Source organism: Ctenocephalides felis, unplaced genomic scaffold (assembly GCF_003426905.1).
Source record: "Ctenocephalides felis isolate EL2017-DRISC unplaced genomic scaffold, ASM342690v1 CF-g0.4_SCAFFOLD_01604, whole genome shotgun sequence".
NCBI lineage: Eukaryota > Metazoa > Arthropoda > Insecta > Siphonaptera > Pulicidae > Ctenocephalides > Ctenocephalides felis.
In genome coordinates this window covers 15714444-15776329 of record NW_020537758.1, presented here as the reverse complement: position 1 = coordinate 15776329, position 61886 = coordinate 15714444, and the positions used below count along the sequence as shown (strand labels likewise).

At 27.9% G+C, this 61886-nt stretch overlaps 1 protein-coding gene and 1 pseudogene across 1 annotated transcript; one reads left to right on the top strand and one right to left on the bottom strand.

Annotated features, from left to right (window-relative positions):
- Positions 1-2768: 2768 nt before the first annotated feature.
- Positions 2769-30575, bottom strand: LOC113373409 (annotated as a pseudogene).
- A 1395-nt stretch (positions 30576-31970) lies between these two features.
- LOC113374066 (maltase A1-like) lies at positions 31971-46861 on the top strand. The gene is made up of 11 exons (XM_026614321.1): positions 31971-32185; positions 35087-35266; positions 36821-36981; positions 37440-37565; positions 39249-39493; positions 40160-40358; positions 41020-41127; positions 43145-43292; positions 45308-45503; positions 46461-46604; positions 46675-46861. The coding sequence occupies exons 2-11, from the start codon at positions 35164-35166 to the stop codon at positions 46748-46750; spliced, it is 1506 nt and encodes a 501-aa protein (XP_026470106.1). The 5' UTR covers positions 31971-32185; positions 35087-35163; the 3' UTR covers positions 46751-46861.
- The last annotated feature ends 15025 nt before the right edge of the window (positions 46862-61886 follow it).

The window sequence follows — 61886 nt, the reverse complement described above, 5'->3', positions numbered from 1 at the left end:
TATTAACAATGAGAAAGAGATTCAGTTCATTTAGAAATAATAATGAATTTTTAATATAGACTTAATACATTTTTATACTATTTTTGTAATATTTTTAAAGTTGTTCTACGTTATGCGATAGTTCATAGGTTTCGGTGAATGCACAAGCTTATATAGTTCTCTACAATGATATCAGTGCAAATACAAATATTTTAGTTTGGTCTTACTTTATAGTTATTTACCCAAAAACTTAATTATATGCTCTGCATAAATTTAATTCATTCTACGACTATTTTTCACAACTTTGGTATTAATTTATATTAATAAATAATTTTTTATTGGTCATGCATTTTTCTCTAACACTTTTCATTTTATTGTTTTAACTAACTACAGTTGTTGCTGAATATTTTCCGCATTCAATGACCTAACTATATTTTAAAAATTTTTCGACAACTTTCTTTTGCCTGGTCCCCCAATCATAAATTCAATAATTATAATTCCACTATATTTACATAAACTTTACGCTTGTGCAGGATCATATTTTGAGATCCTGATTAACTGAGATCTGATTATGGAATTTTGTTTTATAATAGATAGTAATAATATTAAATATTTGAGTGAGTAGAAATCTTAAATCATTAGATGTTATCAATATAACCAATTTGTGTATTTTCTCAATTACCAAGAGTAGATTTTAGTTTTAATCAAAAATGCTGAATTTCAATATTTTTATCTCTCTATCAAATGAATAATTTAATTAAACGTTTTAGCATAAATATCTATTATTATATGACAAAATTCCAATAATCGATAATCGCATTCTGATGAATAAGCTTTAAAAATCTTAGTATCTTTTATTCTAGGTTCTTTATACAATTAAAAATCATCTAAAACTCAAATAATATTTCAATCCTCTTTTAATTTTTGAAATTCTGTATAAAAATTTAATTTTCTTAAAATTTTGTTCAACCCATTATTGGTTCACAATATAATACATACAACACTATTATATACAACATATTTATATACTTTTACAGATCGTATTATTAATTTTTTTCAAATAAAATATTTTAATAAGCAACAATGTTAAACGAGTATCTGTTATTATTACTTTGGTTTGGGTGTATATTATTAATATACCAACTTTTAATTTTAACATGAAGCATACTATTTTACAACATATAATTATTTTTTATATTAAACATATAATATCCACATGTATGTATACATAACATGTAACCATATTGTTGTTAATACCGATTATTTAGAAGAAATGCTAAGCAAGTTCTGTCCAATTGAGTAGAATTTTGGCTATTTTGAATAGAATTATGTATTCATACTAATTTAATCTGTTTTTAAGTCGAATAAATAATTTTTATTGCCTGCGACCAAATATGTATAACAGATTGAACATATTTCATAAAAATTTATTCGGACTTTTTATATCCTTATTTTACAGTATGCGGTGTATTTAATAAATGTATATATACTTTTTTATTGATAATATTTCTAATAAAATAATAATCAAAAAATTGTCCTGAATAGTATATCTAGACCAATTTTTCGCTTAATTCATTTGACCAAACCCTGATATAATAATTATTTTGAATTATTTAGCTATTGCTTTGGAATAAATAAATTTATAATTAGATAATAAAATTAATTTATAATTATATATATATATATATATATATATATATATATATGTGTGTGTGTGTTTGTGTGTATATATATAATTTCTTAAATTTATGTTTGATTATGTTTGTAAGCGAATTAAATGAAGAATTTTATAGAAATAATATATAATGATCTCATGGAAGTTTGGTATAACAAAAACACTAAATCCCTGTATATAAAAATACTGCCTGGTCTAGATATATTATACAACTTCAATTTGCTAATGGATTTTAAGTATCATCTGACTAGAAACTTATCCAAGTTGAATCTACATTTTGAAATATATATATAAGCAGTAATATCTCGGTTTCGAAAAGATATATTTTTACCCTCATTTGAAAATCCAAGCTTTTTTGACATTTTTTTGTATTACATCTTACTTTCATTGGTCCCACCGGTAGATATTTCTGATATACATTATGTTCGTATATAATTCTTCTGGTTTGATATTGATATGAACTATCAAGGCTAATATTTTCTATAATGGTACTGGATGCATGAATAGTCGGCAATGGTTAACACAAATTTACGAAAAGGATAAATTTATAAAAAATAATAGAAACTTATTAAAAAAAGACTTTTTGATAATTAAAAATTTATGTCACAGTCTGATGCAAATACCTGAATTCCTATTTAGACAAGACAATATGCATCATTATAGGGATGATGCACGGAAGATTATTTACCCAAGTCAAGTTTTTATCTAATTTTGTCATATTGGTCCATGAATAGTTTATATTCTCACAAAATAGATAATTTACACTTAATAATAATAATATTACTGGCGATAAACCAGAAGAATAACGTAAAATAATGATATCTAACAATTATTTGATAACAGATTTGTTGATTAACAGAAAATTCGTTGTAAAGCAAATTTTATTTATGTTGTAAAATTTATCCCTTTCGTCAATTTATAGAACGCCTAATTGATTCCTTTATATCACGTTGTGGTTCCTACTTGTAGAGCATCAGATATTAAAATTCTTTGATATGCCAAATATTTTAGCATGCACTTAACTTAAATAATATATAAATAAAATCTATTTTCAAATAAATTAATCATTATTATAATTTTAACATGTTTTATATATTTTGTCATTTACTGACGATCAATCGGCAACTGATGATTTTTCGACTTCTATTGAGTTGAGAGTATTTTCTATTTCTTCTAATTTCTTTTCTTGTTCAGCCCTTAGTTCTGCTTCTGTTAAATAGAAAAACTTTTGTTTATAAATAAAGTTTAGAATTATTTTTTTTAGAAATATTTTTTTTTAAATATCTCACCTTTTGCCGCTCGTTCCTTCCAGTTCTTCTTATTTTCAATTAGGCAAGGAGCCCACGGTTTTTTAATTTCAAATTCTTGAGTTTCTTCTGGTATTTTTTGGACTATAACAAAAATTATAATTCATTACAAGATTGATTAAGGCGACTGTAAATTGCCTGCAAAAATTATAACATGATATAAATTACTTACACGAAGAAACTTCATCCTTTTTCGTCTTATGCGTTGTGCAAGATTTGTGTAAAGGACGTAAAATACTATCTAACATATCCATACACAAATTCATAGAAGGCTCTACTATAAATTCGATAAATCCTAGGGTAAAAAAATAGAATTAAAAAATATAAGTATATATTTATATTTAGTTGTATAGATATTAAATTATAATTACCAATTTGAGATTCTGCAACTAGAGTATTTTTCCTATCACACAAAGGACTGTAGGGAAGTCCTAAACTATGCTCAAGATCACCTTGACGAAAGAATTCTTCTAATAATAACTCAGTCCATCGGTGGTGAATATTCCATTGCTTAAATAAGAATTAGGAATTACTTCAAGTAAAAAGTTCAGAGAATTAAAGAAAATTTTCTATTTTTAGTTATATTCATGGGTTGATATCACAGTTAGTTGTATTCATGATGACCTGATATCAAATTATATAGATAAAATATGTTTCCAAGTGAAAATATATTTCAAAATTTATCATACATTTTCTGGCAAATAAAGAAAAAATTAATTAAAATATATTAAATAGATAGACCCAACGTTGGGTGTCTTCTAAAAAAACAGTATTAGTGAGGAGAAGTATCATTACAAGAGCTCACAAACCTTAAAATGTGATTGTATTAGGATTCAGATTTTTCACGACTTTTGAATAAAATGAAACCTACACACCATTCCGAAAACTAATTAACTCAAGCCATTGTTGAGTTTTATCAAGTGTGTTTCATATTAGTAAACTACCTCATAGGAGAAGCCAAATCTGATTTTATGAATAAATTCGCAAAACAATATTGATGATAAATAAAAATAAAAATTTACACTCACTAACTGATTTCTAGGTATTTTATATTTAATTTGTTTTATTTATATTGTATTTCTAGGGGATAGTCCAGTGGGTGCATCGACTAATATCTAATCAAAAATATATGAACATATCGCAGATCAAAAAAATTGATTCGGAATGATCTCAATGCTTTTAGCGTACAAGTAAAAATAAAGTATAAACTTCTAGATTACCTAGAAAAATCTAAATAATTGTTGCTATAAAATTGAAAGTCCACCGTTTCCTGAACAAAAATGAACAAAATATTAATAACAGAAAATTGGATTTCCAGATGAAACCTTATATTTAACTTTCGGGAAATAAAAAAATCAATGACTGAAATATCTACTATCACCAACCTTGGACGGATGCGAATATCGCAAAGGTGTACTACAAGTCCGAGAGCTTTCGATTTGTCAATAACCGCCGTGGGGTCGGAGGCGAGCATCCCCAATGAGTGCCTCATATTTTTCAATTGTTGAAAATGATGAGACATGTCGGTGGCCAGAACTATATCGATTACTAGTGTTCGGAATTCTCTGAATTCTTCCTTAGTCAATTGAGAGAGTATGTTGTACTCTTCCTCACGAAGTAATCTAAAAAAAATAAATAAAAGAAGTTTTATTTAACTTTCCGTAGAGTAAGTTATAGTAATGGATCAAAAATCGAAAATTAAAATTTGTGCATATTTTCACGTTTCAGGGGCTTCTGAACATTTTGGCATACCTCAGAAAAAATGGATGTGTGTGTATGTATGTGTGGATTACAATTATATGTATATATATATATATATATATATAAGACATAAACCCACAATGATCCCATTAATTCATGTATTATTTAATTACATAAATCCCTAGCATAATTTTACCAAAATAGACATCATATGAATAATAGTTATAATTAATTTAAATTTCCATGCACATTAACTGTCAAATGCAGAACATATATTTAATAATTTGATACTCGTGCATAATTGTATCTGACAGAATGCAAAACAATATGAGTATAATAATTATACACTCAGACCACAAATTCAATAAAGTAGAGAAGCCTCACTTGAAAGTAGCGCTTATATGATGATTTTCTAAGACAGCTCTGTCATTGTACAACAATGCTGTGTCACTGCCAGACATGACGTGGAAACTGTTTGTCGTTCCAGTATGCTCGTAGTCATGGATAATTGCTGCTATTAAGGTCGCAAATATCTCCAAATCCGTCAGCCAGTTCTGGAAAATTGAGTTAGTAAATATACATGAAACTAACGATGCATATGGAGAATATCTCAAAACCAAGATTTTCGAAAAAATATCTACAATTTTTCATCTTCTATAAATATTAGTTTAAATACTATTTATTATTACCATGAGTCCTGTCTGGCAAAGGATGTGGTGTACAGTCTGAGCGACATCGGCTCCGTGCAGGTTGTTATGATAAGGATTGTTAAATTTTTTATATCCTTCTTCGACTTTCGAAAGAAATGCCTCCAATGTTGTCGCCGATACTTTGAACTTGTGTAAAATGCCATAACGATTCAGAATATCGTAGCCCAGATATCGTATGGGATGCCCATTTGCCGCCTCGCTCAAGGCGAATACGTTGAATGACCACTCGTCTAGAGTCTGTAATAAAATATAATGACATATATATATATATATATATATATATATATACATATGTACAATCACATAACACATGTCTTTGCGACATATTTCACAAACTATATGGTCGTATTTTAAGCAATAATACAAAGAACCATGTTGTACACGTGGATTTAAGTTAACGTTGGGGAAAACTTTATTATTTTGAATATTATAAATTGGAAAATAAGATTTAGGACCAGGAAAATGATAGATTAGAAAAAAAAATATTTATACGCAATACAACTAATTTATTTCTAATCTGAATTTTCATTCTTTCTAAATTTTCCTGCTCCTAAATCTTTAAATGACCCATTCAAAATCTTTGATAGTTTCACTAAATTCTCTAACTCCTAAATTGTAGCATAAAAACACTGATAATTTTTTAAATCTTATTTTGTAAATAAAATTTCATTCTCCACAATATTGTATCATCTTCTGTTTTTCTTTAATCAATTCGGAGGAAGTAATTCGGAGCCCAATTCATATTTTCCTTTTTTTATTTTTGGAGATCAAAATTTGAAGTTGGTCATTCAATAGTTTTTCAGATATGCGAAGTTAATGGGTATTGTACGTTTTCAAAAATGCATAATTCGATTTTGATGAAATTTGACATACATTGTTACTACACTTTACTAAATATTTGGAGAATTAATTTAAAGTTGGAACATTCAATAGTTTCTGAGATATGCGAGGTTGATGGGTGGCTGGCTTCGCTCTCAATACTGACATTTAAAAGTTTAAATCATTTCTAAATATGCCGTGGATCCCCATTTGTGGACCCCCAAATTTTATTTTCCCTAACGTGAACTCCTTGAAAGTTACCATGAACCCCTCGTGGACCACTTTGGGAATCACTAGTTTAAACTCACTTATCTATTTTAAATATTCATTAATTTTCTTCTACCTATCCAACGCCTCTACTAAATAATTTATACCAATAGTGAAAGTCGAAAAAAATAAAATGTTTATGCTGAATGAAAGGTGAAAATGCAAACACTTTCTATTTAGACCTTCTATGGGCCCGCGTAACTGTCAGGTCATTTTTAAAATTTTTCGATTTTTTACCAAATTTTCATGGCTTTTTGTAAAATGACGCATAAATCTTAATTCCTATCTATTTTAAATTTTAATTATTTATAAAATTTCTTCTACATGTCCTGCCTCGACTAATAAACTAATAGTGAAAGTCGATAGTTCTGAAATATTTGTGTTAAATTACGGGTGAATGTTTACTCTTTCTAATTTAACCCTCTATGGGCCCGCGTAACTTTTAGGTTACATTTCAAAATTTTCGGCATATAACCAAAATAAATTGAATAAATCTTAATTATGTAACGTTGCCAAGATAACCAATATCAATATCTATAACCTTTGCTAAGCTTTTCAACCTGAACCACATAGTTCGATAATACCAAAAAATAATATAATGATAACATTAACATTAACTTAAATCCATTTTTTTGACAGCTACTCGCCTGTAGGCCACACCGTTCGGAATTCGAAGTTGCGACATATGGGAAAAAAACTAAAAATTTTGAGACCTTTCTAACGATGTATAATACTTTATATGTTTTCTTTACAGAAATATCGAATCGTGAGAAGTGTTACTCTAATCTAACCGCACTTTGCATTTCAACATGTTAACATCCACACATATTGCTCCATACTATCTATAATAATATAATTATATTATATTATTGATAGAACTTAGAAAATGGCCAATTTACCTGATTACAAAGTCAATAAGCAATAAAAAAATATAACAAAACAAACGTTAATAATAAAAAATTAGTTAAATCAAAATTTTGTTTTTTATTTGTATATATGGGCTTATTACTAATTTTTTGCTCCACTATTTTTTTCGAATGTAAAACAAAAATTAGGATCATAGAAGGTTAAATTTCAAATAGTTTTTTTCCACCTCTATATAGTCTTAAATAATGAATAATGATGTATCCTGATTGTAAAAGCCCTATACTATAATATGTAATAATGATGTAGAAGAATAATAAACTAACAATTATGTTTCATTTTACAAAATATTTAATAATCTATTACCCTTAGAACTTCAATAACATCGTTTGGAAATTTCATGGTCGGCAGAGTGGTGACCCTCCTGTAAATCCTGTCGACGAATATTCCTGCCCGTATGGCGTGGGCCACGGTCCGGAACTTGGGTTTATTCTCATCATTTGCCTTCCTGGTCGTGGCCAATTGGCGAGTGAACGTGGATGCCAACCATTCCCGGACTTCCGCCGGAACGGCGTCCGGCTGCACTTCCGACAGTTCATCGTCTTCGTCGGCCAAACGTCTGCGGTAATAGAATGGAGAGAAGAAATATTAATGTACATATGTTACTAATGTAACTGAATAGTATAACTGAAAAATAGAATGATGAAAAGAGCATATGATAATTTTAATTTAATAAGTATTAAAAATTATTTTAAACATTTTTCAAAATTATTACTTGAAACCAGTGGTGTTGTCGAGCCGGAACGCGTCGAAACATCGTTTCGGCAAATCATTTTTGGGCCGGAACGCGTTCTGGCAAAACATTTTTTTAAAAAATCGCTTCATACAGAAAATCATTTAATAAGTGAATTTAATAAATTACAATTCAACTAATTTTTATTAAATGTTCCCATTATTTTGATATATGCGCAAAATGGGCTTTGTAATTATTTTGTTTCTTTCCTTTTCGAACGGAACCGGCACAAACATGAGAACCAGTTTTCAAACCGGTTTATGAACCGGTTTTTTAATTTTAGCGTTCCGAAAAAAAATATTAGCACAACACCACTGCTTGAAACATTGTATTAAAGTTATATGACTACAAGTGAAAATTATAACCAGAGTAATAAAACTTACAGAATCGTAAGTTTAGTATTAAAACAAGAATTAAAATAATGATATACCAAAATTACAAGTTCAGTTATTAGAGTTTGTTAAATTTATTACCATACCAAATTTTGTTTGCAAGATGGGACAAACACTATACACTTTATTTTTATTAAAGGGATACAAAAATTTTATGATTAATGGTACAACAAATGAAATATTTCAATAAAAGATTCAGTATACTAAAATCAGTATTAGAAGAATATTATTAGTCCACACCACATTACCAATATAAATTTAAGGTAATATATAGCTTCGAAACATAATTAGGAAAAAAAACATTTCTATTAGGGAAATACCTTAACTAGCAAGATAGACACTTCCAATTGATCCTTTGCATATAGTACTATAGAAATTTTAAATATATTTTGTTATTATTCTTGTGACTGACTTTGTGATTAAATCAATTACATTTGGTCTATATTACATTCAATCTTTTAATTCTTTGGTCTATAATACAGTCAAACCACAACATCTGGTCTATTATTCTAGTCTTACATTTTTAAGAAAATTTGATAAATGTGTATTATTAGAGTAACATTCGAATCCAAATTAGTAGGCTGTTGTCAAAAATGTCATTCTTAAATCACAACATCTGGTCTATTATACTAGTCCCACATTTTTAAAAAAAATTGATAAATGTGTATTATTCGAGTAACATTCGAATCCAAATTAGTAGGCTATTGTCAAAAATGTCAAATTTATTTTATGTAAACTTATCAATTCATGTAACTTGAATAATATATATAGAAATAATCATAATTACATTCGATATTTCAGATCATCCATATTAATTTTGAAACGTTTAATTAACTTTTCATGAAAAGTAATTATAAAGTACATTTAGAATTTTGATGCAATGAAACTTGAAACAAATTTAGTGATAATTCGAGGGCTAGTTTTTTTAACACAATCAGGATTATATTGAAAATAGACAGTAAATAAATAAATAAATAATATATATATATATATATATATATATATATACGTACATAAATATATAAATATATAAATTATAAAAAATATTTAAATATATAATTATATAAAATAGCTTTTATTTTTGTGCACTAAGAAATTGATTTAAAAATCACTGTTAATTATTAAATATTTTTACGTTTCAAAAATATGGGATATTTCTTTTAGTTTTTCACGCATAAACACATTTTATTTTATTTATTAAACATTGATGGAATTCACTTTTTTTATCCTAAAAATATTAAAGTTAAAGATGTTTTGAATTGAAGCACTCACCAAATGAATACACTAAAGATTTCAATTGATTATATTTAAGCCATATTAGATGTATTAATTTTTCGTATGTATATTAATTACTAAAAATTGTGATTTTCCAATTAAATTTTAAAATTAATTTTAAATTATGTTTCGGTGTCATGCAGCTATTTGAAACATCAAGTATGTGCGTGTGATATTAAACATGAAGGAAATTATTAAATATAGTATTCTAATTTAAATTTCATCAAAGCCGCATATGTAATTACTCAAACATATTTTGATTATATTTACCTTATCACATGGTATACTAACTCTATAGCGATTTTATGGCACCAGTCAATATTTTGACACATTTAAAGTTCAAATGAAATATCAATTAATTAGCACCTATCAATATCTAACAATTCACCCATGTTCGGTAATTGCCCGTAAAATAAATATTAACGATACATTTATTCAGCTGATAAAGCAGAATTTTCAATTTATATAAATTTTCATTGCCTTTTAAAGTATATTAATGTCGAGTACTTTTGAAACAGATAGAACTGTATATTTTCCAACGTTCGTTCGGGCGCAGATGGTTCGTAATTGAGTTACAAAATCGAACTAGAAAAATTGCTGAGGACGATTGCCGATTAATCGACCGGGTTGTTTCAAAGTCTGCCCATTAGATTAATTATAGAAGTTTCAATTAGCGATGACACTTAAAGAAAATGACATTGCATGCATAAGGAAACTTATACTAATATTGCCGACACGCGGACAAAGGATTCCAATTAAGCACAACTATTTTATTCATAAAATATTTTTTTAATTTAAACAAATAAATTAATTAATTGAATTATAATAAAGGCATTTGAAACTTCTGCCAATATCAATAAACACATGAACTTCAAATATGCAGAAAACTAAAAATATAGCATGATCAAATGAAGTAAAAAAATTGCCACATTTTGTGAAAATTTTTGACTTATACGACTTCAAAGCTTAGCAGTGTTTCAGAATTAAAAAAAAAAATCATTAGTTTGACGATTGCTAAACCTCTAGAGCAATGCATTTCATCTAGAGCATGAAGAGGGATCAAACAATAATTTAAAAAATTGCAAATGAGACTCAAATATAGACAAAATACTTTTATTTCAATACTCCTATATGTTGGGAAGAAAATCCAGGAAAACTACAAATATAGCGTATCAAATGCACTATTTTGTTGCCAATTTTTGTGAAAAATTTTATTTGCTCGGATTTAGCTGATAATTACAGAGTCCATTCACTAGAGTTTATACAAAAACCGACATTTCAGAAAACCGGTTTTCGAATTTTAATTTAAGCAGCATATCTATAGATTCGATACTTAGACGTGCCATTTGTTTACTCACAATATTTTCAAAAATATAAAATACTTTCTTACTTGCGCTGAACTTAATTGTTTTTAAAGCCTGATATACTAATTCTAAATTTTTTGTTTTTTTATTTGTGTCTTCTTGAGCTCAAAACTCATGTTTTTAAGATCGAGTAGAGTGAGTTATTTCTTCAATAAGAAGTCACACTGATTTAAATTCATACATACACTGGTAAGATAACACAAAACCTTTCTGGGAACCATAGCAAATTAATAAGATACCAAATGCTTTTGAACCAATATGATTCCAAGAATCAAAACGCTTGCTACTATCTTTTATATTTGGCTATATTTGTCATTTTCCATTTATACAGTGACTTTTTCTACTAAAAACCGGTTTTCGAATTCCATAATTTTAGTCAAAAAACCGACAAACCTCACTATAACTATGAAATTACACTGTATTACACTGTAATTGAATTTACAGAAATACTATAAATTTATTTTAAATAGTGTTCGAGTTACACGATTCTAAAATTTAGCAATATTAGCAAGATTTGAACGGTTCGAACAATAATTAAAGAAATTGTCATTTAGGCTAAAATAATGATAAAAATCATTTATTTTAATAGACCTATCTGTTAAAAAATTGCAGAAAATTTCGAATACATCTTCTATTCAATTCAACAAAAATTTCCATAAACCTAAACAGCTATAATATCAGCAAATATTCTAATAGGACAACTAATTGACTATATCATTGTCAAAAAGTAGACAAGCTTCTGTCAATTCGCATAGCAATAAAAAAATACAAACAGATATGAGTAGTCATTTTTTTAAGCCTATTTTTGGTAAATACTAATAAAGAACTTGTTTACTAATAAAAAACTAGGTGTGCTCTGACTTCTATAATAAAACAAAGAAGTATATCTAAAATATTGATATCTAATAAAATTATTATTGATTTATTAAATATTGTTTTTAATTAAATCCGCTTAATTAGCCAAACAACACTAAACTACAAAATTAAAAAAAGCATTTCAAAACCCAATCGTAAAATTCAAAACAAGAAATATTTATGGAAAAGCTCTCCCGTACTATTGTTGACTACTAATAGTACGAATACCTACCATATTATATCTTATAAATCATATGTAAAGTTGAATAAAATTACACAACTGTTTACTTCTCCATTCAATTTCCACGAGCTGTATTTGAATGAATTACGTTGTGTAATTTATTTAAATAAATGTTGAAAATACCTTGTTTTCCTGCTAGCCGGATGCGTCCTAGCCCACACCGGCGTGCGTAGAGTTCGTCTCACAGTGGGTTGCGTGGGTGGCGAAATAGCTTGCAAGCTCTCTCTATCGCTGCGAGCTTCGCAGCTAAAAATATAACGTATTTATGTAATTTAAAAGCTATTTATAGAACGGAATGGACAAATGATAGATATTTACTACAAGTTTTAATCTAAAATTAGAATTAAGAAAAACTTAAGCAGAAGTATAATAGATACGCAATAGTTCATATTAAGTTACCCTAAGTTACCCTAAGTAGAGTGGTCGTAAAAGTCCGCGGGTAAACAGGTCCACCACCGATATCTCAAAAACGAATGAAGTTTTATTTATTATTAAGTATTATTATTTTGTTATTAAGTATTTCTTTTAACAACAATATTTGAAAGTTTAGGGAAAATTATGTATAACCAATCATCACCTTCATTCTTACGATGTTGCTGTAAGAAGATAAATAGCAATGCTTGATAATCCATAATCATTTTTTTTGCAAAATATTTAATGATACTATTAGTATTTAATAATAACAATAAAAGGATTAGATTATTTTATTTATCTATTTATAAAGGCATTTTTAAAAAAAGTTTTTTTTTTGTTATTTTTTTCGTTGTTGAGCACTGTTGTTTAGTTTAAAGGACCCTAATATAATATTTAAGTTTACATTATTTGATTATTATATTATTTCGTAAAATCCATTTAAAATTAAGAAAAATGTTAGATATGTTTGCTCCTGATTGCCACTTTACATCTCGTTCATATTGCAAAAAGATGTAGATGATGAATTAAAAAAAAACTAGCTGTAAGTGGAATTCTGTCTTAAGGCAATTAGGGCATCGTGCCTTAAGGCAAATTGCTGGAACTTCCCGTACCAAAAATTATTATTTTTTTTTTAAAACGATTAACATTTTTGAAAAAAAATTACTTTGAAAAAATAAGATTTTTGAGAAACTATAAATTGGACAAAAAATTAGTTTTATTTTGAAAAAAAAAATTTTTTTTTAAAAATTTTTTTTTTTAAAAAATTTGTTTTTTTTGAAAAAAATTTTTTTTTCTTTATTTTGACATATTGTGGAAGATCTGAACTTTTTTTTCAAAGCAATCGTACTGCTTTAACTACATAGGGACAAAATATAAAGCGCGTAAGCGCCGCGTCGCTGTCTTACGCATAAGCATTGGTACGGAACCGATAGGAATGTTAACAAAATGTATACTTATTGTTAAAATCTCTATAAAATGTCTGATAATTTGATGTGCATATGTCTAATGATCATTTTTGACCGCCAAATGGCTCATTTTTTACTTTTTCCTCTATATCTCCGAAACCGCTGGACCTACCTTCATGAAAGTTGTATCGATTCTTCATCTTGTCAATACAAATAAAATATTTTTGAATTATTAAAATCGGACGCTCCGTTCTCTTAAAAACTGAGTTACCGTTTTCGGAACTTTTTGCCCCGTATCTTCGGAACGGCTTGACCTGCCTTTGCCAAAAACTAATCAGCACGTCTCCTTATCAATACGGATCGAATGTTTTTTGAATTATTCAAATCGGTTGATCCGTGTTCCCGAAATCGTCGACGAAAATTTGTATCCGCACATACATACACACACATACATACATACATACATACACACACACATACACACACACACACACACACACACACACATCCATTTTTTCTAAGGTATGCCAAAATGTTCAGAAACCTCTGAAACGTAAAGATATATAAAAATTTTCATTTTCGATTTTTTTGCGATTACTATAACTTGCCCTACGGGAAGTTAACAAAAAACATATTTTTAAAATCAAAAATTAAATGGTAATTTTACTAAACATAGTCAGATAATTGTTTGTTCTATATCTGTTATTTGTTTTGATATATGATAATTTTGTTTTCAGGATATAACTGCTTGAAGTCAAATTGGACCTTTGTGCCCTGCTCTTTTCTATATAATTATATAGGAAAAATTATATATATATATATATATATATAATTTAATTTAATAAAAATTACCTCGAATCTTCAAGATATACTGTTTCCAGAACACGTGCAGCATATTGAAGACTATCTTGCATTAACTCGATTGGAGCTTCACCATTTCTCAAAAGCGTTTGTATATGTCTAAGTCTGAAACAAGAGTAAATAGTAACATTTAATTAAATGAGAAATACAGAAAAATGACTACTGTATAATATTAATCTAATAAGCAAAATTAATTATCATCAAGCAATCCATTTAAATACGCAAGCATATGGACCAAAAAATAATGATAGAATTTTTTGCAGAATATTTAATAATACTATTAGTAGTAATAACAACAAAGTGATTAAATAATTTCATTATAAAAACAGTTCATTTTATATTTCATTGTACCAAAGTCTTATTTCTTGTAATTTGAATTAGTTAATAATAATAATAAAAGTGTCGGATTCACTTTTCCTAGAAAGACTCCGTTAACGGATTATTTTTTTCTTATTTTTTAATTTCAAAAAATGTACATTTTTCATAATGTGTCAAATTTTTTTACATTTAAAATCATGAATTAATCATAGTTCTCATCGAGTAATCAACGTATTTATACTTTTCCAATAATTAGTTGTTCACTTGTTTCAATTCTATTGATTGGAAAATTTTATTTGACAATTCTTTGTTTTGACTACGCTGTCATTTAGAAATGATTAAATTCAGAAGGATTTTTGTGTTAAGTAAATTTTATAGTAATTGTAGATGTCAAGTAGAAGCAAAGTAACACCTTGTTGTGAAACTGTGACTCAATATGACGAATCGGTGAGGAAATGAACTCCAAAATAAATTAAGACAATGTATTTGTAATGTTTTTCTCTATAAATCGATATATGTATCATGCAAGAATATGCAAACATCACCAAATTCTGTAATAAAATTTTTATCAAACTTTGAAAAGTTCTTGTTAAATCAGTACTAGAAGAATAACACTTCAAAGTTGCAAACTACTAATACAAATTATGTGCCCAAAATATTAAAGCAAATATAAATGATTTCGTTCCTTAATTTGCAAATATTCCTGTTTGTACATTATTTTCAAAAAATTTGACTTTGTCATTTTTTGTAAAATCTTATTATAATTATAAATCGATCTCTTTTTCAGGATTCGGATAGATCGGATGGTTGCCGTTTATATACAACTTGCAGAGCCTTGACAGTTGTGGCAATTGTTGCTTTAATTTCGGCTGTAATCCTTGCTATTTGTTTCCTTATAGACTACAGTACAAAGGCAAGAGACAAAAAAAATGAAGAAGTTGTCGAAACCAAAGACTGTCAACTTGTTTGTAATAATGGAACAATTGTAGACTCTAAGGGCAAAGCTCTAAGACGGTTGCCAATGATGCAAAATCTTAGCTCTAGTGAAATTCAGGCACTCTGTTCGAAACAGAGGTTTGGAGAACACTCTTATGTTGCCGCAATTATTTTAAAGGATAAAAAAGCAAGGAATCATCAAATCTTTCTATGCACAGGTGAGTAAAAAATATAATAAAAACACAATTTAAGACAAACGAGAAATAGTATTGCACTTGAATTGATCTTGTGCTAAAGTATTATTATCTTTCTCGATACTCGACATAATATCGACATTTATAATAATGCTCTGGATCAGTTATACAAAAGGTATGCATAACAAAAGTTTAATACGTTTCGCAAAATCATCGAAATATCTAAAAGCAATAGTATTGTTAACCTATTTTCGAGAGATGCATCTCCCTGCATTTGACATCTACATGATTTCCTCTGGCATTCAATTAAATCCAATACCATCGATTTTAAAATCGTACGTCAGAAACTTTTGTATACAAAATAGTAAAAACATTTGAAAAACTAGTTGGTATTGGTATTTAGCCTTGAGGCAAGTTACATGAACTTCCCGATATGTGTAAATAATCGACTTAATCAATAATAAACAAATTAATTTAGGAGTGATTAGAAGTATTCCGAGAGGATTTATTACACATAATTGAAAACGAACGAACACGTTAACTCGGAGTATTTTCTAAAAGCAAATTTTCACAAATCAATAATTTTTATAATTGTGCCAGTTTTCGTAGGACGTTAATGGTTTGGTATGTTCATTAAGACCAATCTATCGTTATACCAAGTAAATCATCTGATTTTAATTTTAACAAACGTCAACAAAACTACTCATTTTCTCAAACTTTGATGAATTTTTAAAATTACACTACTTATCGTAAGGCCGTAATATTTCAGTAACTTCTATAAGAAGATGATATACATCGCCAAAGAAAGTTTCAGAAAAATCGGCTAAAATTTTACAGTTAATTACAAGAAAACGGCTCGGTAGATTTTCCCCTAAAACTAATCAGTATTATTCCCGACAAATACCTTTCGAACAGTTTTTGATTTTCCAACATTGATTTGGTAGAATGAGCTTAAATGTGGACGGAAAGTTTAACACTCCTTTTCAAATTACAAAGAAACGGCTCGGCAGATCGTCGCACAAAACTGATGAACGATAGGCCTCATTGAGATACATAATATGGCTTTTAAATTTCTGAAATCGGTTCAGGCGTTTTTGAGAAAATGTCAATCAAAGGTCTAATTTTGACAAATGCCAAAAAAACGATATTGATTTTTGCAAACTTTGACGAATTTTTAAAGCTAAACCAGTTGTCGTAGGGCCGTAATATTTTAGTATGATCTAGAAGACTATGGTATTTACCGTCAAAAAATAATAATAAAAATTGACGAAATAAAAATTTTTAACACCTTATTACAAGAAAACGACCCGGCCGATCTCTACCAAAAACTAATCAGCATGATTCCCAACCAGTATTTTTCGAACGGTATTTGAATTTTCAAAATCGATTCAGAATTGCGGGCTAAAACGTCGACGAAAAATTTTTCACAAAGAAACGGCTTCGCCGATTGTCGCACAAAACTGACAAATAATAATAGTCTTCATCAAGATACATCGAATGGCTTTTAAATTTTTGAAATCGGTCCAGTCGTTTTTGAGAAAACGTCGATTTACGGCAAAAAATCTGCTCACACACACACACATACACATATGTACTTTTTCCAAATTTGGTCTCATTCGATTCAGAAGGGCTTGAAACGTCGAGAAAACATAAAATTAGCGACTCGGATTTTTTTATGAAAACATAAACTTCTCCTTCGGGAAGTTAAAAATAATGAATGAAAAAATAATGAATTGTCTAAATGCAACATGTTAGTTCTGTAAAGAATGAATTATTTACTCAATATTTTTTACGTACGTTTAACACAAAATTAAATGCAGAAGAGTATATTTTAAAGGAATTTAATTTTTTTATTATTTTTTCCAGGCACATTGGTTGGAGCAAGTTGGGTACTGACAATATCTCAGTGTTTATCAGGAAGAGATCCGAGCACCTTGCAAGTTCGTGTGGGGAGCGATGTCTGGTCAAAGGGGGGCACTGTCCATGACTTGACGGCCGCTCTGGAATTTAAGGGTAGCAACCAGAAACCCACAAGGGCTGAGATTGTCACAGATAAGTTGGACGTGCTAGTCGCTTTGAAGGTATTGTGGTAGTGAAGTAGCTACTTAGTAGTGAGGAACTTGACTATTTTGAAAGTTTAGAATTTGAGATTTAGAGACTGTCTTGCCTTACAGTAATTGTTTTTATAATACAAAGATTTTGCTTATATGTTACAAAAATGTTATACTAAGTTTTGAAACTAAACTTAATATATCAAAACCAAATAATTATATTATCATTAGTACTAACATTTTTCAAATATACATATAAAAAATGTAATGAATAATAATTTAGGTATGCAACAATTTTTTATTAGTCTATTATTTCATATTCTCATTATTAATTACAATATAGTATCATTAATTAAAATTTACAATAACTATGGCAGCTCAATAATTAATGACATTGTTGAGTGAATTGTCCCCGCGGCATTTATTCTTGTACCACGCGCAATCAATAGGAATGATTATTTTAATTTGGGACTATATTAAATTTATTTCATTAATTAATGACTCGATATCAAAGTGGTTTTGTATATATATATATTATTTGTTCTTAGCCTGAAGGTAGGGCCGTGGCACAAAAACACCAAATTTAATTTATTCCTTTTCATTCCCTTGTTTATATAACCCTTTTTACTTTTCAATATGTTTCCTTTGTCCATATATATATATATATATATATATATATATATATATATATATATATATTAGGGTGGTCCTTAAAATGGTCATTTTTGAATTTTCTTGTTCCCAGGGGCTCAAATGGTTCCAAATTGATAAGAAATAATTCTCCGAAAGTTTTAGCTCTTAATATTAACGTTTAGATAGAGCGCAATTCAATCAAACTTCATATAGGAAGAGCATGAAAAAAATTTTGAAAATTAAAAAAAAATGTTTTAGGTATAACTTAGCGACAAATGAATGAGTTTTATTCATTCAGTTGTTCGCTAAATTACATCTAAAAAACATTTTTAAAATTTTTGAACTTTTTTCCATGCTATTTCCATACAAAACTTTGATTGAATTGCGCTCTATTTAAACGTTAATATTAAGAGCTAAAACTTTCAGAGAATTGTTTTTTATCTATTTGGAACCATTTGAGCCACTAGGAGCAAGAAAATTCGAAAATGACCATTTTTAAAAACCACTTTAATGTATATATATGTATATATATGTTAAGATGTTTTCAGAAAAAAGTGACATTTTTATTATTAATCTATATTTGACAACAATTAAAAACAATCCGCCAACTATCAATTTCTCAAATCAGATTCATCCCGAGGTGAAATTGGGAACAGGAGGGGTAAATGTGGCCCGTGTTCCAGGTGTTTGCAACCCAGTCACCTTGGAAAGTAGAGCTCTGACCAAAGTGTGGATTGTGGGCTGGCTTAATAGAAGAATGGACAGACGCAGTAGACCTTTACCAATGTTACCTGGTGTAAAATTGAGCAAATATCAGCTCACAATATCCTCCATGAGAACGTGCAATAGGATTTGGCCTACGTATAGTGGATCATCCAGGTAAGAGAAAAAAATTAGAGAGAAATGTTTGTATGATAAATGTTAAAAATTATTTGATATTGAATATGTAATCTGAATCAATCAACAATTTCATTTTTTTTTCATAGTTACTATTGTGCAAAAGCTGACCAGGCTCGCATATGTGACGGATCCGACGGTTTTCCGATGGTTACCTCTGATCATCTACTTTTGGGAATTCATGGTCAGTCGTGCCATTACGAAGGAAATGTGCAGACTCACCTATTCATCAATGTTAGCATTGTTAACAATTGGATTCAACGGCTCAGTGAAGGAAAGAGACACTCGTTATTGGTAAATAATTTGTTTTGTTTCTAAGTTCTAAAAGTTTTAAAAGTTGTGTATTGAACCAGATAGATAGAACTTCGGAAAGCACTAAGGGCTAAGTTTGCGTTAAAAAATGAAATACAAATTACATTTCCAAAAAATTATCATTTTATTCATTTTTTCGCCTCATAACATTTTATATTCCATTCTGATTTGTTCAGAATTAGGTTATACATGTTAAATTTAATGAGATTGCTCGTGGTGAGAATGAATCCTAACAAATTTTAAATTTCAAAGGACTTTGAATATAATTTGCAAATGAGCAGTGAAGAGGATTCAGGAGAAGCTGATAATGTAAACAAGGCCAAGGTTTTATTCGATAAAGGCGATCCTAGTGATGAAGAGGATTCTGATGAGAAAGAAAAAGATTTCGCTGAAAGCTCGTTAAAAATGAATATAAAGGATATTGAAAATAATTTGCAAATAGTAAGTCACATAATTAATCATTTTAAAATACTTGGAAATGATGATTAAATTATTCGTAAATTGAAACGTAATTACAATTCAACTTCAAAATGAATAACAATGGTTGCTCTTCAGCAAGTCATTATCAGAAGTCTGAACAAAATTATACGAATTTTATATTTTTAAATATATACCCTTAAAGATTGTTTTTATTTGAATGAACTTCATCATTCAAAATAATTAAATAATTTTTTTAAACTAAAATGACTTTATTTTATGGCTTAAATTTAGAGTTATTTATCTATTTGGAACATATATATTAGAAATATTGAAAATGAATAATAAAAATAAATCATGCTGCAGGGACAAAAATTTAAAATGGAAAATCAGCAAAAATTCAAAATAGAAAATATACCTATAGACATAGGTGAGTTGAGAATACTAGCTTATATTCAGGTGAAAAATAGTTTTATTTAATAACACTATAACTGATATTTGAAACATATTTTAGATTTCAAATTAGATGCTCTTTATCTAAACAGAACAAGCACTCAAGAAATTACGATAGTTACAGGTACAATTACAAAGACGAAGCAATTAATATTATTGAAAGAATTTAAATATTAGGTATTTATACATTTACAGAAAATATTTCTGAACCCACCCTCTCCAATAATGCAACAGTAGCGGAAGAAAATATGTCTTCAATAAATTCGTCAGAAATCACAGAATTGACAGAAGAGACCATAACTGAAGCATCGGTATTAGTAGAAAATTATTTGTTAAGCAACTCTTCAGAAATTGATGAACTAGTTGAAGATAATGATTATGATGATACATCTGATGAAGACTTTGATAGTGAAGAATATGATGAAACCGAGATAGATAAAACTAGTGAAGAAGAGGAAGATGAACTTATTGTCAGAGAAGGTAAGAATACATAAAAGTAATAATTTTGTATACTCATGATATAGTATAATATAGTGTGGTTCTTATAATATGAATTAGGAAATGCAATACCGGTTTACCGGTATACCGAATTACCGGTAAACCGCCCGATTTTTCGGCGGTATTTTTACCGGTAATTATTCCAAAAATATATTCCATAATACCCTAAAGTTTAAATTTCTCGGAACAAATTTACCTTTAAATTCCATAATCGCTTAAACAGCTATATCTTCAAGTGATTCTATAAGATAAACAAATGTCAAATATTATCTCAGCTCGTCATTAAACTGAATGTTTATTGCTTTCCAAAAAGCTTCATATCGTGTTACAATAAATAGAATTGGCCTGATAGTTAATGATGTTTATTTCATCTTTTGTAAAAATGTAACGGTTTTTTAACTAATATTTGCGCCAAAATATTTTATATCATACAGATTACCTTTGCGTAATCTTTATTTTTTTCTAACTTTATACATAATAATTATGATAATTACTAAATATTTTTGCTTCTTATTACAATTATAAAATATTATTTTTCGAAAACGTTTTGAAGTTTTAAAATACTATAGAAGCATCACATTGTTTTAAATAACAATACTCAACAATTATAGTAACTTGTTATTTATCTCGACAAAGAATTCGATCTTAAATTAGTGTAGAAAAATTATTTTTTTAAAATATTGGATATTATGCTAATTTCAGATACAGACAATACAGTTTATTATAATAATGTAATATGATCTTTTTTGAGTTTTTGGTCTTTCTTACTCATAAGTTTGTTTTTGGTGAAAAGTACTCAATATACTCGATAGTGATAATGAATTAATTAAATTGCATATACTTTTGTTAAATTATTATTAAAAAAAATAAACTTATTGTTTTATTTTATTGTTTAGTTGAATATAGTTGTAGTTGTATATACATTTTTTTATATTTGTACTAGAAACTTTCAATTTTATTTACGTTTGTTTAAGATAATAAAAATACCGATAATTTACCGGTATTCCGGTTTTAAAATGAAAAATTACCGAAATACCGGTATTGAAATGTTCCATCGGTATTGCATTCTCTCATATGAATTATACACAAATTTAATTTTTTTTATCCCTAGGTTCTTCTCAAGTTTTTTCGTGGCGTTACCGAAAAGAGATTTTAGACGTTTGCATTCGACGACCAAATAACTCCGAACCGATTTCCAATTTGCCAGAACCCTTAAATGGTGTAATTGTGTCCCTATTAGCACGAATCTCTACCGGAGATGAATGCTCCTATCAATCGGTATGCCCGGGCGTCTTGCTCACGCCTAGGCACGTGGTTGTGGGAACATCCTGCGTCGTTGGCGGCGGAGGAATTGGGTCGTTTGAAATCACCGGTTTCAGGACGATAGGTGAGAGGATACAGAAAATAATTAAAAGATTCGACAAATAGATATTGAATTTTACTAGTTTCAATAAATAAGTTTGAGCAATTTGTTCTTATATAGCACATAAACCTCACAACGCATGGACTGCTAGTCGAACGCAAAAAAGTGTCAAAATATGAAATAGATTGTAACTAGGGTTTGTCGGTTTTCAAAAACCATTTTTTTGGCAAAAATTATTGAACTCGAAAACCGGTTTTTTAGTGAAAAATTCGGTTTTCACTGCATAAATGGAAAATGACAAATATAGCCAAATACAAAAAGATAGATGAAAACGTTTTGATTCTTAAAATCATATCGGTTAAATAGCATTTGTTATCTTATCAGTCTGCAATGGTTCCCAGAAAGAACACATTTAAGTAACAATTCGATAGACGTTCTCAGTTTTTTGAAATCATATTTTATTAAACAAAAAAAAATTACAATGTTTAAAATTAATTAATTAAAATTGCTTGAAACAGACAACCGAGTTTAGCTTAATTGTTTTTAAAATTAAAATTGATATTAACAAGTATGTATCAACATGTATCTAATATTTTTTTATTTGTTTTTTAATTTAATGAATGTCTTTTATTTAAAAATGCATTATTTTTATTTATTCGAAAACTTTCCTTTCACTATCATAAAAATATTTTCATTCTCTTATGTGAAAATGATGCATGAATAACGAATAATTATTTTCAAAGTTATTAAATCAAGATAAACTATTATTTTTTAGTTCTACTAATTAAAATTAAAATAATTTTGTTTACTATCTATAAAATTGAACAATAAATAAATTCAGTCAATTACTATTCTAAATTACACTAAATTTGCGGATAAATTACAGAATATTTGAGCAAAAATTTATTTTCTATATAAAATTCGAAAACCGGGTAAAACCGGTTTTTTAGTAAAATTAAAATTCGAAAACCGGTTTTCTGAAAAGTCGGTTTTTGTTTAAACCCTAATTGCTACGTAAGCACGTTACCATGGTAACTATTATGACATTTAAGTAAAGAAGCCTTTATGTTTCGGCACTTTTCAACAGGAAAACATAGGAGGACTAGCAGTCCAAAGTCTATGGGGTAACATAATAATATTTTAAAGCTTTTATCTCAAAACTTGCTAATAACTGATTGTTATTTTTCCAGGTATGGATGCCAAAAGTATATATGAAAGCAAAGCTAAAGAATTACTAGTCGTGGGTGGCGGTAAAAACCATTGGTTAAAAGGCGGACAAAGGAGAATCGTAAATAAAATTACTACGATCAACCCTAAAAAGGGTTCTACATATAGTGACACATCATCTGGGTTGAGTGTATTGGAATTGGCTAGAGGATTTGTTCTACGAAAGAATACTGTGTTGGCGAGCTTTCCTACAGATCACAATCATTATCGAAATGAGGTAAATATAATAGACTTTATAAAAAAATGTTCAAGACAGCACGTGAATATTTCAAATGCATTCTGATTTTGACTGGTATCTCTAATTTTGCTAGTTATTGACTACAATTTCTGAAAAAGACCGAAGAAACTATTAAAAATATTTTTGATATTATCATCAGAAATACTTGTAAGCTACTTTAGCAACAACACTGACTTTCTTTCATTTATGATGCACTAAATTTTGTATAAATATTCTTTAGTGCAGTTAAAAAAATAATGATTCATGTGTCTTTTATCTCAGGATTGGATAGGAACAGCCCTGCACTGGAATACGACTCTGCATTTAGTGAATCAAATAACTCCTGCAGATTGTCCAGGACGAAAATTAGGGTACTTTTGCGCAACTCCTCGACAAATTACCAAAACGTGGTGTTCACTGTACTTGGGAAGTCCTTTGATTTCCCTAGAATTAGCAGAAGACACGTCGTCTGATCAACACAGGATGATCTTCAGAGGAGTTCTGATAGACAAGTCTCGGTATACACGTTGTGACCATACAATGATGTTTTTAGACTCGAGGAGTTTTAGAGATGAAATAAATGATATAATTTTAGCTGATAGTACATAATTTATATTAATTAATAATTACTTTATTATAAATGTTACGCGTTCTTGATAGGTTTTTAAATAAAACAAAAACATTACCAAACATTGTTTTCCATTATTGCAGAACCATCTATTCTGAAATTTCGTGGTTTTATTTTCAATATATCCGTTCTATATATCGTTGCATTTTTGGCTGACCCATTTGCTGATTTTGGCATCTCTGTGCAAATATTTGCGTTTTGTAGTAAATGCAATAAATATTTAGAGTGTCTCAGCCAAGATATTTGTTGATTTGAGGTTCTAGCTTTGGTTACAGAAAATGCGTAACATGAATTAATTTACTACGCAATTTAAATAAATAATTTCCAAATGTATTGATTGGAAATATTCAATAATATACTAATGGGATTATGATTTATGATTTTTTGTTAGTTTGATATTCTCTATAAAAAGTAAAATTAATACGATTAAAATTTTTATTAGATATATTTTATTTAAATTTTATTTAATTTTATTTTAATTTTGTTTAATTAAACAAATTGTTTAATTAATTTGATAACTGAAAGTTACTCATTGATTGCCTTACATCATGATATTTAACCCAAAAATATAAAAGCAGTATTTTATAACATATTTTTAATTTATAACATAAAAAATAAGTAGTAAAATATATGATTTAGGTTAAAAGTGTCAGGTTTAAATTAAGCAGCAACAGAAAAATGCTTAATTAATCGTTTTAATAAGCTTCTTCGTTTGAATTTTGTAGCAGTTATTTTTCGTCGTTTTTTTTATCGTAAATTTTAGAATTTTTTTACTGCTATACTGAAAATAAAATTCGCACCCTTATATATATTAATATGGATATAAAAAATTAATATATTACAAGTTACAAGTATTAAGTTATTATTTGTATCTGCCAACAACTATAAAACAGATAGACGTCCATCCTAACCAATTAGCAAGTCTGGAAGGCCAGCGTCTGGCTTAAAAGAAAAATATCTGAAGAGCTAATATAGTATAATTAACTATGATACTTTCATTTTGCTATATCTCATTATTTTTTTCCTCCATTGATTTCAGTTTTTTTGTTATCATATTTTAATCAGCTCGTGTATCTACTAATTTGTAATCAACTTTATTTTATCATATATTTCAGTCAGCAATATCTGTTCAATATATACATATTGCAAAATAAATTTGAATAAAGATAATTATTTGATGTTTGATGTAGTTACACGAATACTAACAAATCATGTTTCATTTAAAGAGAACAGGCTCGGTATTACGATAAAATTTTAACTTTATCGAATAAATAATTAATAATTGTACTCTACATCAAGCACATAGGTAATTATAACAAATTCCTTATAGGTAATTATAACAAATATAATTGTATATTTATAAAATTTAAAGATCAAGTCTTTGATATAAAATCTTAGTTAAATTTATTACGCAGAACTGAATTTCATTATATCTCTCTCTGATGGTCAACCGGCGTATAATTTGCGGTTGACCTGTGTCATGCAATTCGGGCTAACCTTTGTGCAGCTTTCTCGCAGGCTTCGGGCGTGTCGATAGGCGGTAAAGAGTCGGTGGATAGCGTCGTTACGTCCTCAGGCCGAGATTGACTCTGGCTTCGCCGCGTACTTGTGCGACGCACTATCGTCAAGGACCCGTCAGCGCAATCCTCATCTGCGAAAACGAAAAGGATCGACATTGTAGGATCAAGTATAATCATAAAATTGATATCGTTGACCTATATAGAAAAAGTTATATAATCAGAAAGTTGAAAATTGTATGGAGGTTAAATTGACTTGAACTATGGGGAAAGGATAGTGGAAAATGCGAGGCGATGGTTCGAAGTTTTATGCGAGCCGGTACACAAAAGGGTTGACTCTATTAAATAAAAGTTAGTGCAATTAAAAATATAATAAAATATTTTACAATGTTTCTAAAGTCTATTTAATAATATAATGCAATGCATTGTAAAATTTTATTATATTATGAAAAAATCTAACTGTACTAAAAGATTTGGCACTCAAATTCAAGAAAGTTTTCTGATCTACAACTAGATTAAACTAGACTGAACTATCGCTATTTTGTTAAATAAAATTGAATTAAATTATTTTCAGTTTGTGCCATTGCCACATTATTCTAGATTGAGAAAAAATAAATAAATATTTTTTTATTTTTTTCAATTTGGGCGAATTTTTGGGAGTCAGGTGCTAACTTTTTGAAACATCCCACTTCATCTATTTTTATGACCAAAATTTATGAATATTTTTTATTTTAGTCTTTTTAATTTTCTCAAAATATTAGTTAACTAGTGAGGTGTATGGCATCGTGCCTTAAGGCAAATTGCTGGAACTTCCCGTACCGTAACGAAATGTTAAGGGAATACTGAATGTTTTCAAATAGATTATCATTAATATTTTAACATTGTCTAATATTTATAAAAATTATATAAACTGAATTGCAAAGCTGAAATTAGTTGTTTAAAGTATATTAGAATTATAGTCAGAATTATAAATAAAATCTGAATTATTTTCGATATACAAAAAATTCTTTTTCGAAAAACAAGTTGAAACAAACAATTTTTTTTTCCAAAATCAATTATTTTGTTAAGACAAGCTGAAAGTTCTTTGAATCATTTAAATCGGACGCTTAGTTCTCTCAAAAACTGCCATTGTTTACACATTTAGCTCCGTATCTTCGAAACGGCTGAGCCTGCCTTTGCCAAAAACTAATAAAGACTTCTCGCAATCATTACTAATTGAATTTATTTTTAGATCATTCAAATCGGATGCTCCGTTCTCTCAAAAACTCGATTTCTATTTTCTGCACTCTTTGCTCTTTATCTCCGTAACGGATGGACCTGCCTTTGCCGAAAACTGATCAACTCATCTCCCTATCAATAGGAATCGAATGTTTTTTAAACCATTTAAATCGGTTGATCCGTGCGCCCGAAAACGTGATTGGAAATTTTGTATCCATACATACTTACACACACACACATCCATTTTTTCTGAGGTATGCCAAAATGTTCAGAAACCTTCAAAACGTCGAGAAATGTGAAAATTTTCAATTTCGATTTTCGGCCCATTGCAATAACTTACCCTACGGGAAGTTAATAACTTGCAAAAAATATAGCCAAAATATTGTTTGCCGTTTTCATGCCTCTGGACCATAACATCCTCTTAAGATTTTTTAAAAAGCAGTTAATTGATATGTGAAACTAAATGGCTTAAATTTACTTTGGAATAATAACAACCAATGTGAAAAAAAAATCATATATTTTTATGTGAAAAAAAAAATAATTTCGTCGATCAATCAACGAATCGACTACAACTAATCTGTTGTACATGTGCAAAGCGGATCAGAAAAAAAAAATCACTTTTCCTCTATAATTAAAATTCATTTTTCTGATTTTTACTATAAAGCTGAACAACAAAAAGTTGCAAAATATTTTAAAACGTCTTTTAAAGTAGCATTATGATATTTTTTATCAGAAAAACAAAGCACTTTTCCACTACATGGCTGCAGCAAGGCTTTGCTGGTAATAAATAAAACACGATGCTTTTCTCTGAACACATAGTTGCATCGACGGGAATAAATGTGGCAGTATCGGCAAAATTGACATTTTGAAATCAGTCATTTTGAATTCGTAAAATCCATTGTAAAATATATTGTGAGTGAAATACTTTTACCAATTGTTCGGCAGAAACATCTGTTTGCTATATAAAAATCAGTAGGTACAATTTTTATGGAAAATAAATCCTCTGTATTAGAATTTCACATGATTGTTTCAATTGTAATTGAAATAAATTTAAATGCATTATTTACTTATATAGCTTTTTTGCTATTATTATTTTCTTTCAAGATCCCAAAAATATTATGAACTGCAAAACCAACTAATTGAGTACATAGTTACGATTATAGAGAATTCTAAACCAGTTCCCTAGTTAAGGTTTTTTAATAAAGTTAAAACTATAATTTTAATAATATAAATATATATATATATATATATATAATTATATATAAATAATAATTTTAAAATTATCGAATATTTCCATAAATTATTTTTTATAATGATATTACGTATAACTTTTATTGTGCAAAACTTTTCTTTTATAATGTATTCTTAAATGTTTTTCATTTCAGAGTTTCTTTTGGAGTATATTAAATTGAAACAATGTGTGCGCAAACTATTATGAACGTAAAAATTAAAAAACTTTTTACAACTCAAACATGTATCCAATGATGTATTGTTAGAAGTTATAATAGGTTCTTGTAGAGTTTTATGTAAGTAGCAAAACCTTGGCAAAATACAAAAAATTTTAATCATTACTATGAACATTATATAATGAATTTCTGAATGAAATAAAATGTTTTACTGATTCTATTTTATTTAAATAATCTTACGATTTTCACCATTACGATCTCGTGAAGAAGATCTTAAGGCGGCTGTTTGTGATGGAACGGTAGTGTCATCTTGAATGCCTCTGTCTGGTGGATTTGCCACTGAAAAAAGGAAAATAAATTTGTTAAATATAATTACAATATTCAGTAAATTTACATCTATATTGTTATACAAATACATGGAGTCCTGATAATTTATATACCATATTTATGCGAATGGTGCCGTTTTCGAATGCAAAATATCAGTAGTAAAACAAGATTTTTGATACTTGAAGTTCTTTGAATTCTCAAAAATGCAACAAAATTCTTTAAGAATATGTTTTACATGAAATAACAAAATATAACTATAAACTTCAGATCTCTAACCTTCCAAAAGATATTAGATAGAGAATATGATGCGCAACGTCCTAAGGCGTAAAATTCAAATAACCATGAAGGAAAGTAATGATGCAGTAAAGAAAATCGTCTTAGGCGAATCTTTTACATGGATCAGATAAACTTCTGTATACAAATTTAGAAACGTAAAATAAATAAATGGACAAAAGAGTAAATAATCACTAAAACTTATGTGCGTCGTATATTACATGCTATTGATTCAAAATGTTAATTCTAAATTTGTAATTCAAAATTCTATACTACTGATTATATTTTGAGACATGACTTTAAGCAATAAAATAAATGTTTATATATGTGAATTTTTCAAATAATTAATGATAATCAATTTATGATGACCAACAATAATAACTGATTTCTGAATTGACACAATTAAATAATCATTTGGAAATATTTTGATAACCAGATAGCATCTCTACAGATTGTATACAAATTGAAAATGAATCCCGATAAATTATAATGTGGAAAATTACCAAAATCCCCAAGATCATGACAGTAATGTTCTAATATCTTTCTGATGTATATTTTAGCACCTATACGATTACCAGAAAAACCAATAATGTTTTTTTTTCTTGTCAACATCGATTATCGCATCGTTTAAGATTGGAAAACCATAAGATGATTTTATAAAAATATTGGAAATTAATACTGAGGATTGATAAAAATAATTTTTGTGTGTAATTTTCTGTCAAATAAATCCTGTGTTATTAAGCAATGTCCTATTAACTACTTATAGAAATTTACATTAATATTTTTATTAGCAATGTACTATTTACTACTTATAGAAATTTACATTAATATTTTTTTCCACTTCTTTCGTAGAAGTAATCAAAATTACGAATGAAAAATTTTACTCAAATTTAATAAAATGAGTAATGATATTATATCTGTAATAAATACTTAATTTAATATTAATTTTTAAAAATAGATAATGCAAGTATCATACGGTAGATAAAATATAAAAATTATCATTCATATTTTTGTTTTGAATGATTTCACCCCGATTTTAAATAAATTCTACCCACAATAATTGATATCTCGAGTACCAAGTAAATTATTCTTTACCGTCGTGATATAATATTAATAGAATTTATGTATATTTGATTCGATCCTTCATCGAGTATGATTGTAAATGATTTTTCTCGAAATATTTGACTCTTCAAATATGAATTCAAATATAAATCAGGCGAACGAACGATCATACATAATTCATGTCGAACGCGCGATATGAGCGTCATGTTAACGCGACCTTTGAAATATATTTGATATAGGAATAGACTGATATCTTGTTGAAGATTTACTCAAAATTAATAATATTGAATTATAAATAAAATTAATTTATTTTGTGTTCTTTAAAAATAAAAAGTTGGTAGAGGCAGAATTTCGACAGACTTTATGGCTCTAAAAACTATCTCAATTGATACAATGATGTGCCTAATCTTTACATAGTTTTTATCAATTACTTCTATATATAACTGATTAATATTATTTATTCAAATTTCAGATTATTTATAAAAAAATATAACCATTTTTATACCTATTTTTTAAAAAATTATTTAGGTATCAGTCTAGTGCCTAATTCGCTCATGATCACCATGCTAGTATAGGCAATCATATGTATGAAAACATTTTGAAATTTCACATACTTTAGAAGTATTATTTCTTCATGACATACTTTTTCTTACATTTTGCCTTATGAAATTAAATATTAAACAGATTTTATAATAGTCGTATCAACGAGAATAAGAAATTAGATCCATCTCCCCAACATTCATAATTTTTCTTACTCGTGCATGAGGAATGTCAGTACTCGTTTCTGAATTGTGATTTTATTTTCACAATCACAACGGTGTGCAGAAAAGCAAATATTATTTCAACAAATTATATGCTACACGTTCAGAAGATTCTTCTCAAAGCCAAACCAGAAAACGTTGGTTCTGTGTACTCAAACCGATGTAGGTACATACTTGCACGAGAATATAAATATATAGATTTAGAAAAGTTTAAATGCGAACACGTGCAGATGGGAAAATTTCTTTGTAAATTTATAGATTTTTGAAATAAATGTTTTATTAAATAGTTGCCGAAAAACCGCAAGAATATATTCTGTAAAAATTTCTAAAAACATTAAATTTTTGTCGAACTAAATTTTATCAAATTCGCAAAATCCAACCTCAAATTTTCGTTACGATTATGGTGAACTTACAGAACAAAATCAAGAAGCGCAAATATATATTTTGCAACCACTTGTAAAAATTTCAGAAAATTCACAAATAGATGATGATAAATAAAAAATCTTTCAATTTTTTGTATCTTTAATTTTTTGTAAAAAATCTTTACTTTTACTAAGAAAACTCCCATAACAATTTTGATACGGAGCTCCTCCAAGGCACGATACACCCCTGTCGCTATTATCTAATATTCATCATAATAGATGATAACGGTTATGTATATTATTTTTCAATAACAATACATTAAAATAATTGACTCTATTTACAAACAGATAACCGATAATCAACGAAATATAACAATGATATCACATATCGTATATAAACACTCAAAACATCCTGCACATTATCAGTTTCAATATTCAACAAATCAGTTGTTAAAATGCCATCATTAAAGCTGACAACAGTTATTTGTTTCGTGAGTTTAATTTGTGAATTTGTGTCCACTAGCACTTTACATGGAAATCCTGGTAGAAATCAAATACGCAAAATAGATTCAAGATTAGATAGTAGTAACAAATGGCCCAATACGAAAGACTGGTGGGAAACCGCTTCGTTTTACCAGATTTACCCTAGATCGTATAAAGATTCAGACGGCGACGGAATTGGAGATTTGCAAGGTAATTTATGCAAAATCTAGTTTCTGGGAAGAGTATTATAACTTTCGCATTTATATACCAGAAACTACATCATAACTCCAACCGTTGTATTCCACTGTAAACCCTAGTGCAATAGATAAAGTTTTGTATAGATTATGCAGAAATTTTAAGCATCATCAGGTTGAAGATATATATATATATATATATATGGAGGCTTAGTCCATATTAATACCAATTGTAGTCATAATAAATTTCATAAAATATTATTTATATTTGGTTTATTTTATGTATGATTAATATCCACGACACTATGTGTTGTCATATTTATCGTTAATAAAATGTGATTGGTATTTTCTTATTTATAATAGAAAAAGAAAGGTTTTGAACATTATACATTTTGGCAAGTTCGACTAGGGAGAAACAAAAGCCGTGTCCGATCTGACACTTGAATTTCCTTTTGTTTTTCTCAGTGCTGTCACTATATGGGCCAATCTGTCCAGAGACATGTGATGCGTGTTGACAAGCCGCTATGCGTGTTGGCAACCCGCTACATCACTCCGCCCTAATGAAAAAGATTGTTTCGCATCTCTGACTGCCATTCTTGAACTTCCTTGTAAATTTCTTTTGGTTGAGATTGTGTGATTAATTGCCGTGTTGGCTTGTTGAGTTTGTTGATTGCTTACGTGGCCCTTCGCTGGTGAGTTAGCGGTTGAGTAGATGTGGCCCTTCGCTGGTGAGTTAGCGGCTGAGTATATTTGACACTTCGCTGGTGAGTTAGCGGTTGATTGTATGTGGCCCTTCGCTGGTGAGTTAGCGGTTGATTGTATGTGGCCCTTCGCTGGTGAGTTAGCGGTTGATTGTATGTGGCCCTTCGCTGGTGAGTTAGCGGTTGAGTGTATGTGGCCCTTCGCTGGTGAGTTAGCGGTTGAGTGTATGTGGCGGTTGCCAAATTGTTTGCTCCCTGTCTGTTGCCATGGTGCTTATTATCGACTTATTTACCATGATAATAAGTGATTTATTGAGCACGTGTTATTGTTGATCTTGAAGTGCGTGGTCGGAGTCTCAGTTGTAGGATTAGAATGTTCTTCTAGTTATGGCGGTTGTGAGCCATTTATAATAATTATTTATATTTTTAAAAATTCTTTTCTTAGTAATTCTTGAGACTTCAATTTATTTTTTTTTTTGTGCTACTTCAAAATATGTCTTGATCTTCTTACCTTCTTGTATGTGTGTTACTAGTTCACTCTCGGGGTCACCAAAATATGGAGGCTTAGTCCATATTAATACCAATTGTAGTCATAATAAATTTCATAAAATATTATTTATATTTGGTTTATTTTATGTATGATTAATATCCACGACACTATGTGTTGTCATATTTATCGTTAATAAAATGTGATTGGTATTTTCTTATTTATAATAGAAAAAGAAAGGTTTTGAACATTATACATTTTGGCAAGTTCGACTAGGGAGAAACAAAAGCCGTGTCCGATCTGACACTTGAATTTCCTTTTGTTTTTCTCAGTGCTGTCACTATATGGGCCAATCTGTCCAGAGACATGTGATGCGTGTTGACAAGCCGCTATGCGTGTTGGCAACCCGCTACATATATATATATATATATATATATATATGTGTATATACATTAGGGTGGTCCTTAAAATGGTCATTTTCGAATTTCCCTGCTCCCAGGGGCTCAAAAGGTTCCAAATAGATAAAAAACAATTCTCTGAAAGTTTAGCTCTTAATATTAACGTTTAGATAGAGCGCGATTCAATCAAAGTTTTGTATGGAATAAAACTCATTCATTTGTCGCTAAGTTATACCTAAAAAAATTTTTTTAAATTTTCAAAATTTTTTTCATGCTCTTTCCATACAAACTTTGATTGTATTGCGCTCTATCTAAACGTTAATATTGAGAGCTAAAACTTTCATAGAATTGTTTTTCATCAATTTGGAACCATTTGAGCCCCTGGGAGCAAGAAAATTCAAAAATGACTGTTTTAAAGACCACCCTAATATATATATATATATATATATATATATATATATATATTTATATTGGTTGTTCAGATCTTCAAGTAAAAACTAAGCAGCACATATTCCCTACCTATATACCTACTAATTGTTTCAAAATTTTTAGTGAAAGAATCGACAAAAAACATTTCACTTATCTGCAAATTATAAAAAAAGGATGGGCAGATCGTCACGTTGAGTTGCCATTTGAGGCCTTTTCAAGGCTTTTGTAGCAGTTTTCCACAAATTGTTGACGCAATGTTAAATTTTGGCTCATATATCAATCACACATATTGAAACACAGTCATACATACATATAGTTTCCAATTTTTGGTGTATTTAGAAAATCATCCTAATGCACCCGTTGCACCGGTGCTTCATACGATAATCGAGAAGACTAAAAAATTATGGCCAATTAACTTGATCTAGTAAAATTGCATCAAATAGTACATACCCACTTGTGTAACTACTATTTATAATTATATTTTATTGATGTAAATTAATAATGTTGCCCATAGAAGTTAGCTAATGTTCCGATTGCTATTGAAAAAAAATTTAAAAAAATATTTAGAAGGATTTGAAACTCTGAATAAAATTTCGAAAAAAAATTACTTATGAAAAAGATTATCGACAGTGTATTTTAAAGTTTATTCCATTACAACAAATTTTTGCTTTCTATAATTTTTTATTAACTCACAGACATTAACTTCATATTTCTTAGAAAGAAATGAATGGATGAATTTCTTACTAATTGAGAAAGTTGCAGCAAATTAGCCAGCAACTCTAGCATGGAATAAAATTATCTACTCTAGCTACTCTAGCGTGGAATGTGAAATTGTCAATTCCAATGCAAATCACGAATGTCAGAAAACTAAAAGTGTCATTAATTCAGGGTAATGTTTTCAGGAATAATATCTCGGCTGGATCATTTGGTTGACATAGGAATCCAGGCGACATGGCTCTCACCCATTTTCACGTCACCCATGGTGGATTTCGGATACGACATTTCAAACTTCTACGACATTCAGCCGGAGTACGGGACTATGAAGGATTTAGAGGAATTAATAGCGAAAGCCAAATCCCTAGGTATAAAGTATTTTTCTTTTTGGGGATAAGTATCTCTTGAATTCACGATGTGTAATATAAAGACGCGAGGTAGGTGATGTTTGGGCGAACTGTGATAATGGTATTATTTTGCAATGATATTATCTACACCAAAAAAGCATTGATAATATATGTGAAAAAATACACAATCTTGGTTGGACATAATATCGTTATAATTAGTTAAGCAATAAATCTGCACTAAAATTAAACATATCAAATTGAAAAATATGAATTAAGTGAATATTTTGCCCTTCAAGTTGCTTTTGAATATTTAATTTAGTTTAATAATACAATGAGAACAACGTCTTGATTTGTAATGGGAAGTAATTTAAAATAAATTACTGGTCATTTTAACTAAATTTCTGGTTCATTGACTACTATTATTACAAATTAGCTATTTGCGACCTTAACCACATAAATATGATCATAAATATAAATAGAGAGTTTTAATGATAAAATATAATAATAAAATCTTGGAATTCATGACATGAAATAGAGCAGAAGATAAAATTGAAGATTCTTGATTTCTCCATACGTTTCCATACACAATTTTATGTCGACATCGGTAGATATAAATAATTTTGGGAACAAGAATACGAGAACATTAATAATAATATAAATAAAGTATATCATTGGACGTAGACCATAACACTAAATCTGTCAGTATTTGCAGATTTATTGGTAACAATAAGTGTGATAACTTTAATCCATTTTTTGAGAAGATAGACTTTTCTACAAAAGACAAATTTGTAGCTTTTGCACTTTATACAACTGATGATGACATTAAATTGAATGCCGAAACGTTTGGAATTAAAGATTATTTTATAAATCTTTGCCTTTTCTTTGTTTGATGTATCGTCTCGTCCTCAAGAACTCACTCATATATATATATATATATATATATATATATATATATATATATAATTTAATTGGCAATACTGGATTTGTGATGTATTAATATTGAGCTTTAAACAAGAAATCCAATAGCAAAGAAAAACAAAATGCTGTTTCAACTTATGTTATTTATTTTATAACATTTCTTAACTATTATAGTTATGTTCTATAATATCTTGAGGTTATCTTCAAGAACATGATATTCATTAGCAAATGAACAAGTAAAACAAAATTTAGAATAAAAAAAATATAAAATGAATAATATAAAAGTGGTATTACATGTGCATCAGAAGTATTATGAGTAGGAAGAATATTATTAGAAATTCGTAGGAAGAATATTATTAGAAAGATTGTGAAATATGAGCTTCTATGTATACACTAATTATTTAATAATATTTAGGAATATTTTGAGACTATGGTTAACATTATCAGTGTAATAAAAAATAAATAATTAATTGAAACTTTGGTTAGAGTGCGGACTATGTCAAAGTTAATATTAAGAGCTAAAACTTTCATATAATTCTTTATTAAGAAATTGGAATCATTTGAGCTCCTGGGAGCAATGAATTTCGAAAATATTCATATTAAGGATCATCCTAATATATATGTATATATATATATATATATAATTATTTATTCCAGGATTAAAATTAATTTTGGACTTCGTCCCAAACCATTCGAGTGATGAATGCGAGTGGTTCAAAAAATCCGCCGAGCGCGATCCGGATTATGATGATTACTACATTTGGCACCCCGGAAAACCCAATCCGGATGGAGGACGCAATTTGCCACCCACTAATTGGGTGAGATTAAGATATTAGCATCAGTCGATATGTAGATTAATTCTGTCATTCGAATTATTTGATGTCATGGGTATGCGCATTTCAATGTGTTATTATCACTTCAGGACGGGACGACCTTTGTATTGTGAATTTAATTAGAAGTTGATGATACTAAAAATTTGAAAAATGTAAATTGACAGAAAAATAGGTTTATTTAGCCACAATTAAATGGATCATTTATAATTAATGCATAATTTAAATTATCACTATAAAAAAAATGCTTACAATGGATCTATTTAATTATCATAATGTAGGGTTTCTTAAAAGTGGCAACAAAAAAAAAATTTTTGTACTATATTTTAATAATAATAATTATTTTATCACATGTGTATATTTCTTATAAGAGTTTCAATGTATAATCTTTTATGCAGAATAATTCTTTTATTATAAGATTATGATAAATTTGAATCAATTTCCAGGTCAGTGTTTTTTATGGATCAGCATGGACGTATCATCCAGTAAGACAGGAATATTATTTACATCAATTTACTAAACAGCAGCCTGACTTTAATTACCGAAGTGAAAAACTCAGAAACCAAATGAAGGTAAAAATATTTCAACATTAATTAGTCAGTAAAAGAACTAGTATTTTAATAATAGCCAATCAAAAAATGCATATTATTTGTTCCCAAATAAATATTATTAGCATAAAATTGGCCGAGTATTTTTTAAAAATATAATACTCCGCAGATGTCAACCAAACATGACCTATATTTACCATAATACATTTGAAACACAAGTTCCGCTTTTCTAGAAAACTTTTCCATATGAAATTTTCATTCTTTCCATTTCCAGTTATTGCGACCGGAATATGCTATATTCTATAAAATAACAGTGTCGTAAAAGCAGACAAGTATTTTTGTTATCATTAAAAATAGAGATTTTAAATAAAAGTGGAAGATATGGTAGTAAAATCCCGATGATAAAATATTGAATTTGAATGCTAGTTGGCGTTTTATAGTTTCCTTGAAAAGATAATGCCCATCGTAGTAAAATATTAAATGCACATGAAAATTTTTGAAAAGTACCAATTTAAAAGATTGTTTCTATTGTTATAAATTTATAATTCACTTTTCTCATATAAGGCAAAATTATTATTAGTAGAATATTAGTAGCAAATATGCATAAATAACTGATTCAATATTAACTGATCATTTCATTTTGATGATTTTTCATTTTCCAACGTAAATTTATACATTTTTAATAAATTAAGGTTCATAGATACATCAATAAAATTTAGAGAAACTAGCTGTGAGTGGAATTCTGTCTTAAAGCAATTAGGGCATCGTGCCTTAAGGCAAATTGCTGGAACTTCCCGTACCGCAATTTAAAATTCGAGTAATTAAAATAATCAATAATAATAATCAATCATATATATAATAATAATAATCATCAATAATAATCAATAAAAGTTGATCAATGATTTGAAACTTTTAATAGGATTTCGAACCACCATTTATTTTGAAATATTTTGGAAATTTTGAACTTTTTTTCAGAGCAATCGTACTGCAACTCGCATGAATTTTGGTACGGAACCCATAGGAATGTAAACAAAATTTATACTTATTGTTAAAAATTCTATAAAATATCTGATAATTTGATGTGCATATGTCTAATGTTCATTTTTGACCGCCAAATGGCTCATTTTTTTTACTTTTTCTTCCATATCTCCAAAGTAGCTGGATCTGCCTTTCCAAAAATTTGAACAGTTCTTCATTTAGTCAATAGAAATAAAATGTTTTATGAATTATTCAACTCGGACGCTCCGTTCTCTTAAAAACTGAGTTACCGTTTTTGGCACTTTTTGCACCGTATCTTCGGAACGGCTAGACCTGCCTTCGCCAAAATCTAATCAACACGTATTCTTGTCAATACGAATCGAATGTTTATTGAATTATTCAAATCGGTTGATCCGTGTTCCCGAAATCGTCGACGAAAATTTGTATCCGCACACACATACATACACGCATACACACATACACACACACATACATCCATTTTTTCTAAAGTATGCCAAAATATTCAGAAACCTCTGAAACAAAAAGATATATAAAAATTTTCATTTTCGATTTTTTTGCGATTACTATAACTTGCCCTACGGGAAGTTAATATGAAATATGCCTTAATCACTGGAATATTACTCTAAAAATTGCATCATTCTCTAACTATTCACATAATTCTTTTGATATTTATCTAATTCTAATTCTATTACATCTGTTCCTAATTAGGATGTTCTCCGATTTTGGCTCGACAAAGGTGTAGATGGTTTCCGAGTCGATGCCATCCCCCACCTGGTGGAAGGGCAAGACAGTAATGGGGAATTTGTGGATGAACCTGTGGTGGGTCAAGATCCCCTTGATTACGGATACACCCTTAAGACCCAGACCAAAGACCATCCGATGACATACACAATGGTTTACGAGTGGCGAGAAGTACTGGATCAACATCAGAAGGAACATGGAGGTGACACGAGGTAAATACCTAGATCAGGATAGTGTCAACCGCGAATTTCGCGGACGTTTGTGAGGATCAAATAGCTGGTTATTACATGAGCTGGAGTAATGAGGTGCAAATTGAGGTGGTTTGAATGAGAAAGGGTCAAGGGGAAAAATGAGAGATTTTTGGATATGATATTCTTGATATTTTTCTTCAAATTCAGTTATATCATGAAGTACATATATAAATTATTCTCAAGAGTATAATATTTCTTTATATATTGTTCTAACCGTTACGTCAAACAATAGCGTCGGAAATAACTCAATAGTAAAACTTACATTACATTTCACAACAAAGCTCATAAAGTGCCCGAGAGGTGATCGTAATCATGATGCATGTTTATGAAAGGTTTGACGCCAACGTAACTCAGAATAATATGGAACTAATTTTAGATTATATACTCCTTAAGAAACAACTCCAAGTTAATACAAGTATAATTAAGATCGAGCAAAGTAGAAGTCGAGCTGGGGTCCAGATGATCCATTTCAATCAATTGATTACTGAAACTAGGTCTTCTGTGATATGCGTTAAGAAGAAACATTCTGCCAACATTACAGTTTATTTGTTGTATTGTAGCTAACTAAATACTGCAATATTAATCTAAATGGTCGTTTGATAAAAATCAATTAAATTTTTATTCCAGAGTAATGATGACGGAAGCTTATACAGACGTAGATCATACTATGGAGTACTTTGGTAATGGATCTCAAATTGGAGCACATATACCTTTCAATTTCTTCCTGATCAGCGATCTAAAATTGGAATCTAATGCCAGGGATTTTAAGACAAGCATTGACAAATGGCTGGATAATCTTCCTTCAGGAAAAACTTCGAACTGGGTAGTAAGTAGAAAATCTGTTCTGAACTAAAAAAAAACGCAATTTTGAAGTAACTTGGAAAATGAAATATAGATATATTGAAATTATACTTTTAGTTTTTTATACGTTTAAAAAAAATATTACTGCAATTAAAATTTTTTATTTATAAAAAATAGATAATAAATTTGAAAATTGTATCACAGTACTTGCCAATGAGTACTAATTTGTAGCGATAGATTGGGCCTACCCGAACAAAACTTTCAAATTAGTAGATAATTTGGAAAACTGTCAAATACAGACAATCAGGATTAACTTGATATGGCCCCGAGCCAACGGTTTTGAATGTCAAAGCATTTGAGCTTTCAGCAGATTACTATATCATTTACGAGTAATTTCTGATAGATTATATCTCAAATTATTATAATACTATATTATAGTGCATCAACTCCCACAATCTTAAGCTCTCAATACTAGTAAATTTTATTTTATAGTATTATCTTAATCCATCTGATTTTGAGTACTCAGTTTTATGTTTGTCTAATCATACTGATGACAATGAAATTAAAAACCAAATTTGAATCAACACTTTTACCACAACGTTAGCGATTTGAAAAGATGGAGAAATTATTTAATAATATATTTAAAGTACAAAAATATAAAGTATAATATATTATTTTAATTTCAGCTGGGAAACCACGATCAGAAACGTCTAGCGTCACGCTTGGGAGAAGAAAGATTAGATGGAATTAATATGATGTTAAAATTACTTCCCGGAGCTTCGGTGACTTATCAGGTAAAAATTTATTGTAGAAAGATATAAATGCCTTTTTTACCATAAACTTGAATTGTTAAAATTTGAGTTTATGATTTTTTTAATTAGTAAACAAAATAAATTTTCAATAGTAGTGAAGCTTTAATAAAATTAGCATCAAGCTTTGTGTATGTATAATCATAAAAAAGAAAATTTAAGGAGGTAGTGTAGAAATTAAAAAAATCGTTTTTTCTTTTGTTTCATATTTTTAAAGTTTAACCATTCAAGAATAGCATCCCGAGGATTTTTAAAATTCTGAGAATTTTTGGAAATACAGCCGTTTGGTCATGATAATCTTCTTCTGTTTCCTTCCCTTTGCAAAATTTTAAACGCGTTTTTCTCAATACTAACTTTTTTAATACGATGCCCAAGATTTCTTGAGTTCTACTAAACCGATTTACTTAAAATTTTTAGAGAATCTTTTCTAAAGATTTCCCTTTGGTATACTGCAGACCCATCCCTAAATTTCAATTTTTAATATTTAAAAAAAATCAAAAAGTAGTAAGAAAAATGGAATAAGAAGAATCCTTTATTCTCAAACAGTCACCATCTTGAAAAAAACAATTTTAAACCTAGTATGTTTCATTATGAAATGATTCTAGATCAATAATCTTTTTTTTTTCATTTTTGATTACTAAAAAATCTTGGGTATAATCATGTATCAATTTTTTTGGATCCCCTACTTCAACAACTGTTAATTTTCAAAATTATCAACTTTTTATTTTTACTCTTGTAACATTGATAAATAAATTATAGAAAAAATCATGGTCAAAAAATTTATTTTCTCTTTTTTACAATGATTTAAAAATGACCTAAAATTCATGCTTCTATACACTAAAATACACCCTTACGTGTTATGCTTAATAAAAATTAGTCCTAAAAATATAGAAACAGTATCAAGGATCATCTTTTCTATCAAGATTTTTCATTTTTTGTTTGTTATATTCATCATTTATCGTGCTTATACTATTTATATCTTCATATTACTTTTTATTTTGATAACTTTTCTGAATCTTCTTAATTTTTTCTTATGGTTTCATTAATATCATGGTATGTACTTCCATAGAATTTTTGAATTTTATAACTACACCATCAATCTACCTTGTTTATACACCCAACCACTAGATTTTACATCTAGATTCGAATAAAAAATACCAGGAAAAAATGAGTAGGTACAGATTAAAACACAGCAAAGAATAAAATAGCTTCCTCTTCTTTTTCAAAATATTGATTATTTTTTTTTTACATTTCTATAAATGTCAATTTTTTCAGGGGTTAGAGCAGGGTTTGAAGAACGTCTTTGTATTATTATTGCCATAAATTCTATTATTGATGCAATTTTTATCTAATTTTAGTACAATTTCTTTCAATCATTTGATACTAGTGGTACTTTCTTATAAAAAAATTATAGAATTAATTACCATCATCGTATGTCGCTCTAAATACTTAATTAGATAATTTAACTGCACAATCAATCTGAAACAAAGCAGATTCAAATAAGAAACACCACGTCAAATGGTATTTATTTTCAATTAGAGTAATGAAGAAATCAGTTAACTCTTTTATTTTTTCTAAAAATTGATTGAAATTTATGTCATATTTCCATTAATATAAAACTTTTTGCAAGGGCTAAAGCTGGGATTGACGCACGGCTTCGTATTATTATCACCATTATTTCTATCATTGATCCTATTTTTATCACCGATATTTTTATTACTTCAATCATTTGATTTTTGTGGTAGTTCTTGAAATTTTTATGGATTTTTAAAATCACCGTTTATCAATCTACATACTTCTTTAATTATTACTATATATTTCAACTTCATAATTAGTTGAAATTAATTAAAGAGTTGCAACAGATCAAATCAGAAATACCATATCAAATGAGTTTATCTTTAAACGGAGTGTAGTAGAAGAAACCAGCTTCTTTTATCATTTTTCCTAAATATCGATTTAAATTTGTTTTACATATGTATAAATGTAAATTTTTCGTCTGCAGGGGGAAGAGCTGGGTTTGACAGACGTCTTCCTGACATGGGAACAAACCAAAGATCCGCAAGCGTGCAATGCGGGCAAAGATCATTATCTCGAGAAATCGCGAGATCCCGCAAGAACGCCGATGCAGTGGGACGCGACTGTCAGTTCGGGTAGAGGACTTAATAATATTCTCATGTCAAACACTTGAAAATAATAAGAAATTCGATTTTGAGATCGCTCCAGAATTGCTAGAATTAGATTTAGAAGAAGTGCTCGGCTGCTATAGACGTGAAGCGATTTATTATAGGGCGTGGAAATGTATTGATTTTTGTTGCTTTTGTTGATTTTATAGTGCTGATTGTTCTGGTGTGAATTCACACTTGAATGCTGAGCGAGCGTTAAAGATATAAATGGTAAAACAAATCTCTAGGAGCACGTAGGTTCCAAATAGAAATATTAGTGGTTTTGCATGTTAACTTTTGATTGATTTCACTGATTGTTTTTATTAAATAGTTTTATTTACAAAGTAAGCACATAAAATAAGATCAAAATCTTGCTATTCAACCTTTTAATGTTACAATAATAGAACAATTTAAAAAAAATATTATCTTATTAATTTAACTTATTTAATATAACCGTAAATAGCTTTCTTGCTCAACTATATAATTAAAAGTGTTTATTTAATCTAAATTAAATATTTAAACTTTCATTAAGCTTAGTAGATATAGATAGAATAGGATGGGGCACCATTTTTATGTAATTATACCGTCTCAATCAAATGACCTACATCATAATTTATAACACGTATCAAACAAACAAATATCGAACTATGTTCAGTAAATCTCCTGTCTAATCCGTCATTGTAAAAATGCATTTTTTTTCTAGTTTTTCATCTGCAAGATTAACTGCCTTATTTTTTATTTTTAAATGCATTTTACGAAATAATAGCTATTTTTATATGCCTTTTACGAAATAATAGCTACATTATTTAATCAATTAAAAATATAAATTTTATTGGAATATTTTCAGCAAAGATTACACTGTATATAACCTTAATTTGGTATTTTATCAGATATATTCATTAGCAGATTTGGTTTTGGTTTTAATGAATTAAAATTATAAATTTTATTGGCATATTTTTAGCAAAGATTACACTGTAAATAACCTTGATCTGGTATTTTATCAGATATATTCATCAGCAGATTTGGTTTTGGTTTTAATCAATTGAAAATATAAATTTTATTGGAATATTTTCAGCAAAGATTACACTGTAAATAACCTTGATCTGGTATTTTATCAGATATATTCAGATATAATCATTATTGATTTAAGACATTTTATGTAAAATGTTGTTTTTTCTTGAAAGTTACATTTTTGCTTACTTTTATTGTTTACATCTTTGTCTGGATAAAAATTTACTTGATCATTTTTACACCACCCACGTGTGAGCTTCTATAGAGGTTATATAAAAAACTATTTAATCTAACTTTAAAGTACAATGCATGTTAAAAAAATAATTAACGTTATACTTAAAAATTATATTAAAATCTCTCAAACAATAAAGCTCACAACCAGAAAAAAACTAACGAAAAGAAATCTTTTTTGGGGTTGATCAAGATGATGGCTAGTTATACATATTTAGTCCTCTACTTTTAAATATTCTTGTTAATAAATTATTAAACTTTTCGCCTTTTTTGATATCGGTGGTGGACATTTAAATAAGTTGACCATACGTCTCGGATTGGTTTTTTTGACCCGGGTTGTCCCGGATTTTTAAAAATGTTTTGATTGCCAATCTTTTTTTAAATATATTTCAACTAGAAAATTTGAACCGAAAAAATGTGCATATAAATTTTTACCTCACCAACCCCCTCCTCGCTCGCTCTCACACACATTATAACCCGTCCCGGATTTCATGCAAAAAAATATGGTCACCTTACTCAAAGCCCCACTCTGTCCTATAATGAAATAAATTGCAGTGTATCACTATTGAAGAATTAAAAAAAAACATTGAATACTGGTTTATCACAAAAAGACTTGAAGTGCAAATAATTATTTACAGAAATAATAATTAATTATTTTCCACGTCGATACCTATCCATTTATCCCCGACCATAAATATGCCTCAACAGAATCTTTCTCTCGGGACATATCGATGTACTAACATAAATATTCCATTTAATAGGTTTCTCTACAAGCGAGAACACATGGTTGCCTTTGGCCCCGGACTACAAAGACAACAATTTAGAGAAACAAAAGGCGAGCGTTAAAAGTCATTACAAGGTGTACAAGGCGCTGTCTCCTCTCAGACAACTAGAAGTCGTTAAATATGGATCTTATGACTTAAAAGTACTCAATGAGAACGTGCTTGCATTTACAAGGTGGGCATTGTTTGGAGTAAATGGACTCATTTAAATATTATAGAGCTTTGCTTTAATTTACCAAATTATCTCGAGTAGTTTGTAAACGAAAGGCGAGCAGCGAGTGGTACAAATGATGAGAATTTAACTTCATTATGATGGTCTTTGAAGTAATGACATAAATTGTTTCACTAACTAAACATTAAATATATTTTTAAGGCTAGCTATATTTGAGTTAGATTGCCCAAAATATTATGACATAGATTTTTTTAAAGATTTTTTTTACATATTTTTATGACATAGATTCTAGTAGTAACCTCTACTATATTACAGAATGATCAAAAATGAAAATTCTTTCGCTCTTGATAGAAAAATTATCAAAATTATCAACTTTTAAAAATATAATATTATTAAAAAATGATATATTCATACTATAGAGAAATACGACATGCTTAATTAAAAAACACAATCGGGATGCTGAATTGCAAAGATGTTTCTTTGACGTGTTAAATTGCTATTGACAGTATTTTTACAATCTTATTCCTGTAATTCAGATCATATAGCCAACAAATTTTTTTTAGATATTTAGCCAAATCTTGCCAATAACCCGAGGATTGTTGGTTCTAATATTAACATCAGATTTGACTGCTACTCAGAATTTTATGTTAACTAATAATAGAAAATAAATGCAAAAAACCAACTGTAGTTGAAAGCAGTTATATAACTATTGTACCAGAGTAAAATAAATTAAATGCCACTAATTAAAAGTATGTGCACGAATACGAGTTGAAACTAAAAATTTAGTTTAGAATCAATGATAAAATTGCGTTGAAGCTGTTTTTTATTCTGTAAGCCAGGAGCTTTTAAAATGCTAGTTAAATTATTTGAATTAAACCACTGTTTTTTTATTTTTCTTTATATGTATATAGTTTTTAATATGATGAAATTTGTTTTAATAAAAAATTTACAATATATTAGAAATCTCTACGGATACAATAGTATAGTAGTCGTTCTCAACTTTGGACCAAAACCAGAGAATGTTCCATTAAGATCATATTTCGCCAATCTATCAGAACGAAGCAAAGTTAAATTGAGCAGCATCAATTCAGAACGAAATATTGGGTTAGTATATGATATAAATAACATTTTTATAAAATATTTAATATAATAATAATTTTTTTTATATTTTTAGTGATACTGTTATGACCGAAGATGTTGCACTGAGTAGCTATGAAGCGCTTGTTTTAGAAGATTGGCCAATTTACTAATTGCTAATAACGGTTTAAATTAAACGTTGCTGAAAGCATATAATAATGCAAACTAATTGATGCACTGCATATCACAAATTATTGAAAACCAATTCAACAAAACATCAGCAATAATTGCCCAATAATAGTATTCGGTGTATAGAGTCTGCAGCATTAACTAAAATTGTAATTATCCAGTAAATTATTAATGTATAAATGTTTTTGTTAAAGCATATCTGTTATGGAAAATTAAAATAAATAACAAAATGTATTATAATAATATCAATATTATAGGATACAAAAAAATATATTCTTCAGAACATACATTCTACAAATTTTAATTAGTAGTATTTTTATGTATATTCGTTTAAGTATATTGTGCTGTTCTTTGACTAAAAATCCAAAATAAAAAATAATAAAATATATTATTTGTTTCCAAGAACATGTCCTTGTTTGAAATTAAGCAACAATGTTATTGTTATAAAATATATTGATTAATAAATAATATAAAATATATTATTTTAATATAATATAAATGGATTATATTAAAAAATCAGAATAGAAACTATTAAAAAAATAGAAACTATCCAAAAATATCTGTAAATATTAAAATTCATAAGAGTTAACAAAATATACAAAATATCACATTTTGTTGTTATCACAAATTTAAAATCTCAAGTTCAAAAGCTCAGAAATCATATATGACAATGGATTCGTTTTATAATTTTTATTTCAAAACAGCGAGCGGTTGCAAATATATGCCCCACTAATGATATTTATCAAACATTGAGCTTTTCAAAATATTTATAATATTTCAAAGAAATTTTATTGGCTTTCTAGCAAAAATATTTCACGAAAAGCATTCATATTATAGAAGCCGCCGCATGCCGAAGTGCCAGGAGACACATTATTTTGAGCTTTACTTTCATGTCAGTACGTGGGGTCGTTCTGATAAGATAAAAAATCTTTAATTTTGCTCATGCTATTTCTGTATAATATTTAATACATGCTTTTATTTCTGCTTCAACTACATTACATTAATGGCCCGGATTTATATGACGAAGGGCGATTCTCGAAAGAATGTCAATATTAAGTCTTCATCGTCGAGAATGCTCTATATCTTAATAGAGCTTTCGGTATGCATTGTGACTTTAAGTCATCGTGATGGTATTTGAGTGGAAAATAATTATTCTCAGAGTTTTCTAAGAGGCATTAAAATTTATTAAGTTCGATTTTTATAATAAATGATGCTGTACTTTAAGAATTATAGAGCATGCCTTGCAGTTATGAACTTATAGTCGTAAGTGCACTTAATTAATTATTCATCGAGCATTGGAAAAATTAGGCCAAAACTTGAAGTTAATAACAAAATGTAGCTGGCTTGATTTAATTACTACAAAAAAAATATTTTTTCTCAGATTTTGGAAGATTTAAATGAATTGTTCTTATGGTTAAATATTGTGGGGAAATCAAGCAGGCTAGTGATTGTAAAAAACAATTGGACTTGTCATATTATATATTTTGATATCAGTAATATTTTATAATGAATAAAATTTATATATTTTTATACGATGGGAGTTTATTCTGTTATATCCATTACGACTCTCACAATATAATTATAAGAACTTTCAAAAAGAAATTATAACATAAGAAAAAAATCCAATATATATATTTGAAATTTAATTTTTAAAGATGGTTGTAACTTAAAAATTATATTTATTTTTGAAATAGAAATATTATCAGTCTTAATAAAAAATCAAAGGCTTTATGTTAAATGCTAAAATAAATGTACCTTGGATCTGTTTAGATTTGTAGATTAAATTAATAAATCATAAAACTAGTGGTGCATGGCATTGTGCCTTAAGGCAAATTGCTGGAACTTCCCGTACTTAATAATTACATTTTTGAAAAAGATTCAATTTTCTTTTAGAACTCTGAAAAAAATCGATTTTTGAGATATTTAACACTTTTGAAAAATTTACCTTTTTGAAAAATTATGATCATTTTTGTCCGCCAAATGGCATTTTTTTATTTTTTTATTTTTTTATTGGATCTTCGAAACCGCTGAAAATGCCTACGTTCTTCATATCGTCAATACAAATAAAATATTTTTTAAATCAATTACCATTTTTGTCACTTTTTGTCATGTATCTTCGAAACGGCTCGACCTGCCTTTGCCTAAAACTAATCAGCACGTCTCCTTATCAATACGAATATTTTTTATTCCCAAAATTGTCGACTAAAGTTAGTATCCGCACACCCACACACACATACACACATAAATCCATTTTTCCTAAGGTATGCCAAAGCGTTCAGAAGAAATATATGCAAAAAAATATTTTCGATTTTTTTTTGCGATTATTATAACTCACCCTACAAGAAGTTAATTAAAATGTATTATTGTGTTTCAAATTTATAAATTAAATATAGAAAGTCTCTGTATAGAATAGAGATTTTAAGAGTTTCGTAGAATAGTAATTACCAGTTTTGATCAACAATATTCTCTACGCTTTTCACCTCGATTATAAGTAATAAGATTTCTCAGAATCCTCTCACTATAAAATTTCAAATTACATTTATCGGAGTATCTTTGAAGCAGATAGCGATATTATTACCTAGTATCTATTACTTTGGCAAGAAATGTCTTTACATATGTGTCAAATTGCATATTGCAGATTGCAGAATAGCACGTTGGGCGTTTCATATGGTAACGAGTATCTCGAAGGCATCTATTAAATTCACGCGGTGACTATGGTAACTTTATTGATCAGAACATACAAGAACATTCATCCGTTCTTTGAATTACAGAGTTCTTGTCTTGTCACATTATTGATGACACATTTCCCCACAACTTCAAAGAGATAATGGGAAAAGATAAATTACAGAAATCTAGTTAGCAGTCAAAGACATAAGGTTAGTCTTAGTATCACATAAATGTATATATTAGGATTTATACAAAAACCGACATTTCAGAAAACCGGTTTTTGAATTTTAATTTTACTAAAAAAACGGTTTTAACCGGTTTTCGAATTTTATATAGAAAATAAATTTTTGCTCGAATATTCTGTAATTTATCCGCAAAAGTGTAATTTAGAATAGTATTTGACTGAATTTATTTATTGTTCAATTTCATAAATAGTAAACAAAATTATTTTAATTTTAATTAGAAGAACTAAAAAATAATAGTTTATTTTGATTAAAGAACTTTGAAAATAATTATTCTTTATGCATGCATCATTTTCAAATATAAGAAAATATTTTTATGATAGTGAAAGGAAAGTTTTCGAATAAATACATTTTTAAATAAAAAAATTCATTAAATATAAAATATTAAAAAATATTAGATTCATGTTGATACATACTTGCTAATATCAATTTTAGTTTTAAAAACAATTAAGCTAAACTTTTATTTTTGTTCCGAGCAAATTTTAATTAATTAATTTTAAACATTCTAATTGTTTTTTGTTTAATAAAATATAATTTAAGAAAATTGAGAACGTCTATTGAATTGCTACTTGAACGTGTCCTTTGTTTACTCACAAAATTTCTTGAAATAGAAAATACTCTTATACTTGCAACTTATGCTTAATTGTTAATACGTCTGATTAACGTATTAAGTCTGATATAATAATTCTAAGTTTTTTGTTCTTTAATTTGTGGCTTCTAGGGTTTAAAACTCTTTTTTTTAAGTTTGAGTAGAGGTAGTTACTTCTTTAAGAAGAAGTCACACTGATTCAAATTAATATTAACACTGGTATAAAAATCTAAATTATTATTTACAAAACCTTTCTGGCAACCATTGCAGACTGATAAAATATCAAATGCTATTGAAACGATATGATTTCAAGAATCAAAACGCTTTCATCTATCTTTTATATTTGGCTATATTTGTCATTTTCCATTTATACAGTAAAAACCGACTTTTTTTTACTAAAAAAACGGTTTTCGAATTCCATAATTTGCGCCAAAAACCGATTTTTGAAAACCCTCAAACCCTAGTATATATGTAACAGAAAATAAATAGATCTTCTATGTGTGTATAATACCTTAACGTTCTTTAAAGTAGTAAATCTTCTCATTGTAACAAAAAAAAACTTAATCTGAAGTCGTACGAGCTCACTCAACTGAAATGCACCAAACATAGCACATTTATAGAATACATACTCAATAAACCTATTTCAAATTCATCACAATTCTATTCACCAAAATAGTCATAAAATTAACTACTCTTGTCGTAAAACTGGTTTTAACGTAGTCTAAAATTTGATAGTTTGTGGTTGTCATAAACTTCCAAATGATATTGGAAATTATTTTTCATGGTAATAAAAGTTGGTCAGTATTGACTATATTTTACAAGTGATACTTTTTATTTTATTTATTTTTTTTATTTCAGAAATATACATGAAATAAAAAAATGGGAAAGGGGAATAGTACATAGGATGAAGGAAATCATTTATTTATGGTAGCTCTCACACCATGGACCTGCCTTCGGGCAGACTACCATTTATCATTATTACTAAGAAAATATATTTCCTTACCAATAACATACGAAAATCCATCTATCGTCAAAATACACTTCTTCGGAGGCTTAGCATTTCTACCCCTCCCAGATGTTTGCACATTCTTTTTACCATTATCACTTTTTCTATTATCTATGACACTAGATGATATCGGTTCACTTATTTTTGAGCAACTTTGTTTTGATCCTGTTCCATCATCGTTTTTTAAGCTCAGCTTATTTTCTAAAGCCGATTTCTTATCCCCTCTGATATAATCGCCATGAAATCCTTCACCTTGAGCCTTAGATCCGACTGACTGTTGCCTCGAAAATTTTCGTAAAGGTTTGCAGTCCCTGGATCCCAATTTTATATCACCATCCAGAGTTAGGTTTTCTTTAGCGTTTTTAACCATTTTTAGGTTTTCTTTCTCGATTGGAATGTCTACAGATTTTGAGGACAGAGAGCCGCTTTTCCAAAATCTTTTGGTAAAAGAACGTACTCTGGATAAAGAGGTAGATGGTGTTTCAGGTTGTGTGTTTTTAGAACTTGAGTGACACTCAGGTGAAGAATCTAGGGATTTAATTTTGAGACTGGAATTTGTCCATTTGGATTCGATGTTTGGATTCTTTTTTATGCTGTTTTTCACAATTGTATTGGCCATAGTTAATGAAACATTAGTTGATAAAAGTCTCTCCAGCACAACACTTGTTTACACAGTCACAGAGTTTTAATATTAACATTTTCATTATTATTGATTTGTTTTTGTTGAATTGTTACTGTTTATATTATTCATCTAAATAAAATAAAATTCTGAAATAGACCTCGCTCATTGAAAAAAATAACATCAAATTCTAATTCTCTCTCATTTATATCAATGTATATTTTCATTTAAAAGCTGATCTAGGCAAAAGCTGGATTCAAACTTATCCACTTATTATTCTAGCCGTGTAGAGGTACAGTTGCAAAGACAAATTGAAACAGTCAAATTACAAACGTGCTCTCCAATATCAGAAACCCACGTGAAACAATAAATATGACAAGCCATAAGTCTTAATTATCGTAAAGCCCTATGTTTGTTTACCTATTTTGGCTTTGAAGTTCAGTCAAAGCTTTCAGATCTTTAATAATATTATGTTCGAAATTGGATTTATGAAATTTAAATTAGTTTTGATAGTGAAACAATAAGCTAAACATTGAGTTGCTATGGGAATAAATTACTTATAGTATTTTCATAGTAATCTAACAAAATTTAATTTTAATGTAGTATATATTAAAAATTAGAAAGAATATATATTGTCTGTAAACTTATATTTTTTTAAATTATTTATAACAATAACGGCGATAAAAATTGATAACAATAAATTTAAAATACACTCATAAAATTAAATAATTCTAAAAAGCTCTTATTAGCTTATGCTCAAAATAATCAAAATATACTTATTGTCGAATATTTTCTTGCATTTTTTTCTAATTCACTAAAAATGACAATATATGGCGTTAGGCCATTTTAGTGAACTTGTTATAAAAAACTTCATATCCTCAAAAATTTTGATATTTAGCAGGTTTCTGCTCAAAAAAATCAAAATATTCCTGTTGTCAAATATTCTCTAGCAATTTTTTTTAAATTCAGTGCAAATGACAATGTGGCGTTAGGCTATTTTAGTGTTACTTGATATTAAAAACTTAAAAATTTAAAAAATCAGCAGATTTTTACTCAAAATAATCAATTTTATTGTCAAATATTTTCTTGCATTTTTTTTAATTCACTAATAATGCCAATGCGGCGTTAGGCCATTTTTTACACTTGTTATAAAAATCTCATCATTTTTAATAAAGCAGCAGAAGTTTTATAGATGAACTGATTGTCTATAAATGTAAAATACACACATAAAAAATTTCAACTGTTTTTATTTAAACTTTTATCAAAACCGCCAAAGTAGCGTTAAGCCATTTTTTTTACACTAGTTATAAAAATCTTAAAATTTTTGATAACTCAGCAGGCTTCTACTCTAAATAATTAAAATATTCTTATTATCCAATATTGCCTTGCATTTTTTTAAATTACAAATTACTAAAATTATTATAAGAATCTTAATAAATTTTTTTTAATAATTTATCACGTATGAATTTAAAATATATAAAAAATTTCAACTGTTATTATTTGGACTTTTATCAATTTTTTGCAAATTTATTGAATTCGGGATTATCTACAAAATTTAGTCAAGAAAAATACTGATGATTAAATGAATTATAAATTACACTTACAATTTTAATATTTGAATTTCGCAATTCAACGGAAATGCAAGAAAATCTTTGCACAAGAAAACTTATATAAATTTCTGAGAAATAGATTTAATTACTCAGAACCATTAAGTTTAATATATATATATATATATATATATATATATATATATATGTATATATATGTATATATATATATATATATATGACATAAAATGATATTTAAAAGTTCTTTCTCTAAAATTTTCTACTTTAAAAGTTTGTATGATCACTTAAATATATTACAGAAGTTTCTATGACTCAGTGTTCTATTTTTGCTGTGATTCTTTCAAATTGTTGAATAGTTTGAAAAAAAATATATGCATTTTTGCTTGTTTTAAAAGATAATGTTTTAAAAATTTACAATATTTATTTAATTCAACTTTTGTGATTATTGAAATTTCAATTTACACACAAAAAAGTGTCCAAATAATTCGGTGCCATATCTCTTTTTTCCTAGCCAAACTTTTTTTCCGAATCAGGCTAATGGTAAATAAATGCTACTTCTACTACTTATTGTAATAACAAACATATTCTTCATATTCCAAGTGTACTCTATTTGAATAAAACACCATTTGTATGAAAATTTCACGACTGAATACTTCGGTAAAGTAATTTATTATGGGAGAGACTGTGCATTACTTGATGTATTCATAATAAGCTGGAATCATTTGTCAAAGCTACGTTTGTTTTATTCTACTTGGTAAAACTATATTTTATCATTTCTGGAGCTAATGTCTGTTGGTGATTTCAAATGTGCCATATTGGCTTTCAGGAATTTCAATTAATAATAAAATAAATTATAAAAATATTCAGTTGCTTTCAAAAATTTGTTATAAATGTAAACTTGATTTATAACTGAATTTATTGCATGAATAAATAATACAAAACCAACACGGGGAAAAAGCCTAAAGCGACCAGAAAAAATTAGCTTTAAATAAAGTATAAAGTTTAATGAATAAATTGTATTCCATAGTAAGAGCTTTTGCATTTTCTATTCAATGTTTCATGCTGTCCTATTATTAATTGTAAAATTTTGAAGGCAAATACAAAAATTTTAAACAAATAATATTTTATTTATCAAACTTTTATATCATAGTACTATATATTGTTGCATGTTTATTAAAATATATGAAAACAAATTAAATCAATAAATCAAAACGATTAATCAAATTGCGCTCTAATTGAAATAACTTTCAAATAGAATTTGATTGAAAAGTTTCTAATCAAACTTCCGTAATTAAAATATATTGATTTTAATATCACGTTATATCTGCGGCTTATTATTAGGTAAATAAGAGGTAATTTAGGGATGAATGCAAAAACCTTTAAAAATAATATAATTCAAGCAAAATTTTGAAAGAAAGAGGATCCACAAGTGATTCTAATTAGTTTGACAAAAAATAGACAATGTTAAAAATCATAACTTGATAACTGATTTTATTTTTTATATTCCTTATCAATAATTAAATATGTATACTCTGACATTGTTTATAAATCTAATTGTAAGTAATATTTTAGCTGTAATTTGATTTATATCTATTTGTAGCAAAATGTTGTTGAAGCCACTTTGAAATTGATACAAAATTCAATTAATAATAAATATCTCTACATGCTCTAATAAATTAATTTTCAAAATAAATTACTGTTTTTTAAAATACATTTTATGGCATATAAACTTTATGCTAACGTCGCAAATTATTTCATCTAAAATTTAATTCAAATTCTCGGAATGAATGCATTAATGAATCACATCCTGCTGGAACTTTTACAAGAATAATCAGTTTCCAAGATTATAGTACTTTAATATTTAATCTAAACTTTTAACCTTTTGATATTATGAAATTTTTAAATAAATTGCGAAATTTTTATGGCATAGCCAAAGGTTCTTATATAACGGGTTTTAGAGCTATAATTTTAAAATCATATTAAAATATTTTTTTAAAAGTATTTGTGTGTTGGACAAAGTAATTTGATATAAATAAATAAATCAAGTTTAACGACAAAAAAATTAAATGTGATCAAAATATTAAAAAGAATAATAGTTGTAAAACTTTTTCGTTGAAACTGAGATTTATCACTGGATCGTAAAATTTTAATTTAAAATATGTGGTTATATTTTTAAAATTGCAAAGTTTATATCTTCATATATGAAAATATAAAAATAAACAACAATATATGAAAATTCCTAGATATTTTTATCGCCAATAACTTAAATTTTGAAAAGTTTTTATAAGCTAATTTTATGTTTTAAAGGTAAAAAATGAAAGTTTATGACATTTGCTAGAATATTGAGATTTTTATTAAATCTGGTTAATTTGAATTTTATCTAAGTACTCGTACATAGTCAAAACTATTTAAAGAACGCTCAAGTATATATTTATATATATATATATATATATATATATATATGTGTGTGTGTGAATTTTAAAATAATTGAATTTTGAATCATTTTATATCAATTTTGGCAAAAAACTTACATTTTACGATTTCGCCAACGATTCCAAAAAATTAACATATGTGATTTTATGTGATAATTAGTATATATACAAATATGAAACAAAGTAATATACTGAAAATTCTGTATTATTGTGATAATACAAAAATGTTATTTAAGTTTCTGAATGAAAAATTGAAAGTACAACGATATAAAACGACAATCCTATTGCAGAGTTTATTAATAGATTGTATATTTTAATCTAAATGATTTGTTTTTTTGAATTTTTAATACTTATGTTTTTATTATTTTTGTTTCAATTTTTGAACTAAAAATTTTATAAACTTTTGCTCAATGTTGTTTTTTAGTCATAAAGCAATCCAATGGTTGTTAACTAACTCAATGATAAGTCTTTATATTAGGTTAAAAATTAATATAAACATAGACAAATATAATTTTTTCCGAAGCAAAATTTGTGCAGCTACTATGATTATTATAAAATTACTAGCTTTTCAATATTAATTATGAATAAACTTGACAAGAGCCTGAAATAATTTCTATTATTATTGATTACGGCTTGCTTATGAATAAATAAGTAAATAAATAAATAAATAAATTATTTGGTACTTCTATTGACAAAATCTAAAACACGGGAAAAAGAGATATGGCCTGAGCTTATTTGGACAATTTTTATGTTTATTGGAACAATTTGGAAATTTCAATAATCACACAAGTTGACATAAATATCGTGAATATTTAAAATACTGTTTTCCAATACATGTAAAAATGCATTTGTTTCAAACTATTCAACAATTTGAAAGAACCCCAGAAAAAATAGAACACTGAGATACAGAAACTTCTGTAATATATTTAAGTTATCATTTCCAGATAAACTCATTTGTTTAACAAAATTTTAATACGTGCTCCTTCAGTGACATCAATTTATTTTCCATATGTCTAATTAATAGCGCGCTATCTCCCTGACTCTAAATATAGAAAAAGCGAATAAATTCATTAATCAATCTAATGGCATTCATACTGACTTTGCAAAAATAATATATTATTTTTTAACTTTTTGGTTCTACCAATATTTATGGATTATTGTGTGTTTATAGCCCTACTCGAATACATATTGTTAATCCACCCATTGATCAAAATGCACATTGAATAATTAATTAAAACAAATTGTTTTCATCAAACACATGGAGTTATATATTACACACACTTGTACACATGTTATTACACGATTTTTTAACATTTTCATTTATTTTTTTCATATAACAAACATCACTGGAGTCCTTCAAATGGCCACGATGTGTATCGTGTCGTACCTCGCGATGTACTGACTTGAGTATGGAGCTTTGCGCGTAATTCCACACATAATGGCATACGATTGTCCCCAAGAGTCAAGTCAACGTATGTATAAATGCACAAAGGAACATTCAGAAACTGCTTCTAAGTCTTTCAATTAAATACCGACGTAAGTTTTACTTAATTTTATTCCGTCATTATAACCGAATATCGTGGTAAAATCACATATAATAACTCAGAGACTTAAGAATTAGTGATGCATGTTGGATCACTAATTCAATGAATTTTATACAAAATATGATGAAAATTAATTAGTATCTATAGAGAATTATAGAAGAGTTTTAGGGTCTATTTGTAACAATGATAACTAGTATCAGGATTTTTTCAATGGGTTAATAAAATATTTTTTTTGTCTTCATTTGACATTCGCTCTTATTTTTTGCGATAGCTATTGTCCCGCAAGCCACCGCAATATACAGAAGTGTGCAGGCCCGTCATTTTTGAATGAATGTGAATGAATATGGTGTATTATATAGAATATAATATGATGAAGACTACTAGATTTTTTAGTATTTTATGTATTAAAAGTAAGAGAAAATAGTTGCTTTGCTATAGTATACTAACTATATAATAAATTCCAAATTTATTCCCAGACTGTTCTAAGCCTTGTAGCTAGATTCAACTGTGTGTTCTGCTTAATTAGATTTTGTCATTATATCCGAATGCTATGTAAAAGTCTCATAGAATAATATAGTTTTAACTTGGAATTGAATTAGTGATGATACTCTTACTATAAAATGCTCTGAATTTCTTATATAGATAAAATAATATGTTATATTATGCTAAATCATATTAGTGTTAGCAAAATTTTATATTTAACCAAAATTCTTTTTAATATGTTATATATGCTAGAAAATAAAAAATATTGCTAAAATTTAAATATTTTTAGTAACTGGAAGAATTGTAAATTTACCATCAAGAAACTAGATTATAGTTGTTCTAGGTAATGATATTAGGTCAAATAAAATTGTTTCTCAGTCTCATACTGTATACTATAATATTTGATTATCGGAAACGAATGATAAAGTAGTATTTGCTATAATTTAAAATAAAATAACAAATAACATATTTATTTAGCAACATATTTCATTTTGCTCATATAGAAAAAATATATATAAATAAAATATAGAAAAATAACAAAGAAACAGTGCTCAATTATCATCTAAAATATGTTCCTCTCAAACAGTGATTCCCAAAGTGGTCCACATGGACCCCACGGCAGGGAAAACAAAATTTGGGGGTCCATGAAATAAAAATGGGGTCTATGACATATTTAGAAGTGAACCAAAAAGCAAATAAAAACATTACATATAAAAGGTGAAGTATAGTAACAATGTGTGTCAAGTTTCATCAAAATCGCAGTTCGTATTTTTGAGATAATACTACCTGTTTAAATGTTATTATTGAGCTCGGAGCAAGCCACTCATTGACTTTGCATATCTCAGAAACTATTGAACGATCCAATTTTAAATTTCTATCATATATTTAGTAAAGTGTTGTAACAATGTATGTCAAGTTTCATCAAAATCGAATTATGCATTTTTAAAAACGTTCACACTGTTTTAATACTAGTATTGAAAGCGAAGCGAGCCACCCATCGACCTCATATTTCTCAGAAACTACTGAATGTTCCAACTTTAAATTTTTGTCAAATGTTTAGTAAAGTGTAGTAACAATGTGTGTCAAGTTTCATCAAAATCAAATTATGCATTTTTGAAAACATACAATCTGTTTTAATACCAGTATTGAGAGCGGAGCCAGTCAGCCACCTATTAACCTCGCATATCTGAAGAACTATTGAGTGTTTCAACTTTAAATTTCTGTCAATTATTTAGTAAAGTATAGTAACAATGTGTGTCACGTTTCATCAAAATCAAATTATGCATTTTTGAGAACACACCATCTTAGGATAGTTGGAGGAATAGTTCAAACATGAATTCAAAGCAATTTTGTGGATTGATTTATTATATATAAAAAACATCGCAAGGGGTTCACGGCACAAACAAGTTTGGGAACCTATGCTCTAAAATGTATCATATTTTAATAATGTAAAATAATTAAAAAATATTGTTCTACAATCGACCAAAGTTAAATATAAAGTTTAAAAAAAATTAGACCTTAATAGATTAGAAATGCAGCCAGTATGATTTAATTTAATATCTGTAGTATTCAGATATAATTAGAGATATAGCTTTTTTAATAAAAGATATAAGATCAATAACACAATATTCTATGTATTGTTTTTTAAGTTGTTGATAGTAATATCTCTTTCTGTATTTTTAATTCCATGGTATACTCCATAAGTGGTATGACCAAAAAACGAGTACAAAATTGTATCTAAATAAATATATTATTCTTGTCCTCAAACTATTTATTAAATGCGTGCCTACTCTAGTCTACTATTGCTCAATATTTCGATATATAATTTACAGATAAGCCGATAATTTTACGCAGAAATTTCTTTGTTAAATTCCGATTTTAAATGTAACGCTATATTCTCATGACTGCGCATTTCATTTCATCAAGAATTGTTATTGTATTATTGTGTATAAAGCAAATTAAGGTGGGCTGTATTTGCTCATGAATCACTTTGTTGGCCAAATGAAGATAATACTTGAAAAGTGAAAAAATAAATATTACAAAAATATGCACAATTCACTTATTGTATCATTGACGGACAAATTTTTACGTCTCTATTTAGAGATAGATGCAGTTTAAAATACTTGGGCATGGCAAGGTATTCAAGCAAATCAATATTAACCAAAACTGAAAATATTTACACATGCTTCTATAACTACCGATATTGATACTAATCAAATATTAGTTATGCAATAAATTCCAACAAAAATAATGGTGATTTACAAGTAAAATATTTATCACCGAATTGACCATTTGGAGAAATAACTTGCTATTTTTTCCTTGTGCCTCGTATTTTTGAATTTATGTTATAGTGATTATTTTTGACATAAAATAGTTTTTTCTTAAATAATAAAAATATACTTTTCATTTAAAATTTAATAGCTATTTTCAAATTCATATTTAAAAATCAGCATGGAAAAATTCAGGTTGACTCAGACTTTTAATTTCAAATAAATTTTACATCACTGTTTTTAATTGGATAAAAAATTATATTTTTCACCTTACTAATTAAAGTCAATTGCTCAACTTGCATGAATTTAAATATCCTTTAGTTGGAATAATTGACAAAGACAAATATTGATTGCTCTCCAAATAATTTAATTAAAATTAATTTCTACTTAGTTAGGGTTTGTATCAAATTTCAAACTGGTATCTAATAAACTTTGGTAGTTAAAACAAATTTGAATGTTTTTATCTTGTGAAAACGTCGAACATCACGTTTTTTCATCATGCAAATTGTATTCAAAGGTAATTTAATACGGTTTTGATTCTTCTCAATTAGCCAAGTAAAACATTTAATTACCTAAATGGGCTATTTCCCTAAAGGGTCCGCATTATTATTTTCAGAGCTTTTCATCAACATTTAATCTTAGAATTATGTATATTATACATGGTTATTTAGAGCGATAGCTGGGAGCAAAAATCCATTGATAAGAAAAAGTAAAATACATATAATGAAAGTGATTGTTGTTTGAAATCACATACGTTGAATATAAGTATAATAATAAATATACTAAAAAATAACTAACTTTTTTGTAAGTTAAATTTTGTGTAGAAGGGGATACTTTGGAATGTTGTTTTTTTTCATCAGATATGTGTAGAAAACGAATTTGATGTAAATATATAAAGCAAAATAACAGGTATTCAAGAAACTAATTAGCTTATTTACATTCATAAAAAACAATAAACTAAGAATTGTTTAATATTATCTGTAAAACAAACGACTGATTTGGTCATGTTATAGAGAAGGCTTTTGGATGTGAAAGGTTTGTGAATGATTAAGCTAAATATTTTAAGAGTAAATAAATATGGTATAAAAAGAGATGATAAATAAGTTGAATAAATAGGAGATAAATACATTGAAGGCATTAAAGAATTTTTATAATTATAATTAAGGTTTAATTAATTAATTTTATTCATTCATTAACCCAAACTAAATTTGAAAATTTTAAAATTAAAAAAATATTACAAATATTATTTTTAATTTTTCTCACAGCCCTTCAATTATGGTTCTGTTCATTATTAAATACAAAGTCAAAAGGTATAGAGGTAGTATGTTGTGCGTACCGAATATAATACGCAAGTTGGTCTCAAGAATATTTGATGAATCCGATCCCAAAAGTTGTTCCAAAGTGAACTCTACTAACTCTAAACTACTCCGGAAATTGAAATTATAAACTCACCCAGATTATAATAAGTGCACAGACACAAGGGTATATTAATTGAAAAAGTAGAGCCATGGAGATATAATATATGAATTCTAAAAATGAGACTGGGTTGGATACGAATCAATCAGGTACAGTAACAGACATGATATTTCAAACAGAATCTATAATACAAATTAGCCTTTAGATATTTAATTAATCAATTCAGATATAATTATTTCCGACTTCCTTTATCCAGTAATTTCTATTAAAATTCTTTTTAATAA

Excerpts from the sequence above, each read along its gene's own strand:
- LOC113374066 (XM_026614321.1), top strand. The coding sequence starts at position 35,164 with ATGGTGGATTTCGGATACGACATTTCAAACTTCTACGACATTCAGCCG. Across the intron at positions 40,359-41,019 it reads GAAAAACTTCGAACTGGGTA|CTGGGAAACCACGATCAGAA; the intron begins GTAAGTAGAAAA and ends TTTTAATTTCAG. Across the intron at positions 45,504-46,460 it reads AACGTGCTTGCATTTACAAG|AAATCTCTACGGATACAATA; the intron begins GTGGGCATTGTT and ends ACAATATATTAG.